The sequence below is a fragment of the Drosophila takahashii genome, unplaced genomic scaffold (assembly GCF_030179915.1).
Source record: "Drosophila takahashii strain IR98-3 E-12201 unplaced genomic scaffold, DtakHiC1v2 scaffold_86, whole genome shotgun sequence".
NCBI lineage: Eukaryota > Metazoa > Arthropoda > Insecta > Diptera > Drosophilidae > Drosophila > Drosophila takahashii.
This window is the reverse complement of record NW_027221766.1, coordinates 1-72,089: the sequence shown is the minus strand read 5'-3', so window position 1 is coordinate 72,089 and position 72,089 is coordinate 1. Positions and strand designations below refer to the sequence as shown.

The 72,089-nt window shown below is 36.2% G+C and overlaps 13 non-coding genes and 2 pseudogenes across 13 annotated transcripts; all 15 read left to right on the top strand.

Moving 5' to 3' along the window:
* The first annotated feature begins 2,156 nt into the window (after positions 1 to 2,156).
* LOC138914730 (small subunit ribosomal RNA) lies at positions 2,157 to 4,151 on the top strand. The gene has a single exon (XR_011420542.1). It is a non-coding gene; the product is annotated as a small subunit ribosomal RNA (ribosomal RNA).
* A 623-nt stretch (positions 4,152 to 4,774) lies between these two features.
* On the top strand, positions 4,775 to 4,953 carry LOC138914740 (5.8S ribosomal RNA). The gene has a single exon (XR_011420550.1). It is a non-coding gene; the product is annotated as a 5.8S ribosomal RNA (ribosomal RNA).
* A 398-nt stretch (positions 4,954 to 5,351) lies between these two features.
* LOC138914732 (large subunit ribosomal RNA) lies at positions 5,352 to 9,307 on the top strand. Its single transcript, XR_011420544.1, has one exon. It is a non-coding gene; the product is annotated as a large subunit ribosomal RNA (ribosomal RNA).
* Positions 9,308 to 15,171: 5,864 nt separating this feature from the next.
* On the top strand, positions 15,172 to 17,166 carry LOC138914729 (small subunit ribosomal RNA). The gene has a single exon (XR_011420541.1). It is a non-coding gene; the product is annotated as a small subunit ribosomal RNA (ribosomal RNA).
* Positions 17,167 to 17,789: 623 nt separating this feature from the next.
* On the top strand, positions 17,790 to 17,968 carry LOC138914739 (5.8S ribosomal RNA). Its single transcript, XR_011420549.1, has one exon. It is a non-coding gene; the product is annotated as a 5.8S ribosomal RNA (ribosomal RNA).
* A 398-nt stretch (positions 17,969 to 18,366) lies between these two features.
* Positions 18,367 to 22,323, top strand: LOC138914733 (large subunit ribosomal RNA). Its single transcript, XR_011420545.1, has one exon. It is a non-coding gene; the product is annotated as a large subunit ribosomal RNA (ribosomal RNA).
* Positions 22,324 to 27,854: 5,531 nt separating this feature from the next.
* On the top strand, positions 27,855 to 29,849 carry LOC138914728 (small subunit ribosomal RNA). Its single transcript, XR_011420540.1, has one exon. It is a non-coding gene; the product is annotated as a small subunit ribosomal RNA (ribosomal RNA).
* A 623-nt stretch (positions 29,850 to 30,472) lies between these two features.
* Positions 30,473 to 30,651, top strand: LOC138914738 (5.8S ribosomal RNA). The gene has a single exon (XR_011420548.1). It is a non-coding gene; the product is annotated as a 5.8S ribosomal RNA (ribosomal RNA).
* Positions 30,652 to 31,049: 398 nt separating this feature from the next.
* On the top strand, positions 31,050 to 33,817 carry LOC138914736 (large subunit ribosomal RNA; annotated as a pseudogene).
* Positions 33,818 to 47,911: 14,094 nt separating this feature from the next.
* Positions 47,912 to 49,906, top strand: LOC138914727 (small subunit ribosomal RNA). The gene has a single exon (XR_011420539.1). It is a non-coding gene; the product is annotated as a small subunit ribosomal RNA (ribosomal RNA).
* A 623-nt stretch (positions 49,907 to 50,529) lies between these two features.
* Positions 50,530 to 50,708, top strand: LOC138914737 (5.8S ribosomal RNA). The gene has a single exon (XR_011420547.1). It is a non-coding gene; the product is annotated as a 5.8S ribosomal RNA (ribosomal RNA).
* A 398-nt stretch (positions 50,709 to 51,106) lies between these two features.
* Positions 51,107 to 60,297, top strand: LOC138914735 (large subunit ribosomal RNA; annotated as a pseudogene).
* A 4,513-nt stretch (positions 60,298 to 64,810) lies between these two features.
* Positions 64,811 to 66,806, top strand: LOC138914731 (small subunit ribosomal RNA). Its single transcript, XR_011420543.1, has one exon. It is a non-coding gene; the product is annotated as a small subunit ribosomal RNA (ribosomal RNA).
* A 623-nt stretch (positions 66,807 to 67,429) lies between these two features.
* Positions 67,430 to 67,608, top strand: LOC138914726 (5.8S ribosomal RNA). The gene has a single exon (XR_011420538.1). It is a non-coding gene; the product is annotated as a 5.8S ribosomal RNA (ribosomal RNA).
* A 398-nt stretch (positions 67,609 to 68,006) lies between these two features.
* Positions 68,007 to 71,962, top strand: LOC138914734 (large subunit ribosomal RNA). The gene has a single exon (XR_011420546.1). It is a non-coding gene; the product is annotated as a large subunit ribosomal RNA (ribosomal RNA).
* Positions 71,963 to 72,089: the final 127 nt, after the last annotated feature.

Genomic DNA, 72,089 nt, shown 5'->3' with positions numbered 1-72,089 from the left:
ATTACTTGAATATGGAAATAAAAGAAGTTATATTGATATGGAAGAAAATAATGAGTCATATAGATATGTTGGCATCAGTACGAAATATGCCCAATTTACATACACCGGGGCCGCAGTACGAAAAATACCCAATATTTAGACGTCGTGGCCAAAAACATATATAGGGAGGCAGTGCTCGCCGACCGGCCGTATTGTTCAAAATTTATGTTTATCATATTATTTTGGCAATGCTATATATAAATGATATCTTATACATATAATTCAATTATAGCGATATGGAAATACCATATTATATGTATAAAGAAAAAAAATGTATAATAAAATATACATTGACATACAAATATGGCTAGTTGTATGGATATGCCGTATTCATTATATGGATACGGCATATAGATTATATAAATATGACCAAAAAAATATTTTATATTGATATGGCAAATAAAGAAATTACTTGAATATGGAAATAAAAGAAGTTATATTGATATGGAAGAAAATAATGAGTCATATAGATATGTTGGCATCAGTACGAAATATGCCCAATTTACATACACCGGGGCCGCAGTACGAAAATACCCAATATTTAGACGTCGTGGCCAAAAACATATATAGGGAGGCAGTGCTCGCCGACCGGCCGTATTGTTCAAAATTTATGTTTATCATATTATTTTGGCAATGCTATATATAAATGATATCTTATACATATAATTCAATTATAGCGATATGGAAATACCATATTATATGTATAAAGAAAAACATGTATAATAAAATATACATTGACATACAAATATGGCTAGTTGTATGGATATGCCGTATTCATTATATGGATACGGCATATAGATTATATGGATATGACCAAAAAATAATTCATAAAGAAATTATATGAATATGGCAGAAATAATTGGTTATATTAATATGATCAAATAATACTTTATATAAAAAAGTGAATATCTTTGGTTGGGTGGCAAAGAGAATTAAATATGCCCGATATATAGACGTCGTGGCCAAAAACTACTATAGGGTGAAGTGCTTGTCTGTTGGTCTATATATATACATATAATATTTTATGCGTACACATTATTATTATAGATAGTTAATATCTATCGTATGGGTGGCAAACGGAATTAAATAATTTCGATATTTAGACGTCGTGGCCAAAAACTACTATAGGATGGTCAGTGGTTGTCCACCAATTAATTATTGAACAAACCATATGAATATCATATGCTGTTGTCAATATAATGTATATCAATAATAATAAAAATAAGGATGGTACAGTAAGTAGTCCATCTACTATTGAACAAAATATATTATAATATATACTTTTGTTATCAATAGAACAACATATATTAAAATCAAAATATTATCCGTATAAATTTGTTTCTTAAATGAAATTAAGACTTGGCTACGCGGTTAATATTATAAACCCATGATAATAAGGTGAAACAGAGGTCAAGTTTCTATTATATATAGAATAACAAATTGTTTCCGACTTTTATCGTTAATCTTTGGTGGCAGGTATATATGATAATTTATATTAAATTATTATATCCCCTGTCGTTTGGGCACAGAGTATCGCTTGCCGGTACAATGTGTTTACAAAAAGCATTATAATAAAATATAATTGCAATATTAGTGATCAAAATAATTTCATATGCGCTCGGTTTTATATCATATATTACCAGAGAGTTATATGGAAAAGATAAATTTTAAATTTATCATCAAAATGCAAATGATTTAACTCAATATTTATATTGGTTAAACAAAAATTGTACATGTGTGGATACAATAATTATGTATGTTGAACAAAAATGATATTTTAGAATGAAATATGTATATATAATATAATAAAAACTTATAGAAAGAACAATATATATTGAAAATTGTGTTATAAAAAAGTTGTACTTTTTCTTTAACATCAATTATAAACTTGTTATATTAGTGGCGAAACAAGTAAAAATTAAAGAACGTATACGAATGCCATATAAAAATGGCCGTATTCGAATTAAAATAGAATTATTTCACAAAGCAAAAAAAAAATATTGAATTAAAATCAATATTTAAGAAAAACCGAACATATAAAATGGAAATAAAATCTATTATATTTATATTACTAATTTCTATTCAAAAAATATGAATGAAATATGAACGAAAACATTATTCTGGTTGATCCTGCCAGTAGTTATATGCTTGTCTCAAAGATTAAGCCATGCATGTCTAAGTACACACGAATTAAAAGTGAAACCGCAAAAGGCTCATTATATCAGTTATGGTTCCTTAGATCGTTAACAGTTACTTGGATAACTGTGGTAATTCTAGAGCTAATACATGCAATTAAAACATGAACCTTATGGGACATGTGCTTTTATTAGGCTAAAACCAAGCGATCGCAAGATCGTTATATTGGTTGAACTCTAGATAACATGCAGATCGTATGGTCTTGTACCGACGACAGATCTTTCAAATGTCTGCCCTATCAACTTTTGATGGTAGTATCTAGGACTACCATGGTTGCAACGGGTAACGGGGAATCAGGGTTCGATTCCGGAGAGGGAGCCTGAGAAACGGCTACCACATCTAAGGAAGGCAGCAGGCGCGTAAATTACCCACTCCCAGCTCGGGGAGGTAGTGACGAAAAATAACAATACAGGACTCATATCCGAGGCCCTGTAATTGGAATGAGTACACTTTAAATCCTTTAACAAGGACCAATTGGAGGGCAAGTCTGGTGCCAGCAGCCGCGGTAATTCCAGCTCCAATAGCGTATATTAAAGTTGTTGCGGTTAAAACGTTCGTAGTTGAACTTGTGCTTCATACGGGTAGTACAACTTACAATTGTGGTTAGTACTATACCTTTATGTATGTAAGCGTATTACCGGTGGAGTTCTTATATGTGTTTAAATACTTGTATTTTTTCATATGTTCCTCCTATTTAAAAACCTGCATTAGTGCTCTTAAACGAGTGTTATTGTGGGCCGGTACAATTACTTTGAACAAATTAGAGTGCTTAAAGCAGGCTTCAAATGCCTGAATATTCTGTGCATGGGATAATGAAATAAGACCTCTGTTCTGCTTTCATTGGTTTTCAGATCAAGAGGTAATGATTAATAGAAGCAGTTTGGGGGCATTAGTATTACGACGCGAGAGGTGAAATTCTTGGACCGTCGTAAGACTAACTTAAGCGAAAGCATTTGCCAAAGATGTTTTCATTAATCAAGAACGAAAGTTAGAGGTTCGAAGGCGATCAGATACCGCCCTAGTTCTAACCATAAACGATGCCAGCTAGCAATTGGGTGTAGCTACTTTTATGGCTCTCTCAGTCGCTTCCCGGGAAACCAAAGCTTTTGGGCTCCGGGGGAAGTATGGTTGCAAAGCTGAAACTTAAAGGAATTGACGGAAGGGCACCACCAGGAGTGGAGCCTGCGGCTTAATTTGACTCAACACGGGAAAACTTACCAGGTCCGAACATAAGTGTGTAAGACAGATTGATAGCTCTTTCTCGAATCTATGGGTGGTGGTGCATGGCCGTTCTTAGTTCGTGGAGTGATTTGTCTGGTTAATTCCGATAACGAACGAGACTCAAATATATTAAATAGATATCTTCAGGATTATGGTGTTGAAGCTTATATAGCCTTCATTCATGGTGGCAGTAAAATGTTTATTGTGTTTGAATGTGTTTATATAAGTGGAGCCGTACCTGTTGGTTTGTCCCATTATAAGGACACTAGCTTCTTAAATGGACAAATTGCGTCTAGCAATAATGAGATTGAGCAATAACAGGTCTGTGATGCCCTTAGATGTCCTGGGCTGCACGCGCGCTACAATGAAAGTATCAACGTGTATTTCCTAGACCGAGAGGTCCGGGTAAACCGCTGAACCACTTTCATGCTTGGGATTGTGAACTGAAACTGTTCACATGAACTTGGAATTCCCAGTAAGTGTGAGTCATTAACTCGCATTGATTACGTCCCTGCCCTTTGTACACACCGCCCGTCGCTACTACCGATTGAATTATTTAGTGAGGTCTCCGGACGTGATCACTGTGACGCCTTGTGTGTTACGGTTGTTTCGCAAAAGTTGACCGAACTTGATTATTTAGAGGAAGTAAAAGTCGTAACAAGGTTTCCGTAGGTGAACCTGCGGAAGGATCATTATTGTATAATATCCTTACCGTTAATAAAAAAATTTGTTAATACAAATTTAATACAAATTACCAATATATATATATATATACATAATAATTATAATAATAATTATACCAAAAATATGATCTTAAAAGTAAAAGATCAAATAAATTTCGAACAAGCAAATCGAAATATTGTAATAATATAATATTATTACAAATAAATTAAATAGAAACAAACATAAAATTCGAACAAGCAAATCGAATTATTAATATAATAAAATATATTTTATATATTTATTATAAACTTTTGTGTGTATATGGACCATAATATACACGCGTTGCGAGATGTATTGGCCAACTAATTTGATGATGATCATACATTGGATAATGCAACAACCTAAAATATACAATGTTGTACCTGGTTTCAGGTTAATGTTTTATATAAAATTATCAATATATATTAACAAACAAATGCCATTACAAATAATACTTTGATATATATTGTTTATATAAAACTAAGACATTTCGCAGCATTTATTTTAGGTATATAAATACATTTATTGAAGGAAGTGATATATGCCAGTAAAATGGTGTATTTTTAATTTCTTTCAATAAAAACATATTTGACCAAATTTAACACCAATATTATAAAACTCTAAGCGGTGGATCACTCGGCTCATGGGTCGATGAAGAACGCAGCAAACTGTGCGTCATCGTGTGAACTGCAGGACACATGAACATCGACATTTTGAACGCATATCGCAGTCCATGCTGTTATGTACTTTAATTAATTTTATAGTGCTGCTTGGACTACATATGGTTGAGGGTTGTAAGACTATGCTAATTAAGTTGTTTATACAAATTTTATAATAAAATTTTATAAGCATATGGTATATTATTGGATAAAAATAATTTAATTATTTTATTCATAATATTAACAAATATATGAAAAACATTATCTCACAATAGTAATTAAACTTTGAGAAAAACGAAGAGGAATATTTTCTTTTTCAATCAAATAATACTGAGAAATGTCTAGCATAAAATATTATCTAGAATTGTCTCTTATTAATGATTTGAAATATGAAAAACGTTGACAATATTATTATTCTTCGTTAATTCGTTACAAATAAATGCCATTAATATATATATACGTCAGCTTTAAACGAATTTAATAAAATGTTTTATCATTATATATAAAGAATTAATTGCAAATAAAAGTTATATACAACCTCAACTCATATGGGACTACCCCCTGAATTTAAGCATATTAATTAGGGGAGGAAAAGAAACTAACAAGGATTTTCTTAGTAGCGGCGAGCGAAAAGAAATCAGTTCAGCACTAAGTCACTTTGTCTATATGGCAAATGTGAGATGCAGTGTATGGAGCGTCAATATTCTAGTATGAGAAATTAACGATTTAAGTCCTTCTTAAATGAGGCCATTTACCCATAGAGGGTGCCAGGCCCGTATAACGTTAATGATTACTAGATGATGTTTCCAAAGAGTCGTGTTGCTTGATAGTGCAGCACTAAGTGGGTGGTAAACTCCATCTAAAACTAAATATAACCATGAGACCGATAGTAAACAAGTACCGTGAGGGAAAGTTGAAAAGAACTCTGAATAGAGAGTTAAACAGTACGTGAAACTGCTTAGAGGTTAAGCCCGATGAACCTGAATATCCGTTATGGAAAATTCATCATTAAAATTGTAATATTTAAACAATATTATGATAATAGTGTGCATTTTTTCCATATAAGGACATTGTAATCTATTAGCATACCAAATTTATCATAAAATATAACTTATAGTTTATTCAAATTAAATTGCTTGCATTTTAACACAGAATAAATGTTATTAATTTGATAAAGTGCTGATAGATTTATATGAATACAGTGCGTTAATTTTCGGAATTATATAATGGCATGATTATCATTGATTTTTGTGTTTATTATATGCACTTGTAGGATTAACAATGCGAAAGATTCAGGATACCTTCGGGACCCGTCTTGAAACACGGACCAAGGAGTCTAACATATGTGCAAGTTATTGGGATATAAACCTAATAGCGTAATTAACTTGACTAATAATGGGATTAGTTTTTTAACTATTTATAGCTAATTAACACAATCCCGGGGCGTTCTATATAGTTATGTATAATGATATTTATATTATTTATGCCTCTAACTGGAACGTACCTTGAGCATATATGCTGTGACCCGAAAGATGGTGAACTATACTTGATCAGGTTGAAGTCAGGGGAAACCCTGATGGAAGACCGAAACAGTTCTGACGTGCAAATCGATTGTCAGAATTGAGTATAGGGGCGAAAGACCAATCGAACCATCTAGTAGCTGGTTCCTTCCGAAGTTTCCCTCAGGATAGCTGGTGCATTTTAATATTATATAAAATAATCTTATCTGGTAAAGCGAATGATTAGAGGCCTTAGGGTCGAAACGATCTTAACCTATTCTCAAACTTTAAATGGGTAAGAACCTTAACTTTCTTGATATGAAGTTTAAGGTTATGATATAATGTGCCCAGTGGGCCACTTTTGGTAAGCAGAACTGGCGCTGTGGGATGAACCAAACGTAATGTTACGGTGCCCAAATTAACAACTCATGCAGATACCATGAAAGGCGTTGGTTGCTTAAAACAGCAGGACGGTGATCATGGAAGTCGAAATCCGCTAAGGAGTGTGTAACAACTCACCTGCCGAAGCAACTAGCCCTTAAAATGGATGGCGCTTAAGTTGTATACCTATACATTACCGCTAAAGTAGATGATTTATATTACTTGTGATATAAATTTTGAAACTTTAGTGAGTAGGAAGGTACAATGGTATGCGTAGAAGTGTTTGGCGTAAGCCTGCATGGAGCTGCCATTGGTACAGATCTTGGTGGTAGTAGCAAATAATCGAATGAGACCTTGGAGGACTGAAGTGGAGAAGGGTTTCGTGTGAACAGTGGTTGATCACGAGTTAGTCGGTCCTAAGTTCAAGGCGAAAGCCGAAAATTTTCAAGTAAAACCAAAAACGCAATATATACAAATCAAGCTAATATAATATACTTGAATAATTTTGAACGAAAGGGAATACGGTTCCAATTCCGTAACCTGTTGAGTATCCGTTTGTTATTAAATATGGGCCTCGTGCTCATCCTGGCAACAGGAACGACCATAAAGAAGCCGTCGAGAGATATCGGAAGAGTTTTCTTTTCTGTTTTATAGCCGTACTACCATGGAAGTCTTTCGCAGAGAGATATGGTAGATGGGCTAGAAGAGCATGACATATACTGTTGTGTCGATATTTTCTCCTCGGACCTTGAAAATTTATGGTGGGGACACGCAAACTTCTCAACAGGCCGTACCAATATCCGCAGCTGGTCTCCAAGGTGAAGAGTCTCTAGTCGATAGAATAATGTAGGTAAGGGAAGTCGGCAAATTAGATCCGTAACTTCGGGATAAGGATTGGCTCTGAAGATTGAGATAGTCGGGCTTGATTGGGAAACAATAACATGGTTTATGTGCTCGTTCTGGGTAAATAGAGTTTCTAGCATTTATGTTAGTTACTTGTTCCCCGGATAGTTAGTTACGTAGCCAATTGTGGAACTTTCTTGCTAAAATTTTTAAGAATACTAATTGGGTCAAACCAATTAGTTCTTATTAATTATAACGATTATCAATTAACAATCAATTCAGAACTGGCACGGACTTGGGGAATCCGACTGTCTAATTAAAACAAAGCATTGTGATGGCCCTAGCGGGTGTTGACACAATGTGATTTCTGCCCAGTGCTCTGAATGTCAAAGTGAAGAAATTCAAGTAAGCGCGGGTCAACGGCGGGAGTAACTATGACTCTCTTAAGGTAGCCAAATGCCTCGTCATCTAATTAGTGACGCGCATGAATGGATTAACGAGATTCCTACTGTCCCTATCTACTATCTAGCGAAACCACAGCCAAGGGAACGGGCTTGGAATAATTAGCGGGGAAAGAAGACCCTTTTGAGCTTGACTCTAATCTGGCAGTGTAAGGAGACATAAGAGGTGTAGAATAAGTGGGAGATATTAGACTTCGGTTTGGTATCGTCAATGAAATACCACTACTCTTATTGTTTCCTTACTTACTTGATTAAATGGAACGTGTATCATTTCCTAGCCATTATACGGATATATTTATTATATCTTATGGTATTGGGTTTTGATGCAAGCTTCTTGATCAAAGTATCACGAGTTTGTTATATAATCGCAAACAAATTCTTTAATAAAACGGTGCATTTATGTATTTTTGATTTGAAAATTTGGTATAACTCCAATTACTCAGGTATGATCCAATTCAAGGACATTGCCAGGTAGGGAGTTTGACTGGGGCGGTACATCTCTCAAATAATAACGGAGGTGTCCCAAGGCCAGCTCAGTGCGGACAGAAACCACACATAGAGCAAAAGGGCAAATGCTGACTTGATCTCGGTGTTCAGTACACACAGGGACAGCAAAAGCTCGGCCTATCGATCCTTTTGGTTTAAAGAGTTTTTAACAAGAGGTGTCAGAAAAGTTACCATAGGGATAACTGGCTTGTGGCGGCCAAGCGTTCATAGCGACGTCGCTTTTTGATCCTTCGATGTCGGCTCTTCCTATCATTGTGAAGCAAAATTCACCAAGCGTTGGATTGTTCACCCATGCAAGGGAACGTGAGCTGGGTTTAGACCGTCGTGAGACAGGTTAGTTTTACCCTACTAATGACAAAACGTTGTTGCGACAGCATTCCTGCGTAGTACGAGAGGAACCGCAGGTACGGACCAATGGCACAATACTTGTTCGAGCGAACAGTGGTATGACGCTACGTCCGTTGGATTATGCCTGAACGCCTCTAAGGTCGTATCCGTGCTGGACTGCAATGATAAATAAGGGGCAATTTGCATTGTATGGCTTCTAAACCATTTAAAGTTTATAATTTACTTTATAAACGACAATGGATGTGATGCCAATGTAATTTGTAACATAGTAAATTGGGAGGATCTTCGATCACCTGATGCCGCGCTAGTTACATATAAAAGCATTATTTAATACAATGACAAAGCCTAGAATCAATTGTAAACGACTTTTGTAACAGGCAAGGTGTTGTAAGTGGTTGAGCAGCTGCCATACTGCGATCCACTGAAGCTTATCCTTTGCTTGATGATTCGATAATAAACATAAATTTAATTGTGTTTATTTTGTTTGGCTTTTTTAAGTCAGAATATATATATATATATAAAATATATATATATAAAATAATAATTATATTTAAATAAATTTTATTTAAATATATTTAACAATGGTAGCCATATGTATCGTCATCCTATTAGTGACGCGTATAAAAATATTCTAAGTCCGAACATGCAAATAAGAGACATATGCAAGTATATGTACTTCTTAAGGTAGCCAACTGAATCGTCATCCTATTAGTGACGTGTATACAAATATTCTAAGTCCGAACATACAAGTAAGAGACATATGCAAGTATATGTACCTCTTAAGGTAGCCAACTGAATCGTCATCCTATTAGTGACGTGTATACAAATATTCTAAGTCCGAACATACAAATAAGAGACATATGCAAGTATATGTACCTCTTAAGGTAGCCAACTGAATCGTCATCCTATTAGTGACGCGTATAAAAATATTCTAAGTCCGAACATGCAAATAAGAGACATATGCAAGTATATGTACCTCTTAAGGTAGCCAACTGAATCGTCATCCTATTAGTGACGTGTATAAAAATATTCTAAGTCCGAACATACAAGTAAGAGACATATGCAAGTATATGTACCTCTTAAGGTAGCCAACTGAATCGTCATCCTATTAGTGACGTGTATAAAAATATTCTAAGTCCGAACATACAAGTAAGAGACATATGCAAGTAATGTACCTCTTAAATAGATGATTGAATCGTCATCTTATTAGTGACGTGTATAAAAATATTCCAAGTCCAAACATGAGTTATATGGATATGAAAATAATATTAAGTTCTAGTATGGATATGAAAAAAATGAGTTATATGGATATGGGAAAAATAACAAGTTCTAGTATGGATATGAAAAAAATGAGTTATGTGGATATGGGAAAAATAATAATTTCTAGTATGGATATGAAAAAAAAATGAGTTATATGGATATGGAAAAGAATACAGAGTTCTAGTATGGATATGGAAAAATGAGTTATATGAATATGGGAAAAATGATAAGTTCTAGTATGGATATGAAAAAATATTGAGTTATATGGATATTAAAGAAATAATAAGTTCTAGTATGGATATGGAATAAAATGAGTTATCTAGATATGGCAAAAATATAATGTTCTAGTATGGATATGAAAAAAATTAGTTATATGAATATGGGAAAATTTATAAGTTCTAGTATGGATATGGGAAAAATAATAAGTTCTAGTATGGATATAAAAAAATATTGAGTTATATGGATATTAAAGAAATAATAAGTTCTAGTATGGATATGGAAAAAAATTAGTTATATTGATATGCTAAATAATGAGTTATATGCATATGGGAAAAATACTAAGTTGTAGTATGGATATGGGAAGAATACTGAGTTCTAGTATGGATATGGGAAAAATAATCAGTTCTAGTATGGATATGAAAAATATTGAGTTTTATGGATATTGAAGAGATAATAAGCTCTAGTATGGATATGGAAAAAATTAATTATATTGTATAGTAAATAATAAGTTATATGGATATAGGAAGAAAATTAGGTTCTAGTATGGATATGAAAAAAATTAGTTCTATGGATATGGGAAAAATAAAAGTTCTGGTATGGATATGGAAAAATATTAAGTTATATGGATATTTAAGAAATAATAAGTTCTAGTATGGATATGGAATAAAATGAGTTATAAGATATGGCAAAAATATAATGTTCTAGTATGGATATGAAAAAAATTAGTTATATGAATATGGGAAAATTTATAAGTTCTAGTATGGATATGGGAAAAAGAATAAGTTCTAGTATGGATATGAAAAAATATTGAGTTATATGAATATTAAAGAAATAATAAGTTCTAGTATGAATATGGAAAATATTATTTATATTGATATGGTAAATAATGATTTATATGGATATGGGATAAATACTAAATTCTAGTGTGGATATGGATAATTATATAGATATAGAAAAAAAGTTATAGGATATGGATATGGTGGCATCAGTATATAAATATTTATATATACAGGAGCCGCAGTACGATAAAAACCCAATATTTATACGTCGTGGAAAAAATATATAGGGAGCAGTGCTGCCGACCGCCGTATTGTTCAAAATTTATGTTTATTCATATTATTTTGGCAATGCTATATATAAATGATATCTTATACATATAATCATATTAGCGATATGGAATACCATATTATATGTATAAAGAAAAAAATGTATAATAAAATATACATTGACATACAAATATGGCTAGTTGTATGGATATGATATTATATGGATACGGCATATAGATTATATAAATATGACCAAAAAATATTTATATTGATATGGCAAATAAAGAAATTACTTGAATATGGAAATAAAAGAGTTATATTGATATGGAAGAAAATAATGAGTCATATAGATATGTTGGCATCAGTACGAAATATGCCCAATTTACATACACCGGGGCCGCAGTACGAAAAATACCCAATATTTAGACGTCGTGGCCAAAAACATATATAGGGAGGCAGTGCTCGCCGACCGGCCGTATTGTTCAAAATTTATGTTTATCATATTATTTTGGCAATGCTATATATAAATGATATCTTATACATATAATTCAATTATAGCGATATGGAAATACCATATTATATGTATAAAGAAAAAAATGTATAATAAAATATACATTGACATACAAATATGGCTAGTTGTATGGATATGCCGTATTCATTATATGGATACGGCATATAGATTATATAAATATGACCAAAAAATATTTTATATTGATATGGCAAATAAAGAAATTACTTGAATATGGAAATAAAAGAAGTTATATTGATATGGAAGAAAATAATGAGTCATATAGATATGTTGGCATCAGTACGAAATATGCCCAATTTACATACACCGGGGCCGCAGTACGAAAAATACCCAATATTTAGACGTCGTGGCCAAAAACATATATAGGGAGGCAGTGCTCGCCGACCGGCCGTATTGTTCAAAATTTATGTTTATCATATTATTTTGGCAATGCTATATATAAATGATATCTTATACATATAATTCAATTATAGCGATATGGAAATACCATATTATATGTATAAAGAAAAAAAATGTATAATAAAATATACATTGACATACAAATATGGCTAGTTGTATGGATATGCCGTATTCATTATATGGATACGGCATATAGATTATATAAATATGACCAAAAAATATTTTATATTGATATGGCAAATAAAGAAATTACTTGAATATGGAAATAAAAGAAGTTATATTGATATGGAAGAAAATAATGAGTCATATAGATATGTTGGCATCAGTACGAAATATGCCCAATTTACATACACCGGGGCCGCAGTACGAAAAATACCCAATATTTAGACGTCGTGGCCAAAAACATATATAGGGAGGCAGTGCTCGCCGACCGGCCGTATTGTTCAAAATTTATGTTTATCATATTATTTTGGCAATGCTATATATAAATGATATCTTATACATATAATTCAATTATAGCGATATGGAAATACCATATTATATGTATAAAGAAAAAAATGTATAATAAAATATACATTGACATACAAATATGGCTAGTTGTATGGATATGCCGTATTCATTATATGGATACGGCATATAGATTATATAAATATGACCAAAAAATATTTTATATTGATATGGCAAATAAAGAAATTACTTGAATATGGAAATAAAAGAAAGAATATAAGAAGTTATATTGATATGGAAGAAAATAATGAGTCATATAGATATGTTGGCATCAGTACGAAATATGCCCAATTTACATACACCGGGGCCGCAGTACGAAAAATACCCAATATTTAGACGTCGTGGCCAAAAACATATATAGGGAGGCAGTGCTCGCCGACCGGCCGTATTGTTCAAAATTTATGTTTATCATATTATTTTGGCAATGCTATATATAAATGATATCTTATACATATAATTCAATTATAGCGATATGGAAATACCATATTATATGTATAAAGAAAAAAAATGTATAATAAAATATACATTGACATACAAATATGGCTAGTTGTATGGATATGCCGTATTCATTATATGGATACGGCATATAGATTATATAAATATGACCAAAAAATATTTTATATTGATATGGCAAATAAAGAAATTACTTGAATATGGAAATAAAAGAAGTTATATTGATATGGAAGAAAATAATGAGTCATATAGATATGTTGGCATCAGTACGAAATATGCCCAATTTACATACACCGGGGCCGCAGTACGAAAAATACCCAATATTTAGACGTCGTGGCCAAAAACATATATAGGGAGGCAGTGCTCGCCGACCGGCCGTATTGTTCAAAATTTATGTTTATCATATTATTTTGGCAATGCTATATATAAATGATATCTTATACATATAATTCAATTATAGCGATATGGAAATACCATATTATATGTATAAAGAAAAAAAATGTATAATAAAATATACATTGACATACAAATATGGCTAGTTGTATGGATATGCCGTATTCATTATATGGATACGGCATATAGATTATATGGATATGACCAAAAAATAATTCATAAAGAAATTATATGAATATGGCAGAAATAATTGGTTATATTAATATGATCAAATAATACTTTATATAAAAAAGTGAATATCTTTGGTTGGGTGGCAAAGAGAATTAAATATGCCCGATATATAGACGTCGTGGCCAAAAACTACTATAGGGTGAAGTGCTTGTCTGTTGGTCTATATATATACATATAATATTTTATGCGTACACATTATTATTATAGATAGTTAATATCTATCGTATGGGTGGCAAACGGAATTAAATAATTTCGATATTTAGACGTCGTGGCCAAAAACTACTATAGGATGGTCAGTGGTTGTCCACCAATTAATTATTGAACAAACCATATGAATATCATATGCTGTTGTCAATATAATGTATATCAATAATAATAAAAAATAAGGATGGTACAGTAAGTAGTCCATCTACTATTGAACAAAATATATTATAATATATACTTTTGTTATCAATAGAACAACATATATTAAAATCAAAATATTATCCGTATAAATTTGTTTCTTAAATGAAATTAAGACTTGGCTACGCGGTTAATATTATAAACCCATGATAATAAGGTGAAACAGAGGTCAAGTTTCTATTATATATAGAATAACAAATTGTTTCCGACTTTTATCGTTAATCTTTGGTGGCAGGTATATATGATAATTTATATTAAATTATTATATCCCCTGTCGTTTGGGCACAGAGTATCGCTTGCCGGTACAATGTGTTTACAAAAAGCATTATAATAAAATATAATTGCAATATTAGTGATCAAAATAATTTCATATGCGCTCGGTTTTATATCATATATTACCAGAGAGTTATATGGAAAAGATAAATTTTAAATTTATCATCAAAATGCAAATGATTTAACTCAATATTTATATTGGTTAAACAAAAATTGTACATGTGTGGATACAATAATTATGTATGTTGAACAAAAATGATATTTTAGAATGAAATATGTATATATAATATAATAAAAACTTATAGAAAGAACAATATATATTGAAAATTGTGTTATAAAAAAGTTGTACTTTTTCTTTAACATCAATTATAAACTTGTTATATTAGTGGCGAAACAAGTAAAAATTAAAGAACGTATACGAATGCCATATAAAAATGGCCGTATTCGAATTAAAATAGAATTATTTCACAAAGCAAAAAAAAAATATTGAATTAAAATCAATATTTAAGAAAAACCGAACATATAAAATGGAAATAAAATCTATTATATTTATATTACTAATTTCTATTCAAAAAATATGAATGAAATATGAACGAAAACATTATTCTGGTTGATCCTGCCAGTAGTTATATGCTTGTCTCAAAGATTAAGCCATGCATGTCTAAGTACACACGAATTAAAAGTGAAACCGCAAAAGGCTCATTATATCAGTTATGGTTCCTTAGATCGTTAACAGTTACTTGGATAACTGTGGTAATTCTAGAGCTAATACATGCAATTAAAACATGAACCTTATGGGACATGTGCTTTTATTAGGCTAAAACCAAGCGATCGCAAGATCGTTATATTGGTTGAACTCTAGATAACATGCAGATCGTATGGTCTTGTACCGACGACAGATCTTTCAAATGTCTGCCCTATCAACTTTTGATGGTAGTATCTAGGACTACCATGGTTGCAACGGGTAACGGGGAATCAGGGTTCGATTCCGGAGAGGGAGCCTGAGAAACGGCTACCACATCTAAGGAAGGCAGCAGGCGCGTAAATTACCCACTCCCAGCTCGGGGAGGTAGTGACGAAAAATAACAATACAGGACTCATATCCGAGGCCCTGTAATTGGAATGAGTACACTTTAAATCCTTTAACAAGGACCAATTGGAGGGCAAGTCTGGTGCCAGCAGCCGCGGTAATTCCAGCTCCAATAGCGTATATTAAAGTTGTTGCGGTTAAAACGTTCGTAGTTGAACTTGTGCTTCATACGGGTAGTACAACTTACAATTGTGGTTAGTACTATACCTTTATGTATGTAAGCGTATTACCGGTGGAGTTCTTATATGTGTTTAAATACTTGTATTTTTTCATATGTTCCTCCTATTTAAAAACCTGCATTAGTGCTCTTAAACGAGTGTTATTGTGGGCCGGTACAATTACTTTGAACAAATTAGAGTGCTTAAAGCAGGCTTCAAATGCCTGAATATTCTGTGCATGGGATAATGAAATAAGACCTCTGTTCTGCTTTCATTGGTTTTCAGATCAAGAGGTAATGATTAATAGAAGCAGTTTGGGGGCATTAGTATTACGACGCGAGAGGTGAAATTCTTGGACCGTCGTAAGACTAACTTAAGCGAAAGCATTTGCCAAAGATGTTTTCATTAATCAAGAACGAAAGTTAGAGGTTCGAAGGCGATCAGATACCGCCCTAGTTCTAACCATAAACGATGCCAGCTAGCAATTGGGTGTAGCTACTTTTATGGCTCTCTCAGTCGCTTCCCGGGAAACCAAAGCTTTTGGGCTCCGGGGGAAGTATGGTTGCAAAGCTGAAACTTAAAGGAATTGACGGAAGGGCACCACCAGGAGTGGAGCCTGCGGCTTAATTTGACTCAACACGGGAAAACTTACCAGGTCCGAACATAAGTGTGTAAGACAGATTGATAGCTCTTTCTCGAATCTATGGGTGGTGGTGCATGGCCGTTCTTAGTTCGTGGAGTGATTTGTCTGGTTAATTCCGATAACGAACGAGACTCAAATATATTAAATAGATATCTTCAGGATTATGGTGTTGAAGCTTATATAGCCTTCATTCATGGTGGCAGTAAAATGTTTATTGTGTTTGAATGTGTTTATATAAGTGGAGCCGTACCTGTTGGTTTGTCCCATTATAAGGACACTAGCTTCTTAAATGGACAAATTGCGTCTAGCAATAATGAGATTGAGCAATAACAGGTCTGTGATGCCCTTAGATGTCCTGGGCTGCACGCGCGCTACAATGAAAGTATCAACGTGTATTTCCTAGACCGAGAGGTCCGGGTAAACCGCTGAACCACTTTCATGCTTGGGATTGTGAACTGAAACTGTTCACATGAACTTGGAATTCCCAGTAAGTGTGAGTCATTAACTCGCATTGATTACGTCCCTGCCCTTTGTACACACCGCCCGTCGCTACTACCGATTGAATTATTTAGTGAGGTCTCCGGACGTGATCACTGTGACGCCTTGTGTGTTACGGTTGTTTCGCAAAAGTTGACCGAACTTGATTATTTAGAGGAAGTAAAAGTCGTAACAAGGTTTCCGTAGGTGAACCTGCGGAAGGATCATTATTGTATAATATCCTTACCGTTAATAAAAAAATTTGTTAATACAAATTTAATACAAATTACCAATATATATATATATATACATAATAATTATAATAATAATTATACCAAAAATATGATCTTAAAAGTAAAAGATCAAATAAATTTCGAACAAGCAAATCGAAATATTGTAATAATATAATATTATTACAAATAAATAAAATAGACACAAACATAAAATTCGAACAAGCAAATCGAATTATTAATATAATAAAATATATTTTATATATTTATTATAAACTTTTGTGTGTATATGGACCATAATATACACGCGTTGCGAGATGTATTGGCCAACTAATTTGATGATGATCATACATTGGATAATGCAACAACCTAAAATATACAATGTTGTACCTGGTTTCAGGTTAATGTTTTATATAAAATTATCAATATATATTAACAAACAAATGCCATTACAAATAATACTTTGATATATATTGTTTATATAAAACTAAGACATTTCGCAGCATTTATTTTAGGTATATAAATACATTTATTGAAGGAATTGATATATGCCAGTAAAATGGTGTATTTTTAATTTCTTTCAATAAAAACATATTTGACCAAATTTAAAACCAATATTATAAAACTCTAAGCGGTGGATCACTCGGCTCATGGGTCGATGAAGAACGCAGCAAACTGTGCGTCATCGTGTGAACTGCAGGACACATGAACATCGACATTTTGAACGCATATCGCAGTCCATGCTGTTATGTACTTTAATTAATTTTATAGTGCTGCTTGGACTACATATGGTTGAGGGTTGTAAGACTATGCTAATTAAGTTGTTTATACAAATTTTATAATAAAATTTTATAAGCATATGGTATATTATTGGATAAAAATAATTTAATTATTTTATTCATAATATTAACAAATATATGAAAAACATTATCTCACAATAGTAATTAAACTTTGAGAAAAACGAAGAGGAATATTTTCTTTTTCAATCAAATAATACTGAGAAATGTCTAGCATAAAATATTATCTAGAATTGTCTCTTATTAATGATTTGAAATATGAAAAACGTTGACAATATTATGATTCTTCGTTAATTCGTTACAAATAAATGCCATTAATATATATATACGTCAGCTTTAAACGAATTTAATAAAATGTTTTATCATTATATATAAAGAATTAATTGCAAATAAAAGTTATATACAACCTCAACTCATATGGGACTACCCCCTGAATTTAAGCATATTAATTAGGGGAGGAAAAGAAACTAACAAGGATTTTCTTAGTAGCGGCGAGCGAAAAGAAATCAGTTCAGCACTAAGTCACTTTGTCTATATGGCAAATGTGAGATGCAGTGTATGGAGCGTCAATATTCTAGTATGAGAAATTAACGATTTAAGTCCTTCTTAAATGAGGCCATTTACCCATAGAGGGTGCCAGGCCCGTATAACGTTAATGATTACTAGATGATGTTTCCAAAGAGTCGTGTTGCTTGATAGTGCAGCACTAAGTGGGTGGTAAACTCCATCTAAAACTAAATATAACCATGAGACCGATAGTAAACAAGTACCGTGAGGGAAAGTTGAAAAGAACTCTGAATAGAGAGTTAAACAGTACGTGAAACTGCTTAGAGGTTAAGCCCGATGAACCTGAATATCCGTTATGGAAAATTCATCATTAAAATTGTAATATTTAAACAATATTATGATAATAGTGTGCATTTTTTCCATATAAGGACATTGTAATCTATTAGCATACCAAATTTATCATAAAATATAACTTATAGTTTATTCAAATTAAATTGCTTGCATTTTAACACAGAATAAATGTTATTAATTTGATAAAGTGCTGATAGATTTATATGAATACAGTGCGTTAATTTTTCGGAATTATATAATGGCATGATTATCATTGATTTTTGTGTTTATTATATGCACTTGTAGGATTAACAATGCGAAAGATTCAGGATACCTTCGGGACCCGTCTTGAAACACGGACCAAGGAGTCTAACATATGTGCAAGTTATTGGGATATAAACCTAATAGCGTAATTAACTTGACTAATAATGGGATTAGTTTTTTAACTATTTATAGCTAATTAACACAATCCCGGGGCGTTCTATATAGTTATGTATAATGATATTTATATTATTTATGCCTCTAACTGGAACGTACCTTGAGCATATATGCTGTGACCCGAAAGATGGTGAACTATACTTGATCAGGTTGAAGTCAGGGGAAACCCTGATGGAAGACCGAAACAGTTCTGACGTGCAAATCGATTGTCAGAATTGAGTATAGGGGCGAAAGACCAATCGAACCATCTAGTAGCTGGTTCCTTCCGAAGTTTCCCTCAGGATAGCTGGTGCATTTTAATATTATATAAAATAATCTTATCTGGTAAAGCGAATGATTAGAGGCCTTAGGGTCGAAACGATCTTAACCTATTCTCAAACTTTAAATGGGTAAGAACCTTAACTTTCTTGATATGAAGTTTAAGGTTATGATATAATGTGCCCAGTGGGCCACTTTTGGTAAGCAGAACTGGCGCTGTGGGATGAACCAAACGTAATGTTACGGTGCCCAAATTAACAACTCATGCAGATACCATGAAAGGCGTTGGTTGCTTAAAACAGCAGGACGGTGATCATGGAAGTCGAAATCCGCTAAGGAGTGTGTAACAACTCACCTGCCGAAGCAACTAGCCCTTAAAATGGATGGCGCTTAAGTTGTATACCTATACATTACCGCTAAAGTAGATGATTTATATTACTTGTGATATAAATTTTGAAACTTTAGTGAGTAGGAAGGTACAATGGTATGCGTAGAAGTGTTTGGCGTAAGCCTGCATGGAGCTGCCATTGGTACAGATCTTGGTGGTAGTAGCAAATAATCGAATGAGACCTTGGAGGACTGAAGTGGAGAAGGGTTTCGTGTGAACAGTGGTTGATCACGAGTTAGTCGGTCCTAAGTTCAAGGCGAAAGCCGAAAATTTTCAAGTAAAACCAAAAACGCAATATATACAAATCAAGCTAATATAATATACTTGAATAATTTTGAACGAAAGGGAATACGGTTCCAATTCCGTAACCTGTTGAGTATCCGTTTGTTATTAAATATGGGCCTCGTGCTCATCCTGGCAACAGGAACGACCATAAAGAAGCCGTCGAGAGATATCGGAAGAGTTTTCTTTTCTGTTTTATAGCCGTACTACCATGGAAGTCTTTCGCAGAGAGATATGGTAGATGGGCTAGAAGAGCATGACATATACTGTTGTGTCGATATTTTCTCCTCGGACCTTGAAAATTTATGGTGGGGACACGCAAACTTCTCAACAGGCCGTACCAATATCCGCAGCTGGTCTCCAAGGTGAAGAGTCTCTAGTCGATAGAATAATGTAGGTAAGGGAAGTCGGCAAATTAGATCCGTAACTTCGGGATAAGGATTGGCTCTGAAGATTGAGATAGTCGGGCTTGATTGGGAAACAATAACATGGTTTATGTGCTCGTTCTGGGTAAATAGAGTTTCTAGCATTTATGTTAGTTACTTGTTCCCCGGATAGTTAGTTACGTAGCCAATTGTGGAACTTTCTTGCTAAAATTTTTAAGAATACTAATTGGGTCAAACCAATTAGTTCTTATTAATTATAACGATTATCAATTAACAATCAATTCAGAACTGGCACGGACTTGGGGAATCCGACTGTCTAATTAAAACAAAGCATTGTGATGGCCCTAGCGGGTGTTGACACAATGTGATTTCTGCCCAGTGCTCTGAATGTCAAAGTGAAGAAATTCAAGTAAGCGCGGGTCAACGGCGGGAGTAACTATGACTCTCTTAAGGTAGCCAAATGCCTCGTCATCTAATTAGTGACGCGCATGAATGGATTAACGAGATTCCTACTGTCCCTATCTACTATCTAGCGAAACCACAGCCAAGGGAACGGGCTTGGAATAATTAGCGGGGAAAGAAGACCCTTTTGAGCTTGACTCTAATCTGGCAGTGTAAGGAGACATAAGAGGTGTAGAATAAGTGGGAGATATTAGACTTCGGTTTGGTATCGTCAATGAAATACCACTACTCTTATTGTTTCCTTACTTACTTGATTAAATGGAACGTGTATCATTTCCTAGCCATTATACGGATATATTTATTATATCTTATGGTATTGGGTTTTGATGCAAGCTTCTTGATCAAAGTATCACGAGTTTGTTATATAATCGCAAACAAATTCTTTAATAAAACGGTGCATTTATGTATTTTTGATTTGAAAATTTGGTATAACTCCAATTACTCAGGTATGATCCAATTCAAGGACATTGCCAGGTAGGGAGTTTGACTGGGGCGGTACATCTCTCAAATAATAACGGAGGTGTCCCAAGGCCAGCTCAGTGCGGACAGAAACCACACATAGAGCAAAAGGGCAAATGCTGACTTGATCTCGGTGTTCAGTACACACAGGGACAGCAAAAGCTCGGCCTATCGATCCTTTTGGTTTAAAGAGTTTTTAACAAGAGGTGTCAGAAAAGTTACCATAGGGATAACTGGCTTGTGGCGGCCAAGCGTTCATAGCGACGTCGCTTTTTGATCCTTCGATGTCGGCTCTTCCTATCATTGTGAAGCAAAATTCACCAAGCGTTGGATTGTTCACCCATGCAAGGGAACGTGAGCTGGGTTTAGACCGTCGTGAGACAGGTTAGTTTTACCCTACTAATGACAAAACGTTGTTGCGACAGCATTCCTGCGTAGTACGAGAGGAACCGCAGGTACGGACCAATGGCACAATACTTGTTCGAGCGAACAGTGGTATGACGCTACGTCCGTTGGATTATGCCTGAACGCCTCTAAGGTCGTATCCGTGCTGGACTGCAATGATAAATAAGGGGCAATTTGCATTGTATGGCTTCTAAACCATTTAAAGTTTATAATTTACTTTATAAACGACAATGGATGTGATGCCAATGTAATTTGTAACATAGTAAATTGGGAGGATCTTCGATCACCTGATGCCGCGCTAGTTACATATAAAAGCATTATTTAATACAATGACAAAGCCTAGAATCAATTGTAAACGACTTTTGTAACAGGCAAGGTGTTGTAAGTGGTTGAGCAGCTGCCATACTGCGATCCACTGAAGCTTATCCTTTGCTTGATGATTCGATAATAAACATAAATTTAATTGTGTTTATTTTGTTTGGCTTTTTTAAGTCAGAATATATATATATATAAAATATATATATATAAAATAATAATTATATTTAAATAAATTTTATTTAAATATATTTAACAATGGTAGCCATATGTATCGTCATCCTATTAGTGACGCGTATAAAAATATTCTAAGTCCGAACATGCAAATAAGAGACATATGCAAGTATATGTACTTCTTAAGGTAGCCAACTGAATCGTCATCCTATTAGTGACGTGTATACAAATATTCTAAGTCCGAACATACAAGTAAGAGACATATGCAAGTATATGTACCTCTTAAGGTAGCCAACTGAATCGTCATCCTATTAGTGACGTGTATAAAAATATTCTAAGTCCGAACATACAAGTAAGAGACATATGCAAGTATATGTACCTCTTAAGGTAGCCAACTGAATCGTCATCCTATTAGTGACGCGTATAAAAATATTCTAAGTCCGAACATGCAAATAAGAGACATATGCAAGTATATGTACCTCTTAAGGTAGCCAACTGAATCGTCATCCTATTAGTGACGTGTATAAAAATATTCTAAGTCCGAACATACAAGTAAGAGACATATGCAAGTATATGTACCTCTTAAGGTAGCCAACTGAATCGTCATCCTATTAGTGACGTGTATAAAAATATTCTAAGTCCGAACATACAAGTAAGAGACATATGCAAGTATATGTACCTCTTAAGGTAGCCAACTGAATCGTCATCCTATTAGTGACGTGTATAAAAATATTCCAAGTCCAAACATGAGTTATATGGATATGAAAATAATATTAAGTTCTAGTATGGATATGAAAAAAAATGAGTTATATGGATATGGGAAAAATAACAAGTTCTAGTATGGATATGAAAAAAATGAGTTATGTGGATATGGGAAAAATAATAAGTTCTAGTATGGATATGAAAAAAAAATGAGTTATATGGATATGGAAAAGAATACAGAGTTCTAGTATGGATATGGAAAAATGAGTTATATGAATATGGGAAAAATGATAAGTTCTAGTATGGATATGAAAAAATATTGAGTTATATGGATATTAAAGAAATAATAAGTTCTAGTATGGATATGGAATAAAATGAGTTATATAGATATGGCAAAAAATTTAATGTTCTAGTATGGATATGAAAAAAATTAGTTATATGAATATGGGAAAATTTATAAGTTCTAGTATGGATATGGGAAAAATAATAAGTTCTAGTATGGATATAAAAAAATATTGAGTTATATGGATATTAAAGAAATAATAAGTTCTAGTATGGATATGGAAAAAAATTAGTTATATTGATATGCTAAATAATGAGTTATATGCATATGGGAAAAATACTAAGTTGTAGTATGGATATGGGAAGAATACTGAGTTCTAGTATGGATATGGGAAAAATAATCAGTTCTAGTATGGATATGAAAAAATATTGAGTTTTATGGATATTGAAGAGATAATAAGCTCTAGTATGGATATGGAAAAAATTAATTATATTGTAATAGTAAATAATAAGTTATATGGATATAGGAAGAAAATTAGGTTCTAGTATGGATATGAAAAAAATTAGTTCTATGGATATGGGAAAAATAAAAAGTTCTGGTATGGATATGGAAAAATATTAAGTTATATGGATATTAAAGAAATAATAAGTTCTAGTATGGATATGGAATAAAATGAGTTATATAGATATGGCAAAAATATAATGTTCTAGTATGGATATGAAAAAAATTAGTTATATGAATATGGGAAAATTTATAAGTTCTAGTATGGATATGGGAAAAAGAATAAGTTCTAGTATGGATATGAAAAAATATTGAGTTATATGAATATTAAAGAAATAATAAGTTCTAGTATGAATATGGAAAAATATTATTTATATTGATATGGTAAATAATGATTTATATGGATATGGGATAAATACTAAATTCTAGTGTGGATATGGAAAAAACGAGTTATATGGATATGGGAAAAATAATAAGTTCAAGTATGGATATGGAAAAAAATTAGTTTAATAGTTATAGGTATGGAAAAAAATTAATTATATAGATATAGAACAAAAAATAAGTTATATGGATATGGTGGCATCAGTACGAAATATGCCCAATTTACATACACCGGAGCCGCAGTACGATAAATACCCAATATTTAGACGTCGTGGCCAAAAACATATATAGGGAGGCAGTGCTCGCCGACCGGTTGTATTGTTCAAAATTTATGTTTTTCATATTATTTTGGCAATGCTATATATAAATGATATCTTATACATATAATTCAATTATAGCGATATGGAAATACCATATTATATGTATAAAGAAAAAAAATGTATAATAAAATATACATTGACATACAAATATGGCTAGTTGTATGGATATGCCGTATTCATTATATGGATACGGCATATAGATTATATAAATATGACCAAAAAATATTTTATATTGATATGGCAAATAAAGAAATTACTTGAATATGGAAATAAAAGAAGTTATATTGATATGGAAGAAAATAATGAGTCATATAGATATGTTGGCATCAGTACGAAATATGCCCAATTTACATACACCGGGGCCGCAGTACGAAAAATACCCAATATTTAGACGTCGTGGCCAAAAACATATATAGGGAGGCAGTGCTCGCCGACCGGCCGTATTGTTCAAAATTTATGTTTATCATATTATTTTGGCAATGCTATATATAAATGATATCTTATACATATAATTCAATTATAGCGATATGGAAATACCATATTATATGTATAAAGAAAAAAAATGTATAATAAAATATACATTGACATACAAATATGGCTAGTTGTATGGATATGCCGTATTCATTATATGGATACGGCATATAGATTATATAAATATGACCAAAAAATATTTTATATTGATATGGCAAATAAAGAAATTACTTGAATATGGAAATAAAAGAAGTTATATTGATATGGAAGAAAATAATGAGTCATATAGATATGTTGGCATCAGTACGAAATATGCCCAATTTACATACACCGGGGCCGCAGTACGAAAAATACCCAATATTTAGACGTCGTGGCCAAAAACATATATAGGGAGGCAGTGCTCGCCGACCGGCCGTATTGTTCAAAATTTATGTTTATCATATTATTTTGGCAATGCTATATATAAATGATATCTTATACATATAATTCAATTATAGCGATATGGAAATACCATATTATATGTATAAAGAAAAAAAATGTATAATAAAATATACATTGACATACAAATATGGCTAGTTGTATGGATATGCCGTATTCATTATATGGATACGGCATATAGATTATATAAATATGACCAAAAAATATTTTATATTGATATGGCAAATAAAGAAATTACTTGAATATGGAAATAAAAGAAGTTATATTGATATGGAAGAAAATAATGAGTCATATAGATATGTTGGCATCAGTACGAAATATGCCCAATTTACATACACCGGGGCCGCAGTACGAAAAATACCCAATATTTAGACGTCGTGGCCAAAAACATATATAGGGAGGCAGTGCTCGCCGACCGGCCGTATTGTTCAAAATTTATGTTTATCATATTATTTTGGCAATGCTATATATAAATGATATCTTATACATATAATTCAATTATAGCGATATGGAAATACCATATTATATGTATAAAGAAAAAAAATGTATAATAAAATATACATTGACATACAAATATGGCTAGTTGTATGGATATGCCGTATTCATTATATGGATACGGCATATAGATTATATAAATATGACCAAAAAATATTTTATATTGATATGGCAAATAAAGAAATTACTTGAATATGGAAATAAAAGAAGTTATATTGATATGGAAGAAAATAATGAGTCATATAGATATGTTGGCATCAGTACGAAATATGCCCAATTTACATACACCGGGGCCGCAGTACGAAAAATACCCAATATTTAGACGTCGTGGCCAAAAACATATATAGGGAGGCAGTGCTCGCCGACCGGCCGTATTGTTCAAAATTTATGTTTATCATATTATTTTGGCAATGCTATATATAAATGATATCTTATACATATAATTCAATTATAGCGATATGGAAATACCATATTATATGTATAAAGAAAAAAAATGTATAATAAAATATACATTGACATACAAATATGGCTAGTTGTATGGATATGCCGTATTCATTATATGGATACGGCATATAGATTATATGGATATGACCAAAAAATAATTCATAAAGAAATTATATGAATATGGCAGAAATAATTGGTTATATTAATATGATCAAATAATACTTTATATAAAAAAGTGAATATCTTTGGTTGGGTGGCAAAGAGAATTAAATATGCCCGATATATAGACGTCGTGGCCAAAAACTACTATAGGGTGAAGTGCTTGTCTGTTGGTCTATATATATACATATAATATTTTATGCGTACACATTATTATTATAGATAGTTAATATCTATCGTATGGGTGGCAAACGGAATTAAATAATTTCGATATTTAGACGTCGTGGCCAAAAACTACTATAGGATGGTCAGTGGTTGTCCACCAATTAATTATTGAACAAACCATATGAATATCATATGCTGTTGTCAATATAATGTATATCAATAATAATAAAAAATAAGGATGGTACAGTAAGTAGTCCATCTACTATTGAACAAAATATATTATAATATATACTTTTGTTATCAATAGAACAACATATATTAAAATCAAAATATTATCCGTATAAATTTGTTTCTTAAATGAAATTAAGACTTGGCTACGCGGTTAATATTATAAACCCATGATAATAAGGTGAAACAGAGGTCAAGTTTCTATTATATATAGAATAACAAATTGTTTCCGACTTTTATCGTTAATCTTTGGTGGCAGGTATATATGATAATTTATATTAAATTATTATATCCCCTGTCGTTTGGGCACAGAGTATCGCTTGCCGGTACAATGTGTTTACAAAAAGCATTATAATAAAATATAATTGCAATATTAGTGATCAAAATAATTTCATATGCGCTCGGTTTTATATCATATATTACCAGAGAGTTATATGGAAAAGATAAATTTTAAATTTATCATCAAAATGCAAATGATTTAACTCAATATTTATATTGGTTAAACAAAAATTGTACATGTGTGGATACAATAATTATGTATGTTGAACAAAAATGATATTTTAGAATGAAATATGTATATATAATATAATAAAAACTTATAGAAAGAACAATATATATTGAAAATTGTGTTATAAAAAAGTTGTACTTTTTCTTTAACATCAATTATAAACTTGTTATATTAGTGGCGAAACAAGTAAAAATTAAAGAACGTATACGAATGCCATATAAAAATGGCCGTATTCGAATTAAAATAGAATTATTTCACAAAGCAAAAAAAAAATATTGAATTAAAATCAATATTTAAGAAAAACCGAACATATAAAATGGAAATAAAATCTATTATATTTATATTACTAATTTCTATTCAAAAAATATGAATGAAATATGAACGAAAACATTATTCTGGTTGATCCTGCCAGTAGTTATATGCTTGTCTCAAAGATTAAGCCATGCATGTCTAAGTACACACGAATTAAAAGTGAAACCGCAAAAGGCTCATTATATCAGTTATGGTTCCTTAGATCGTTAACAGTTACTTGGATAACTGTGGTAATTCTAGAGCTAATACATGCAATTAAAACATGAACCTTATGGGACATGTGCTTTTATTAGGCTAAAACCAAGCGATCGCAAGATCGTTATATTGGTTGAACTCTAGATAACATGCAGATCGTATGGTCTTGTACCGACGACAGATCTTTCAAATGTCTGCCCTATCAACTTTTGATGGTAGTATCTAGGACTACCATGGTTGCAACGGGTAACGGGGAATCAGGGTTCGATTCCGGAGAGGGAGCCTGAGAAACGGCTACCACATCTAAGGAAGGCAGCAGGCGCGTAAATTACCCACTCCCAGCTCGGGGAGGTAGTGACGAAAAATAACAATACAGGACTCATATCCGAGGCCCTGTAATTGGAATGAGTACACTTTAAATCCTTTAACAAGGACCAATTGGAGGGCAAGTCTGGTGCCAGCAGCCGCGGTAATTCCAGCTCCAATAGCGTATATTAAAGTTGTTGCGGTTAAAACGTTCGTAGTTGAACTTGTGCTTCATACGGGTAGTACAACTTACAATTGTGGTTAGTACTATACCTTTATGTATGTAAGCGTATTACCGGTGGAGTTCTTATATGTGTTTAAATACTTGTATTTTTTCATATGTTCCTCCTATTTAAAAACCTGCATTAGTGCTCTTAAACGAGTGTTATTGTGGGCCGGTACAATTACTTTGAACAAATTAGAGTGCTTAAAGCAGGCTTCAAATGCCTGAATATTCTGTGCATGGGATAATGAAATAAGACCTCTGTTCTGCTTTCATTGGTTTTCAGATCAAGAGGTAATGATTAATAGAAGCAGTTTGGGGGCATTAGTATTACGACGCGAGAGGTGAAATTCTTGGACCGTCGTAAGACTAACTTAAGCGAAAGCATTTGCCAAAGATGTTTTCATTAATCAAGAACGAAAGTTAGAGGTTCGAAGGCGATCAGATACCGCCCTAGTTCTAACCATAAACGATGCCAGCTAGCAATTGGGTGTAGCTACTTTTATGGCTCTCTCAGTCGCTTCCCGGGAAACCAAAGCTTTTGGGCTCCGGGGGAAGTATGGTTGCAAAGCTGAAACTTAAAGGAATTGACGGAAGGGCACCACCAGGAGTGGAGCCTGCGGCTTAATTTGACTCAACACGGGAAAACTTACCAGGTCCGAACATAAGTGTGTAAGACAGATTGATAGCTCTTTCTCGAATCTATGGGTGGTGGTGCATGGCCGTTCTTAGTTCGTGGAGTGATTTGTCTGGTTAATTCCGATAACGAACGAGACTCAAATATATTAAATAGATATCTTCAGGATTATGGTGTTGAAGCTTATATAGCCTTCATTCATGGTGGCAGTAAAATGTTTATTGTGTTTGAATGTGTTTATATAAGTGGAGCCGTACCTGTTGGTTTGTCCCATTATAAGGACACTAGCTTCTTAAATGGACAAATTGCGTCTAGCAATAATGAGATTGAGCAATAACAGGTCTGTGATGCCCTTAGATGTCCTGGGCTGCACGCGCGCTACAATGAAAGTATCAACGTGTATTTCCTAGACCGAGAGGTCCGGGTAAACCGCTGAACCACTTTCATGCTTGGGATTGTGAACTGAAACTGTTCACATGAACTTGGAATTCCCAGTAAGTGTGAGTCATTAACTCGCATTGATTACGTCCCTGCCCTTTGTACACACCGCCCGTCGCTACTACCGATTGAATTATTTAGTGAGGTCTCCGGACGTGATCACTGTGACGCCTTGTGTGTTACGGTTGTTTCGCAAAAGTTGACCGAACTTGATTATTTAGAGGAAGTAAAAGTCGTAACAAGGTTTCCGTAGGTGAACCTGCGGAAGGATCATTATTGTATAATATCCTTACCGTTAATAAAAAAATTTGTTAATACAAATTTAATACAAATTACCAATATATATATATATATACATAATAATTATAATCATAATTATACCAAAAATATGATCTTAAAAGTAAAAGATCAAATAACTTTCGAACAAGCAAATCGAAATATTGTAATAATATAATATTATTACAAATAAATTAAATAGAAACAAACATAAAATTCGAACAAGCAAATCGAATTATTAATATAATAAAATATATTTTATATATTTATTATAAACTTTTGTGTGTATATGGACCATAATATACACGCGTTGCGAGATGTATTGGCCAACTAATTTGATGATGATCATACATTGGATAATGCAACAACCTAAAATATACAATGTTGTACCTGGTTTCAGGTTAATGTTTTATATAAAATTATCAATATATATTAACAAACAAATGCCATTACAAATAATACTTTGATATATATTGTTTATATAAAACTAAGACATTTCGCAGCATTTATTTTAGGTATATAAATACATTTATTGAAGGAATTGATATATGCCAGTAAAATGGTGTATTTTTAATTTCTTTCAATAAAAACATATTTGACCAAATTTAAAACCAATATTATAAAACTCTAAGCGGTGGATCACTCGGCTCATGGGTCGATGAAGAACGCAGCAAACTGTGCGTCATCGTGTGAACTGCAGGACACATGAACATCGACATTTTGAACGCATATCGCAGTCCATGCTGTTATGTACTTTAATTAATTTTATAGTGCTGCTTGGACTACATATGGTTGAGGGTTGTAAGACTATGCTAATTAAGTTGTTTATACAAATTTTATAATAAAATTTTATAAGCATATGGTATATTATTGGATAAAAATAATTTAATTATTTTATTCATAATATTAACAAATATATGAAAAACATTATCTCACAATAGTAATTAAACTTTGAGAAAAACGAAGAGGAATATTTTCTTTTTCAATCAAATAATACTGAGAAATGTCTAGCATAAAATATTATCTAGAATTGTCTCTTATTAATGATTTGAAATATGAAAAACGTTGACAATATTATTATTCTTCGTTAATTCGTTACAAATAAATGCCATTAATATATATATACGTCAGCTTTAAACGAATTTAATAAAATGTTTTATCATTATATATAAAGAATTAATTGCAAATAAAAGTTATATACAACCTCAACTCATATGGGACTACCCCCTGAATTTAAGCATATTAATTAGGGGAGGAAAAGAAACTAACAAGGATTTTCTTAGTAGCGGCGAGCGAAAAGAAATCAGTTCAGCACTAAGTCACTTTGTCTATATGGCAAATGTGAGATGCAGTGTATGGAGCGTCAATATTCTAGTATGAGAAATTAACGATTTAAGTCCTTCTTAAATGAGGCCATTTACCCATAGAGGGTGCCAGGCCCGTATAACGTTAATGATTACTAGATGATGTTTCCAAAGAGTCGTGTTGCTTGATAGTGCAGCACTAAGTGGGTGGTAAACTCCATCTAAAACTAAATATAACCATGAGACCGATAGTAAACAAGTACCGTGAGGGAAAGTTGAAAAGAACTCTGAATAGAGAGTTAAACAGTACGTGAAACTGCTTAGAGGTTAAGCCCGATGAACCTGAATATCCGTTATGGAAAATTCATCATTAAAATTGTAATATTTAAACAATATTATGATAATAGTGTGCATTTTTTCCATATAAGGACATTGTAATCTATTAGCATACCAAATTTATCATAAAATATAACTTATAGTTTATTCAAATTAAATTGCTTGCATTTTAACACAGAATAAATGTTATTAATTTGATAAAGTGCTGATAGATTTATATGAATACAGTGCGTTAATTTTTCGGAATTATATAATGGCATGATTATCATTGATTTTTGTGTTTATTATATGCACTTGTAGGATTAACAATGCGAAAGATTCAGGATACCTTCGGGACCCGTCTTGAAACACGGACCAAGGAGTCTAACATATGTGCAAGTTATTGGGATATAAACCTAATAGCGTAATTAACTTGACTAATAATGGGATTAGTTTTTTAACTATTTATAGCTAATTAACACAATCCCGGGGCGTTCTATATAGTTATGTATAATGATATTTATATTATTTATGCCTCTAACTGGAACGTACCTTGAGCATATATGCTGTGACCCGAAAGATGGTGAACTATACTTGATCAGGTTGAAGTCAGGGGAAACCCTGATGGAAGACCGAAACAGTTCTGACGTGCAAATCGATTGTCAGAATTGAGTATAGGGGCGAAAGACCAATCGAACCATCTAGTAGCTGGTTCCTTCCGAAGTTTCCCTCAGGATAGCTGGTGCATTTTAATATTATATAAAATAATCTTATCTGGTAAAGCGAATGATTAGAGGCCTTAGGGTCGAAACGATCTTAACCTATTCTCAAACTTTAAATGGGTAAGAACCTTAACTTTCTTGATATGAAGTTTAAGGTTATGATATAATGTGCCCAGTGGGCCACTTTTGGTAAGCAGAACTGGCGCTGTGGGATGAACCAAACGTAATGTTACGGTGCCCAAATTAACAACTCATGCAGATACCATGAAAGGCGTTGGTTGCTTAAAACAGCAGGACGGTGATCATGGAAGTCGAAATCCGCTAAGGAGTGTGTAACAACTCACCTGCCGAAGCAACTAGCCCTTAAAATGGATGGCGCTTAAGTTGTATACCTATACATTACCGCTAAAGTAGATGATTTATATTACTTGTGATATAAATTTTGAAACTTTAGTGAGTAGGAAGGTACAATGGTATGCGTAGAAGTGTTTGGCGTAAGCCTGCATGGAGCTGCCATTGGTACAGATCTTGGTGGTAGTAGCAAATAATCGAATGAGACCTTGGAGGACTGAAGTGGAGAAGGGTTTCGTGTGAACAGTGGTTGATCACGAGTTAGTCGGTCCTAAGTTCAAGGCGAAAGCCGAAAATTTTCAAGTAAAACCAAAAACGCAATATATACAAATCAAGCTAATATAATATACTTGAATAATTTTGAACGAAAGGGAATACGGTTCCAATTCCGTAACCTGTTGAGTATCCGTTTGTTATTAAATATGGGCCTCGTGCTCATCCTGGCAACAGGAACGACCATAAAGAAGCCGTCGAGAGATATCGGAAGAGTTTTCTTTTCTGTTTTATAGCCGTACTACCATGGAAGTCTTTCGCAGAGAGATATGGTAGATGGGCTAGAAGAGCATGACATATACTGTTGTGTCGATATTTTCTCCTCGGACCTTGAAAATTTATGGTGGGGACACGCAAACTTCTCAACAGGCCGTACCAATATCCGCAGCTGGTCTCCAAGGTGAAGAGTCTCTAGTCGATAGAATAATGTAGGTAAGGGAAGTCGGCAAATTAGATCCGTAACTTCGGGATAAGGATTGGCTCTGAAGATTGAGATAGTCGGGCTTGATTGGGAAACAATAACATGGTTTATGTGCTCGTTCTGGGTAAATAGAGTTTCTAGCATTTATGTTAGTTACTTGTTCCCCGGATAGTTAGTTACGTAGCCAATTGTGGAACTTTCTTGCTAAAATTTTTAAGAATACTAATTGGGTCAAACCAATTAGTTCTTATTAATTATAACGATTATCAATTAACAATCAATTCAGAACTGGCACGGACTTGGGGAATCCGACTGTCTAATTAAAACAAAGCATTGTGATGGCCCTAGCGGGTGTTGACACAATGTGATTTCTGCCCAGTGCTCTGAATGTCAAAGTGAAGAAATTCAAGTAAGCGCGGGTCAACGGCGGGAGTAACTATGACTCTCTTAAGGTAGCCAAATGCCTCGTCATCTAATTAGTGACGCGCATGAATGGATTAACGAGATTCCTACTGTCCCTATCTACTCACAGTCGATTTTGGATTGCTCGAGTGAGCAGACGTGTGTTTTCGTGCGCTCCGTTAGTTAATTCAAAAACAACAGTCCCCGGTTAGCTACATAGCTGAAACTAGCACCAAAATTCGTGTTTATTGCCTGTGAAAACGTTTTCGGTTTTTTCTGCATGAAAAACTGTGCGGTTGAGTGATATTTCGCGTTTTTCATTTTGTGAATTTTGTTTTCATATTTGCCTCATTTAGGCATATTTTATTTGACAGTTGTCTGAAAGGTAATTGTGACTTTGCTATTTGTCATATATTTGGTACGGAAATTGGACAAAGGTGTGTGACTTTGATAAGTGGTTCGAGCATTGGAATTTCAGCAAATCAGCTGATTGGGATACCAGATCAGCAAAATAGAGTCGGGGTTCCATCCAATATGGATGTTAGCGAGTCTGGGAGTGAACATGGGAGCAGCCGCAGTTCAGCCCGTGGAAGGACCGTGCGCGCTAGGGGAAAACGCAGTATGGGGCCGCCGAGAGATGCATCACGGGCAAAGGTTCCAGCTATTGGTGGGACAAAGGACACGCCAGTGTCTTTAGATGAAGAAAATGAGCCATTATGGATGGAGATGCCGAGTGCTGCTGCGATTGCCGCAAGTTCAGCTGACCCTGTGAATGCTGCTCTGAACGCCGCTGAAAACGCCGCTGCGACTATTGACGCCCCAGATACTGCACCCATTGTTACCCCAGATATTCCGGTAGTCTCCATCATGGAGAAGGTAAAGATGGGAAGCGGTGCCATAGCACGAGAATTGGCGGACATCCGGACCTCGTTCGCGAAAGTATTGGTTGCCTCGACGACCAGCTCAAAACTGGCTGGAAAAATCCAGAATAATTTCAACAGGTATGAGGAGATTATCAGTGCTATGATGATTCACATTGGAGTCCTCGAGGATCGTGCAAGCAGACAACCAACGCCAACACCGGTCGTCTCGGCTGCCTCCTATGCAACTACTGCTGCAAGAGGCGCGCATCTTGTTGGCCAACCTGCTCCCCCCGTAGCCGCACCACGGAGCGTGAACATTCGCGAAACGTGGTCAGCGGTCGTTGCCGGCGACGATCCCACCCTCTCGGGAAGGCAGATTGCGGACAAAATCCGCAAGGAGGTTGCGCCCGCCCTGGGCGTTAGGGTTCATGAGGTGCGTGAGCTGAAGAGAGGCGGTGCTATTATTCGCACGCCATCTCGAGCAGAAATGACCAAAGTTGTCGCATCTGCAAAGTTCGCTGAGGTGGGCCTTAAGGTGTCGAGGAATCCGATTATAAAACCTCGGGTGATTGTGCAAGACGTTGACACCACCATAGGACACGAGGAATTTATGCTGGAACTCAAAGAGAAAAACTTTGAGGATTGGTCGATGAAGCAGTTTCAGAAAGCGGTGGTTTTGACCACAAAGCCCTGGTCTACTGCCAACGGTGCCACAATTAACGTGACACTGGAAGTGGACGACCAGGCGCTGAGCCTTCTAGATGGTGGCAGAGTTTACATCAAGTGGTTCTCTTATCGCTGTCGGCGGCAAGTGCGCACCTACGCGTGCCATAATTGCCTGGGATTCGACCACAAGATTGACAACTGCAGGTATACGAAGCAGGTCTGCCGTCAGTGCGGACAGGATGGCCACAAAGCGGTACAATGTTGTAACCCGGTGGATTGCCGTAACTGCCGGCATAAAGGGCTTCCCTCAGGACATTATATGCTCTCGGGAGGTTGCCCGATATACGGCGCGGTGATAGCAAGGGTGCAAGCTAGACATTAATATGTTCAGCTTCATCCAAGCAAATTGTGGCAAAGGCCGTTGCGCTTTCATCGAGCTTGCCAAGCAGGTGAGAGATGCTGGCCACCTGTTCGCACTAGTCCAGGAGCCCTACGTGGACACAGCTGGAAGAATGACTGGACTCCCTGGAGGGATGAGGGTCTTCGCAGACAAGAGGAGGAAAGCCGCAATCATAGTGGATGATGCAAATGCCATCTGCATGCCCATCGAGAGCCTGACGACGGAGTACGGAGTGTGCGTGAGTGTCACGGGAAGATACGGCACTATCTTTCTGGCCTCCGCATACTGCCGGCATAGAGCTGCTCTGGAGCCCTACACCGACTACCTCGATTCGGTCCTGCTGCTGGCCAGCACGACACCGACAATCCTTGGAATAGATGCTAACGCCGTGTCCCCCATGTGGTTTAGTAAATCTCCACCCAACTCTGGAGATAGTCATCGTCGCGAACGGGGACAGCACTTGACCGAGTGGATCATTGCAAGCGGTGCCTGTGTGCTCAACACAGCCAGCCAGGTGTTCACGTTCGATAATATTCGCTCCAGTAGTGATATCGACGTGACCTTCGCCAACGACGCAGCGCGAGCATGGGCTATGTTCGAATGGAGAGTCGACTTCTGGGATCTCAGTGACCACAACATTATCACTGTTGAGGTTACTCCAGATCCCAATAGGGCCGTTGAGAGCCTAGCTCCGGTACCGCAATGGAGACTCTCCAATGTAAGTTGGCGAAGATTCGGTGAGGAGCTAAGGAGTGCAGCAAGAAGTCTCGAGGAACTGGAGGAATCGCCGTTGGACGAACGAGTGTCTGCCCTCCGCTCTACCGTACAGGACGTGTGCGACAGAGTGATGGGGCGCAGGATGCCTGCAGAAAGGAGAAAAGTAATATGGTGGAATCCTGAACTGAGTACCAAACGCCAAGAGGTTCGGAGACTGAGGCGGAGGCTGCAGGAAGCTCGTCGGAGTGGTACCGATGATGCTGTGCAACTTGTTGCTGGTCTGAGGCTTGCTTCAGCCCAGTACAAGAAGCTTATCCTGACGACAAAGGAGCAAAACTGGCGGGACTTCGTGGGACGGCACAAAGATGATCCATGGGGGCACGTCTACCGAATATGCCGAGGCCGGAAGAAGACAACCGATCTCGGATGTCTTCGGTCGAACGGCGCGCTTATCGTAAATTGGCTCGACTGCGCAAACGTGCTTCTTCGCCACTTCTTTCCAGTTGCGGAGTCGACTGCACGCGTGGACGTACACCCTGGTGCCCCGCCAATTCTCGAATCCTTCGAGGTGGCGACCTGCGTCTCCAGGCTGAAAAGTCGGAGATCTCCGGGTATGGATGGCATCACGGGTGGCATCGTCAAGGAGGTATGGCGTGCCATTCCGGAACACCTGACGTCGCTGTACTCTCGATGCCTCTCGGAAGGATACTTCCCTGACGAGTGGAAGCACCCGAGAGTGATACCGCTGGTAAAGGGGCCTGATAAGGACAGGAGCGATCCTTCGTCCTATCGTGGCATATGCCTTTTGCCAGTGTTCGGAAAGGTGCTCGAAGGACTCATGGTGAATCGACTCAAGGATGTGCTACCGGATGGCTGCAGATGGCAATTTGGATTTCGGCCTGGACGCTGCGTGGAGGATGCCTGGAGGCATGCCACAACCACAGTTGACAACACCACGTCGCAATACGTCCTTGGAATTTTTGTCGATTTCAAGGGAGCATTCGACAATGTGGAGTGGAGCGCAGTGCTCGATCGGCTTGTCGACGTCGGCTGTCGTGAGATAAGCTTGTGGAAAAGCTACTTCTCCGGCCGAAGGGCAAGTATCATCAGCAGGTATGAAGCAGCCACAGTCACGGTTACACGGGGCTGCCCGCAAGGGTCCATTAGTGGTCCATTCATTTGGAACCTTCTGATGGATGTGCTGCTTCAGCGCCTAGAGCCACATTGTGCTGTGAGCGCGTATGCAGATGACTTGCTACTTTTCGTTGACGGGAATTCCCGTGCTGATCTGGAGCGAAAAGGCGAGCAGTTGATGAGCATCGTGGGAGCCTGGGGATCTGAAGTTGGAGTGAGCGTGTCCACCAGCAAGACGGCAATCATGTTGCTGAAAGGGAAGCTTTCGCAACGAAGGAGACCAACGGTGCGTTTTGCTGGAGCAAGCCTACCGTATGTCGAAAAATACCGGTACCTGGGCATCTTAGTCGGCGAGCGGTTGAGTTTCCTCCCGCATATCTCGGCAATTCGAGATCGGCTGACTGGAGTCGCCGCGGGGCTAGCACGGGTGCTTCGAGTCGATTGGGGACTCAGTTCCCGCGCAAAGAGGACCATATATAGGGGACTCATGATGCCATGTGCACTCTTTGGTGCCTCGGTCTGGTACAAGGCGGTGAGTAGGGGTAAATCCCTAAAACTCCTCACCTCGTGCCAGAGGACCATCCTTTTGGGATGCCTACCGGTATGCCGCACAGTGTCCACCGTGGCACTGCAGGTGCTTGCTGGTGCTCCTCCAATGGATCTTGACGCTCATCGGTCTGCTTTGAAGTTCAAACTACGGAAGGAAATCCCCCTGGATACCAACGACTGGCTGCATGGACTGGATATGACCGGGATGAACTGGAAGGACAAGATGGCTCTGCTAGACGAGCGTCTGCTAAATGAGTGGCAGCTCAGATGGGATAGCGCGGATCACGGGCATGTGACTCGCGAATTCTTCCCAGAGGCAGCGTTTGTCTACAAGAGGAAAGACTTTGTCTTTACTCTAAAAGCCGGATTCTTACTGACAGGACACGGGTCGCTAAACGCATTCTTGCACGACAGGACTCTCAGCACCACGACCGCATGCTCATGTGGGGAGGTTGACGAGAGCTGGCTTCACGTGTTATGTGAATGCCGGCTGTACAATGAATTGCGTGACCTCGATGCTCTCGGAATTGTCCAGGACCAAGGAAGATGGATCGTCGCGGGAGTAGTTGAGACCCCAGAACGGATGCGTCTCCTAGAAGTTTTCGCGGATGCTGCCTTTTTAAGGCGAAGGATGGCTACGACGGATGGAAGGCGAACCACAGGCGCTGGGCTCTAGCCCAACTCACCCCTGCTGTGTGGCTAGCGGCGAAGAATTCTACCACAGCTTGTCATAGCTTGTCGTAGGAGGCGACTAATATGGCATGGGTGCCCCATCCGAGCTTGTCGGAGCTTAAGGGGTGAGGCCTACCGAGCCTGTAATTTCGGTACCACGGGTTGAGCAGCTGTCCAAGGCTGCTCATTGAGGTTGGCCCCCATGTGGGAGTATCGTGGTGGCTGTGGTTGACACCCATATGCGGGTAGAGCCTTCGGGTTCGACGTGGAGTTGCGTCATACAACTCGGGTGCTGTGACCCAAAGATCAGTAGGGATTTAGATAGATCCCGCTCCTCAGCAAGGGGGAATGCTTGCCCGACAAGTAAGCATTCGAATTGCTACCGGGGTGGTTGCTATGTACATAGCTATAGCTTCTAGTCCGGGGCGTTGGTCTGGCGCTTAACCTAGACACATTGCACTATACACTCACTTGTGGGTGTATAAGAGTGCCGTGGTTGTAATCCCTTCAGTGTGGAACACGCCACGTTAAATAAGCTTCGGAGGGATCCGATGGACACCTGTCCCTATCTACTATCTAGCGAAACCACAGCCAAGGGAACGGGCTTGGAATAATTAGCGGGGAAAGAAGACCCTTTTGAGCTTGACTCTAATCTGGCAGTGTAAGGAGACATAAGAGGTGTAGAATAAGTGGGAGATATTAGACTTCGGTTTGGTATCGTCAATGAAATACCACTACTCTTATTGTTTCCTTACTTACTTGATTAAATGGAACGTGTATCATTTCCTAGCCATTATACGGATATATTTATTATATCTTATGGTATTGGGTTTTGATGCAAGCTTCTTGATCAAAGTATCACGAGTTTGTTATATAATCGCAAACAAATTCTTTAATAAAACGGTGCATTTATGTATTTTTGATTTGAAAATTTGGTATAACTCCAATTACTCAGGTATGATCCAATTCAAGGACATTGCCAGGTAGGGAGTTTGACTGGGGCGGTACATCTCTCAAATAATAACGGAGGTGTCCCAAGGCCAGCTCAGTGCGGACAGAAACCACACATAGAGCAAAAGGGCAAATGCTGACTTGATCTCGGTGTTCAGTACACACAGGGACAGCAAAAGCTCGGCCTATCGATCCTTTTGGTTTAAAGAGTTTTTAACAAGAGGTGTCAGAAAAGTTACCATAGGGATAACTGGCTTGTGGCGGCCAAGCGTTCATAGCGACGTCGCTTTTTGATCCTTCGATGTCGGCTCTTCCTATCATTGTGAAGCAAAATTCACCAAGCGTTGGATTGTTCACCCATGCAAGGGAACGTGAGCTGGGTTTAGACCGTCGTGAGACAGGTTAGTTTTACCCTACTAATGACAAAACGTTGTTGCGACAGCATTCCTGCGTAGTACGAGAGGAACCGCAGGTACGGACCAATGGCACAATACTTGTTCGAGCGAACAGTGGTATGACGCTACGTCCGTTGGATTATGCCTGAACGCCTCTAAGGTCGTATCCGTGCTGGACTGCAATGATAAATAAGGGGCAATTTGCATTGTATGGCTTCTAAACCATTTAAAGTTTATAATTTACTTTATAAACGACAATGGATGTGATGCCAATGTAATTTGTAACATAGTAAATTGGGAGGATCTTCGATCACCTGATGCCGCGCTAGTTACATATAAAAGCATTATTTAATACAATGACAAAGCCTAGAATCAATTGTAAACGACTTTTGTAACAGGCAAGGTGTTGTAAGTGGTTGAGCAGCTGCCATACTGCGATCCACTGAAGCTTATCCTTTGCTTGATGATTCGATAATAAACATAAATTTAATTGTGTTTATTTTGTTTGGCTTTTTTAAGTCAGAATATATATATATATAAAATATATATATATAAAATAATAATTATATTTAAATAAATTTTATTTAAATATATTTAACAATGGTAGCCATATGTATCGTCATCCTATTAGTGACGCGTATAAAAATATTCTAAGTCCGAACATGCAAATAAGAGACATATGCAAGTATATGTACTTCTTAAGGTAGCCAACTGAATCGTCATCCTATTAGTGACGTGTATACAAATATTCTAAGTCCGAACATACAAGTAAGAGACATATGCAAGTATATGTACCTCTTAAGGTAGCCAACTGAATCGTCATCCTATTAGTGACGTGTATAAAAATATTCTAAGTCCGAACATACAAGTAAGAGACATATGCAAGTATATGTACCTCTTAAGGTAGCCAACTGAATCGTCATCCTATTAGTGACGTGTATAAAAATATTCCAAGTCCAAACATGAGTTATATGGATATGAAAATAATATTAAGTTCTAGTATGGATATGAAAAAAAATGAGTTATATGGATATGGGAAAAATAACAAGTTCTAGTATGGATATGAAAAAAATGAGTTATGTGGATATGGGAAAAATAATAAGTTCTAGTATGGATATGAAAAAAAAAATGAGTTATATGGATATGGAAAAGAATACAGAGTTCTAGTATGGATATGGAAAAATGAGTTATATGAATATGGGAAAAATGATAAGTTCTAGTATGGATATGAAAAAATATTGAGTTATATGGATATTAAAGAAATAATAAGTTCTAGTATGGATATGGAATAAAATGAGTTATATAGATATGGCAAAAAATTTAATGTTCTAGTATGGATATGAAAAAAATTAGTTATATGAATATGGGAAAATTTATAAGTTCTAGTATGGATATGGGAAAAATAATAAGTTCTAGTATGGATATAAAAAAATATTGAGTTATATGGATATTAAAGAAATAATAAGTTCTAGTATGGATATGGAAAAAAATTAGTTATATTGATATGCTAAATAATGAGTTATATGCATATGGGAAAAATACTAAGTTGTAGTATGGATATGGGAAGAATACTGAGTTCTAGTATGGATATGGGAAAAATAATCAGTTCTAGTATGGATATGAAAAAATATTGAGTTTTATGGATATTGAAGAGATAATAAGCTCTAGTATGGATATGGAAAAAATTAATTATATTGTAATAGTAAATAATAAGTTATATGGATATAGGAAGAAAATTAGGTTCTAGTATGGATATGAAAAAAATTAGTTCTATGGATATGGGAAAAATAAAAAGTTCTGGTATGGATATGGAAAAATATTAAGTTATATGGATATTAAAGAAATAATAAGTTCTAGTATGGATATGGAATAAAATGAGTTATATAGATATGGCAAAAATATAATGTTCTAGTATGGATATGAAAAAAATTAGTTATATGAATATGGGAAAATTTATAAGTTCTAGTATGGATATGGGAAAAAGAATAAGTTCTAGTATGGATATGAAAAAACATTGAGTTATATGAATATTAAAGAAATAATAAGTTCTAGTATGAATATGGAAAAATATTATTTATATTGATATGGTAAATAATGATTTATATGGATATGGGATAAATACTAAATTCTAGTGTGGATATGGAAAAAACGAGTTATATGGATATGGGAAAAATAATAAGTTCAAGTATGGATATGGAAAAAAATTAGTTTAATAGTTATAGGTATGGAAAAAAATTAATTATATAGATATAGAACAAAAATAAGTTATATGGATATGGTGGCATCAGTACGAAATATGCCCAATTTACATACACCGGAGCCGCAGTACGATAAATACCCAATATTTAGACGTCGTGGCCAAAAACATATATAGGGAGGCAGTGCTCGCCGACCGGTTGTATTGTTCAAAATTTATGTTTTTCATATTATTTTGGCAATGCTATATATAAATGATATCTTATACATATAATTCAATTATAGCGATATGGAAATACCATATTATATGTATAAAGAAAAAAAATGTATAATAAAATATACATTGACATACAAATATGGCTAGTTGTATGGATATGCCGTATTCATTATATGGATACGGCATATAGATTATATAAATATGACCAAAAAATATTTTATATTGATATGGCAAATAAAGAAATTACTTGAATATGGAAATAAAAGAAGTTATATTGATATGGAAGAAAATAATGAGTCATATAGATATGTTGGCATCAGTACGAAATATGCCCAATTTACATACACCGGGGCCGCAGTACGAAAAATACCCAATATTTAGACGTCGTGGCCAAAAACATATATAGGGAGGCAGTGCTCGCCGACCGGCCGTATTGTTCAAAATTTATGTTTATCATATTATTTTGGCAATGCTATATATAAATGATATCTTATACATATAATTCAATTATAGCGATATGGAAATACCATATTATATGTATAAAGAAAAAAAATGTATAATAAAATATACATTGACATACAAATATGGCTAGTTGTATGGATATGCCGTATTCATTATATGGATACGGCATATAGATTATATAAATATGACCAAAAAATATTTTATATTGATATGGCAAATAAAGAAATTACTTGAATATGGAAATAAAAGAAGTTATATTGATATGGAAGAAAATAATGAGTCATATAGATATGTTGGCATCAGTACGAAATATGCCCAATTTACATACACCGGGGCCGCAGTACGAAAAATACCCAATATTTAGACGTCGTGGCCAAAAACATATATAGGGAGGCAGTGCTCGCCGACCGGCCGTATTGTTCAAAATTTATGTTTATCATATTATTTTGGCAATGCTATATATAAATGATATCTTATACATATAATTCAATTATAGCGATATGGAAATACCATATTATATGTATAAAGAAAAAAAATGTATAATAAAATATACATTGACATACAAATATGGCTAGTTGTATGGATATGCCGTATTCATTATATGGATACGGCATATAGATTATATAAATATGACCAAAAAATATTTTATATTGATATGGCAAATAAAGAAATTACTTGAATATGGAAATAAAAGAAGTTATATTGATATGGAAGAAAATAATGAGTCATATAGATATGTTGGCATCAGTACGAAATATGCCCAATTTACATACACCGGGGCCGCAGTACGAAAAATACCCAATATTTAGACGTCGTGGCCAAAAACATATATAGGGAGGCAGTGCTCGCCGACCGGCCGTATTGTTCAAAATTTATGTTTATCATATTATTTTGGCAATGCTATATATAAATGATATCTTATACATATAATTCAATTATAGCGATATGGAAATACCATATTATATGTATAAAGAAAAAAAATGTATAATAAAATATACATTGACATACAAATATGGCTAGTTGTATGGATATGCCGTATTCATTATATGGATACGGCATATAGATTATATAAATATGACCAAAAAATATTTTATATTGATATGGCAAATAAAGAAATTACTTGAATATGGAAATAAAAGAAGTTATATTGATATGGAAGAAAATAATGAGTCATATAGATATGTTGGCATCAGTACGAAATATGCCCAATTTACATACACCGGGGCCGCAGTACGAAAAATACCCAATATTTAGACGTCGTGGCCAAAAACATATATAGGGAGGCAGTGCTCGCCGACCGGCCGTATTGTTCAAAATTTATGTTTATCATATTATTTTGGCAATGCTATATATAAATGATATCTTATACATATAATTCAATTATAGCGATATGGAAATACCATATTATATGTATAAAGAAAAAAAATGTATAATAAAATATACATTGACATACAAATATGGCTAGTTGTATGGATATGCCGTATTCATTATATGGATACGGCATATAGATTATATAAATATGACCAAAAAATATTTTATATTGATATGGCAAATAAAGAAATTACTTGAATATGGAAATAAAAGAAGTTATATTGATATGGAAGAAAATAATGAGTCATATAGATATGTTGGCATCAGTACGAAATATGCCCAATTTACATACACCGGGGCCGCAGTACGAAAAATACCCAATATTTAGACGTCGTGGCCAAAAACATATATAGGGAGGCAGTGCTCGCCGACCGGCCGTATTGTTCAAAATTTATGTTTATCATATTATTTTGGCAATGCTATATATAAATGATATCTTATACATATAATTCAATTATAGCGATATGGAAATACCATATTATATGTATAAAGAAAAAAAATGTATAATAAAATATACATTGACATACAAATATGGCTAGTTGTATGGATATGCCGTATTCATTATATGGATACGGCATATAGATTATATAAATATGACCAAAAAATATTTTATATTGATATGGCAAATAAAGAAATTACTTGAATATGGAAATAAAAGAAGTTATATTGATATGGAAGAAAATAATGAGTCATATAGATATGTTGGCATCAGTACGAAATATGCCCAATTTACATACACCGGGGCCGCAGTACGAAAAATACCCAATATTTAGACGTCGTGGCCAAAAACATATATAGGGAGGCAGTGCTCGCCGACCGGCCGTATTGTTCAAAATTTATGTTTATCATATTATTTTGGCAATGCTATATATAAATGATATCTTATACATATAATTCAATTATAGCGATATGGAAATACCATATTATATGTATAAAGAAAAAAAATGTATAATAAAATATACATTGACATACAAATATGGCTAGTTGTATGGATATGCCGTATTCATTATATGGATACGGCATATAGATTATATAAATATGACCAAAAAATATTTTATATTGATATGGCAAATAAAGAAATTACTTGAATATGGAAATAAAAGAAGTTATATTGATATGGAAGAAAATAATGAGTCATATAGATATGTTGGCATCAGTACGAAATATGCCCAATTTACATACACCGGGGCCGCAGTACGAAAAATACCCAATATTTAGACGTCGTGGCCAAAAACATATATAGGGAGGCAGTGCTCGCCGACCGGCCGTATTGTTCAAAATTTATGTTTATCATATTATTTTGGCAATGCTATATATAAATGATATCTTATACATATAATTCAATTATAGCGATATGGAAATACCATATTATATGTATAAAGAAAAAAAATGTATAATAAAATATACATTGACATACAAATATGGCTAGTTGTATGGATATGCCGTATTCATTATATGGATACGGCATATAGATTATATAAATATGACCAAAAAATATTTTATATTGATATGGCAAATAAAGAAATTACTTGAATATGGAAATAAAAGAAGTTATATTGATATGGAAGAAAATAATGAGTCATATAGATATGTTGGCATCAGTACGAAATATGCCCAATTTACATACACCGGGGCCGCAGTACGAAAAATACCCAATATTTAGACGTCGTGGCCAAAAACATATATAGGGAGGCAGTGCTCGCCGACCGGCCGTATTGTTCAAAATTTATGTTTATCATATTATTTTGGCAATGCTATATATAAATGATATCTTATACATATAATTCAATTATAGCGATATGGAAATACCATATTATATGTATAAAGAAAAAAAATGTATAATAAAATATACATTGACATACAAATATGGCTAGTTGTATGGATATGCCGTATTCATTATATGGATACGGCATATAGATTATATAAATATGACCAAAAAATATTTTATATTGATATGGCAAATAAAGAAATTACTTGAATATGGAAATAAAAGAAGTTATATTGATATGGAAGAAAATAATGAGTCATATAGATATGTTGGCATCAGTACGAAATATGCCCAATTTACATACACCGGGGCCGCAGTACGAAAAATACCCAATATTTAGACGTCGTGGCCAAAAACATATATAGGGAGGCAGTGCTCGCCGACCGGCCGTATTGTTCAAAATTTATGTTTATCATATTATTTTGGCAATGCTATATATAAATGATATCTTATACATATAATTCAATTATAGCGATATGGAAATACCATATTATATTTATAAAGAAAAAAAATGTATAATAAAATATACATTGACATACAAATATGGCTAGTTGTATGGATATGCCGTATTCATTATATGGATACGGCATATAGATTATATGGATATGACCAAAAAATAATTCATAAAGAAATTATATGAATATGGCAGAAATAATTGGTTATATTAATATGATCAAATAATACTTTATATAAAAAAGTGAATATCTTTGGTTGGGTGGCAAAGAGAATTAAATATGCCCGATATATAGACGTCGTGGCCAAAAACTACTATAGGGTGAAGTGCTTGTCTGTTGGTCTATATATATACATATAATATTTTATGCGTACACATTATTATTATAGATAGTTAATATCTATCGTATGGGTGGCAAACGGAATTAAATAATTTCGATATTTAGACGTCGTGGCCAAAAACTACTATAGGATGGTCAGTGGTTGTCCACCAATTAATTATTGAACAAACCATATGAATATCATATGCTGTTGTCAATATAATGTATATCAATAATAATAAAAAATAAGGATGGTACAGTAAGTAGTCCATCTACTATTGAACAAAATATATTATAATATATACTTTTGTTATCAATAGAACAACATATATTAAAATCAAAATATTATCCGTATAAATTTGTTTCTTAAATGAAATTAAGACTTGGCTACGCGGTTAATATTATAAACCCATGATAATAAAGTGAAACAGAGGTCAAGTTTCTATTATATATAGAATAACAAATTGTTTCCGACTTTTATCGTTAATCTTTGGTGGCAGGTATATATGATAATTTATATTAAATTATTATATCCCCTGTCGTTTGGGCACAGAGTATCGCTTGCCGGTACAATGTGTTTACAAAAAGCATTATAATAAAATATAATTGCAATATTAGTGATCAAAATAATTTCATATGCGCTCGGTTTTATATCATATATTACCAGAGAGTTATATGGAAAAGATAAATTTTAAATTTATCATCAAAATGCAAATGATTTAACTCAATATTTATATTGGTTAAACAAAATTGTACATGTGTGGATACAATAATTATGTATGTTGAACAAAAATGATATTTTAGAATGAAATATGTATATATAATATAATAAAAACTTATAGAAAGAACAATATATATTGAAAATTGTGTTATAAAAAAGTTGTACTTTTTCTTTAACATCAATTATAAACTTGTTATATTAGTGGCGAAACAAGTAAAAATTAAAGAACGTATACGAATGCCATATAAAAATGGCCGTATTCGAATTAAAATAGAATTATTTCACAAAGCAAAAAAAAAATATTGAATTAAAATCAATATTTAAGAAAAACCGAACATATAAAATGGAAATAAAATCTATTATATTTATATTACTAATTTCTATTCAAAAAATATGAATGAAATATGAACGAAAACATTATTCTGGTTGATCCTGCCAGTAGTTATATGCTTGTCTCAAAGATTAAGCCATGCATGTCTAAGTACACACGAATTAAAAGTGAAACCGCAAAAGGCTCATTATATCAGTTATGGTTCCTTAGATCGTTAACAGTTACTTGGATAACTGTGGTAATTCTAGAGCTAATACATGCAATTAAAACATGAACCTTATGGGACATGTGCTTTTATTAGGCTAAAACCAAGCGATCGCAAGATCGTTATATTGGTTGAACTCTAGATAACATGCAGATCGTATGGTCTTGTACCGACGACAGATCTTTCAAATGTCTGCCCTATCAACTTTTGATGGTAGTATCTAGGACTACCATGGTTGCAACGGGTAACGGGGAATCAGGGTTCGATTCCGGAGAGGGAGCCTGAGAAACGGCTACCACATCTAAGGAAGGCAGCAGGCGCGTAAATTACCCACTCCCAGCTCGGGGAGGTAGTGACGAAAAATAACAATACAGGACTCATATCCGAGGCCCTGTAATTGGAATGAGTACACTTTAAATCCTTTAACAAGGACCAATTGGAGGGCAAGTCTGGTGCCAGCAGCCGCGGTAATTCCAGCTCCAATAGCGTATATTAAAGTTGTTGCGGTTAAAACGTTCGTAGTTGAACTTGTGCTTCATACGGGTAGTACAACTTACAATTGTGGTTAGTACTATACCTTTATGTATGTAAGCGTATTACCGGTGGAGTTCTTATATGTGTTTAAATACTTGTATTTTTTCATATGTTCCTCCTATTTAAAAACCTGCATTAGTGCTCTTAAACGAGTGTTATTGTGGGCCGGTACAATTACTTTGAACAAATTAGAGTGCTTAAAGCAGGCTTCAAATGCCTGAATATTCTGTGCATGGGATAATGAAATAAGACCTCTGTTCTGCTTTCATTGGTTTTCAGATCAAGAGGTAATGATTAATAGAAGCAGTTTGGGGGCATTAGTATTACGACGCGAGAGGTGAAATTCTTGGACCGTCGTAAGACTAACTTAAGCGAAAGCATTTGCCAAAGATGTTTTCATTAATCAAGAACGAAAGTTAGAGGTTCGAAGGCGATCAGATACCGCCCTAGTTCTAACCATAAACGATGCCAGCTAGCAATTGGGTGTAGCTACTTTTATGGCTCTCTCAGTCGCTTCCCGGGAAACCAAAGCTTTTGGGCTCCGGGGGAAGTATGGTTGCAAAGCTGAAACTTAAAGGAATTGACGGAAGGGCACCACCAGGAGTGGAGCCTGCGGCTTAATTTGACTCAACACGGGAAAACTTACCAGGTCCGAACATAAGTGTGTAAGACAGATTGATAGCTCTTTCTCGAATCTATGGGTGGTGGTGCATGGCCGTTCTTAGTTCGTGGAGTGATTTGTCTGGTTAATTCCGATAACGAACGAGACTCAAATATATTAAATAGATATCTTCAGGATTATGGTGTTGAAGCTTATATAGCCTTCATTCATGGTGGCAGTAAAATGTTTATTGTGTTTGAATGTGTTTATATAAGTGGAGCCGTACCTGTTGGTTTGTCCCATTATAAGGACACTAGCTTCTTAAATGGACAAATTGCGTCTAGCAATAATGAGATTGAGCAATAACAGGTCTGTGATGCCCTTAGATGTCCTGGGCTGCACGCGCGCTACAATGAAAGTATCAACGTGTATTTCCTAGACCGAGAGGTCCGGGTAAACCGCTGAACCACTTTCATGCTTGGGATTGTGAACTGAAACTGTTCACATGAACTTGGAATTCCCAGTAAGTGTGAGTCATTAACTCGCATTGATTACGTCCCTGCCCTTTGTACACACCGCCCGTCGCTACTACCGATTGAATTATTTAGTGAGGTCTCCGGACGTGATCACTGTGACGCCTTGTGTGTTACGGTTGTTTCGCAAAAGTTGACCGAACTTGATTATTTAGAGGAAGTAAAAGTCGTAACAAGGTTTCCGTAGGTGAACCTGCGGAAGGATCATTATTGTATAATATCCTTACCGTTAATAAAAAAATTTGTTAATACAAATTTAATACAAATTACCAATATATATATATATATACATAATAATTATAATAATAATTATACCAAAAATATGATCTTAAAAGTAAAAGATCAAATAAATTTCGAACAAGCAAATCGAAATATTGTAATAATATAATATTATTACAAATAAATTAAATAGAAACAAACATAAAATTCGAACAAGCAAATCGAATTATTAATATAATAAAATATATTTTATATATTTATTATAAACTTTTGTGTGTATATGGACCATAATATACACGCGTTGCGAGATGTATTGGCCAACTAATTTGATGATGATCATACATTGGATAATGCAACAACCTAAAATATACAATGTTGTACCTGGTTTCAGGTTAATGTTTTATATAAAATTATCAATATATATTAACAAACAAATGCCATTACAAATAATACTTTGATATATATTGTTTATATAAAACTAAGACATTTCGCAGCATTTATTTTAGGTATATAAATACATTTATTGAAGGAATTGATATATGCCAGTAAAATGGTGTATTTTTAATTTCTTTCAATAAAAACATATTTGACCAAATTTAAAACCAATATTATAAAACTCTAAGCGGTGGATCACTCGGCTCATGGGTCGATGAAGAACGCAGCAAACTGTGCGTCATCGTGTGAACTGCAGGACACATGAACATCGACATTTTGAACGCATATCGCAGTCCATGCTGTTATGTACTTTAATTAATTTTATAGTGCTGCTTGGACTACATATGGTTGAGGGTTGTAAGACTATGCTAATTAAGTTGTTTATACAAATTTTATAATAAAATTTTATAAGCATATGGTATATTATTGGATAAAAATAATTTAATTATTTTATTCATAATATTAACAAATATATGCAAAACATTATCTCACAATAGTAATTAAACTTTGAGAAAAACGAAGAGGAATATTTTCTTTTTCAATCAAATAATACTGAGAAATGTCTAGCATAAAATATTATCTAGAATTGTCTCTTATTAATGATTTGAAATATGAAAAACGTTGACAATATTATTATTCTTCGTTAATTCGTTACAAATAAATGCCATTAATATATATATACGTCAGCTTTAAACGAATTTAATAAAATGTTTTATCATTATATATAAAGAATTAATTGCAAATAAAAGTTATATACAACCTCAACTCATATGGGACTACCCCCTGAATTTAAGCATATTAATTAGGGGAGGAAAAGAAACTAACAAGGATTTTCTTAGTAGCGGCGAGCGAAAAGAAATCAGTTCAGCACTAAGTCACTTTGTCTATATGGCAAATGTGAGATGCAGTGTATGGAGCGTCAATATTCTAGTATGAGAAATTAACGATTTAAGTCCTTCTTAAATGAGGCCATTTACCCATAGAGGGTGCCAGGCCCGTATAACGTTAATGATTACTAGATGATGTTTCCAAAGAGTCGTGTTGCTTGATAGTGCAGCACTAAGTGGGTGGTAAACTCCATCTAAAACTAAATATAACCATGAGACCGATAGTAAACAAGTACCGTGAGGGAAAGTTGAAAAGAACTCTGAATAGAGAGTTAAACAGTACGTGAAACTGCTTAGAGGTTAAGCCCGATGAACCTGAATATCCGTTATGGAAAATTCATCATTAAAATTGTAATATTTAAACAATATTATGATAATAGTGTGCATTTTTTCCATATAAGGACATTGTAATCTATTAGCATACCTTCGGGACCCGTCTTGAAACACGGACCAAGGAGTCTAACATATGTGCAAGTTATTGGGATATAAACCTAATAGCGTAATTAACTTGACTAATAATGGGATTAGTTTTTTAACTATTTATAGCTAATTAACACAATCCCGGGGCGTTCTATATAGTTATGTATAATGATATTTATATTATTTATGCCTCTAACTGGAACGTACCTTGAGCATATATGCTGTGACCCGAAAGATGGTGAACTATACTTGATCAGGTTGAAGTCAGGGGAAACCCTGATGGAAGACCGAAACAGTTCTGACGTGCAAATCGATTGTCAGAATTGAGTATAGGGGCGAAAGACCAATCGAACCATCTAGTAGCTGGTTCCTTCCGAAGTTTCCCTCAGGATAGCTGGTGCATTTTAATATTATATAAAATAATCTTATCTGGTAAAGCGAATGATTAGAGGCCTTAGGGTCGAAACGATCTTAACCTATTCTCAAACTTTAAATGGGTAAGAACCTTAACTTTCTTGATATGAAGTTTAAGGTTATGATATAATGTGCCCAGTGGGCCACTTTTGGTAAGCAGAACTGGCGCTGTGGGATGAACCAAACGTAATGTTACGGTGCCCAAATTAACAACTCATGCAGATACCATGAAAGGCGTTGGTTGCTTAAAACAGCAGGACGGTGATCATGGAAGTCGAAATCCGCTAAGGAGTGTGTAACAACTCACCTGCCGAAGCAACTAGCCCTTAAAATGGATGGCGCTTAAGTTGTATACCTATACATTACCGCTAAAGTAGATGATTTATATTACTTGTGATATAAATTTTGAAACTTTAGTGAGTAGGAAGGTACAATGGTATGCGTAGAAGTGTTTGGCGTAAGCCTGCATGGAGCTGCCATTGGTACAGATCTTGGTGGTAGTAGCAAATAATCGAATGAGACCTTGGAGGACTGAAGTGGAGAAGGGTTTCGTGTGAACAGTGGTTGATCACGAGTTAGTCGGTCCTAAGTTCAAGGCGAAAGCCGAAAATTTTCAAGTAAAACCAAAAACGCAATATATACAAATCAAGCTAATATAATATACTTGAATAATTTTGAACGAAAGGGAATACGGTTCCAATTCCGTAACCTGTTGAGTATCCGTTTGTTATTAAATATGGGCCTCGTGCTCATCCTGGCAACAGGAACGACCATAAAGAAGCCGTCGAGAGATATCGGAAGAGTTTTCTTTTCTGTTTTATAGCCGTACTACCATGGAAGTCTTTTGCAGAGAGATATGGTAGATGGGCTAGAAGAGCATGACATATACTGTTGTGTCGATATTTTCTCCTCGGACCTTGAAAATTTATGGTGGGGACACGCAAACTTCTCAACAGGCCGTACCAATATCCGCAGCTGGTCTCCAAGGTGAAGAGTCTCTAGTCGATAGAATAATGTAGGTAAGGGAAGTCGGCAAATTAGATCCGTAACTTCGGGATAAGGATTGGCTCTGAAGATTGAGATAGTCGGGCTTGATTGGGAAACAATAACATGGTTTATGTGCTCGTTCTGGGTAAATAGAGTTTCTAGCATTTATGTTAGTTACTTGTTCCCCGGATAGTTAGTTACGTAGCCAATTGTGGAACTTTCTTGCTAAAATTTTTAAGAATACTAATTGGGTCAAACCAATTAGTTCTTATTAATTATAACGATTATCAATTAACAATCAATTCAGAACTGGCACGGACTTGGGGAATCCGACTGTCTAATTAAAACAAAGCATTGTGATGGCCCTAGCGGGTGTTGACACAATGTGATTTCTGCCCAGTGCTCTGAATGTCAAAGTGAAGAAATTCAAGTAAGCGCGGGTCAACGGCGGGAGTAACTATGACTCTCTTAAGGTAGCCAAATGCCTCGTCATCTAATTAGTGACGCGCATGAATGGATTAACGAGATTCCTACTGTCCCTATCTACTCAGTCGATTTTGGATTGCTCGAGTGAGCAGACGTGTGTTTTCGTGCGCTCCGTTAGTTAATTCAAAAACAACAGTCCCCGGTTAGCTACATAGCTGAAACTAGCACCAAAATTCGTGTTTATTGCCTGTGAAAACGTTTTCGGTTTTTTCTGCATGAAAAACTGTGCGGTTGAGTGATATTTCGCGTTTTTCATTTTGTGAATTTTGTTTTCATATTTGCCTCATTTAGGCATATTTTATTTGACAGTTGTCTGAAAGGTAATTGTGACTTTGCTATTTGTCATATATTTGGTACGGAAATTGGACAAAGGTGTGTGACTTTGATAAGTGGTTCGAGCATTGGAATTTCAGCAAATCAGCTGATTGGGATACCAGATCAGCAAAATAGAGTCGGGGTTCCATCCAATATGGATGTTAGCGAGTCTGGGAGTGAACATGGGAGCAGCCGCAGTTCAGCCCGTGGAAGGACCGTGCGCGCTAGGGGAAAACGCAGTATGGGGCCGCCGAGAGATGCATCACGGGCAAAGGTTCCAGCTATTGGTGGGACAAAGGACACGCCAGTGTCTTTAGATGAAGAAAATGAGCCATTATGGATGGAGATGCCGAGTGCTGCTGCGATTGCCGCAAGTTCAGCTGACCCTGTGAATGCTGCTCTGAACGCCGCTGAAAACGCCGCTGCGACTATTGACGCCCCGGATACTGCATCCATTGTTACCCCAGATATTCCGGTAGTCTCCATCATGGAGAAGGTAAAGATGGGAAGCGGTGCCATAGCACGAGAATTGGCGGACATCCGGACCTCGTTCGCGAAAGTATTGGTTGCCTCGACGACCAGCTCAAAACTGGCTGGAAAAATCCAGAATAATTTCAACAGGTATGAGGAGATTATCAGTGCTATGATGATTCACATTGGAGTCCTCGAGGATCGTGCAAGCAGACAACCAACGCCAACACCGGTCGTCTCGGCTGCCTCCTATGCAACTACTGCTGCAAGAGGCGCGCATCTTGTTGGCCAACCTGCTCCCCCCGTAGCCGCACCACGGAGCGTGAACATTCGCGAAACGTGGTCAGCGGTCGTTGCCGGCGACGATCCCACCCTCTCGGGAAGGCAGATTGCGGACAAAATCCGCAAGGAGGTTGCGCCCGCCCTGGGCGTTAGGGTTCATGAGGTGCGTGAGCTGAAGAGAGGCGGTGCTATTATTCGCACGCCATCTCGAGCAGAAATGACCAAAGTTGTCGCATCTGCAAAGTTCGCTGAGGTGGGCCTTAAGGTGTCGAGGAATCCGATTATAAAACCTCGGGTGATTGTGCAAGACGTTGACACCACCATAGGACACGAGGAATTTATGCTGGAACTCAAAGAGAAAAACTTTGAGGATTGGTCGATGAAGCAGTTTCAGAAAGCGGTGGTTTTGACCACAAAGCCCTGGTCTACTGCCAACGGTGCCACAATTAACGTGACACTGGAAGTAGACGACCAGGCGCTGAGCCTTCTAGATGGTGGCAGAGTTTACATCAAGTGGTTCTCTTATCGCTGTCGGCGGCAAGTGCGCACCTACGCTTGCCATAATTGCCTGGGATTCGACCACAAGATTGACAACTGCAGGTATACGAAGCAGGTCTGCCGTCAGTGCGGACAGGATGGCCACAAAGCGGTACAATGTTGTAACCCGGTGGATTGCCGTAACTGCCGGCATAAAGGGCTTCCCTCAGGACATTATATGCTCTCGGGAGGTTGCCCGATATACGGCGCGGTGATAGCAAGGGTGCAAGCTAGACATTAATATGTTCAGCTTCATCCAAGCAAATTGTGGCAAAGGCCGTTGCGCTTTCATCGAGCTTGCCAAGCAGGTGAGAGATGCTGGCCACCTGTTCGCACTAGTCCAGGAGCCCTACGTGGACACAGCTGGAAGAATGACTGGACTCCCTGGAGGGATGAGGGTCTTCGCAGACAAGAGGAGGAAAGCCGCAATCATAGTGGATGATGCAAATGCCATCTGCATGCCCATCGAGAGCCTGACGACGGAGTACGGAGTGTGCGTGAGTGTCACGGGAAGATACGGCACTATCTTTCTGGCCTCCGCATACTGCCGGCATAGAGCTGCTCTGGAGCCCTACACCGACTACCTGGATTCGGTCCTGCTGCTGGCCAGCACGACACCGACAATCCTTGGAATAGATGCTAACGCCGTGTCCCCCATGTGGTTTAGTAAATCTCCACCCAACTCTGGAGATAGTCATCGTCGCGAACGGGGACAGCACTTGACCGAGTGGATCATTGCAAGCGGTGCCTGTGTGCTCAACACAGCCAGCCAGGTGTTCACGTTCGATAATATTCGCTCCAGTAGTGATATCGACGTGACCTTCGCCAACGACGCAGCGCGAGCATGGGCTATGTTCGAATGGAGAGTCGACTTCTGGGATCTCAGTGACCACAACATTATCACTGTTGAGGTTACTCCAGATCCCAATAGGGCCGTTGAGAGCCTAGCTCCGGTACCGCAATGGAGACTCTCCAATGTAAGTTGGCGAAGATTCGGTGAGGAGCTAAGGAGTGCAGCAAGAGGTCTCGAGGAACTGGAGGAATCGCCGTTGGACGAACGAGTGTCTGCCCTCCGCTCTACCGTACAGGACGTGTGCGACAGAGTGATGGGGCGCAGGATGCCTGCAGAAAGGAGAAAAGTAATATGGTGGAATCCTGAACTGAGTACCAAACGCCAAGAGGTTCGGAGACTGAGGCGGAGGCTGCAGGAAGCTCGTCGGAGTGGTACCGATGATGCTGTGCAACTTGTTGCTGGTCTGAGGCTTGCTTCAGCCCAGTACAAGAAGCTTATCCTGACGACAAAGGAGCAAAACTGGCGGGACTTCGTGGGACGGCACAAAGATGATCCATGGGGGCACGTCTACCGAATATGCCGAGGCCGGAAGAAGACAACCGATCTCGGATGTCTTCGGTCGAACGGCGCGCTTATCGTAAATTGGCTCGACTGCGCAAACGTGCTTCTTCGCCACTTCTTTCCAGTTGCGGAGTCGACTGCACGCGTGGACGTACACCCTGGTGCCCCGCCAATTCTCGAATCCTTCGAGGTGGCGACCTGCGTCTCCAGACTGAAAAGTCGGAGATCTCCGGGTATGGATGGCATCACGGGTGGCATCGTCAAGGAGGTATGGCGTGCCATTCCGGAGCACCTGACGTCGCTGTACTCTCGATGCCTCTCGGAAGGATACTTCCCTGACGAGTGGAAACACCCGAGAGTGATACCGCTGTTAAAGGGGCCCGACAAGGACAGGAGCGATCCTTCGTCCTATCGTGGCATATGCCTTTTGCCAGTGTTCGGAAAGGTGCTCGAAGGACTCATGGTGAATCGACTCAAGGATGTGCTACCGGATGGCTGCAGATGGCAATTTGGATTTCGGCCTGGACGCTGCGTGGAGGATGCCTGGAGGCATGCCACAACCACAGTTGCCAACACCACGTCGCAATACGTCCTTGGAATTTTTGTCGATTTCAAGGGAGCATTCGACAATGTGGAGTGGAGCGCAGTGCTCGATCGGCTTGTCGACGTCGGCTGTCGTGAGATAAGCTTGTGGAAAAGCTACTTCTCCGGCCGAAGGGCAAGTATCATCAGCAGGTATGAAGCAGCCACAGTCTCGGTTACACGGGGCTGCCCGCAAGGGTCCATTAGTGGTCCATTCATTTGGAACCTTCTGATGGATGTGCTGCTTCAGCGCCTAGAGCCACATTGTGCTGTGAGCGCGTATGCAGATGACTTGCTACTTTTCGTTGACGGGAATTCCCGTGCTGATCTGGAGCGAAAAGGCGAGCAGTTGATGAGCATCGTGGGAGCCTGGGGATCTGAAGTTGGAGTGAGCGTGTCCACCAGCAAGACGGCAATCATGTTGCTGAAAGGGAAGCTTTCGCAACGAAGGAGACCAACGGTGCGTTTTGCTGGAGCAAGCCTACCGTATGTCGAAAAATACCGGTACCTGGGCATCTTAGTCGGCGAGCGGTTGAGTTTCCTCCCGCATATCTCGGCAATTCGAGATCGGCTGACTGGAGTCGCCGCGGGGCTAGCACGGGTGCTTCGAGTTGATTGGGGACTCAGTTCCCGCGCAAAGAGGACCATATATAGGGGACTCATGATGCCATGTGCACTCTTTGGTGCCTCGGTATGGTACAAGGCGGTGAGTAGGGGTAAATCCCTAAAACTCCTCACCTCGTGCCAGAGGACCATCCTTTTGGGATGCCTACCGGTATGCCGCACAGTGTCCACCGTGGCACTGCAGGTGCTTGCTGGTGCTCCTCCAATGGATCTTGACGCTCATCGGTCTGCTTTGAAGTTCAAACTACGGAAGGAAATCCCCCTGGATACCAACGACTGGCTGCATGGACTGGATATGACCGGGATGAACTGGAAGGAAAAGATGGCTCTGCTAGACGAGCGTCTGCTAAATGAGTGGCAGCTCAGATGGGATAGCGCGGATCACGGGCATGTGACTCGCGAATTCTTCCCAGAGGCAGCGTTTGTCTACAAGAGGAAAGACTTTGTCTTTACTCTAAAAGCCGGATTCTTACTGACAGGACACGGGTCGCTAAACGCATTCTTGCACGACAGGACTCTCAGCACCACGACCGCATGCTCATGTGGGGAGGTTGACGAGAGCTGGCTTCACGTGTTATGTGAATGCCGGCTGTACAATGAATTGCGTGACCTCGATGCTCTCGGAATTGTCCAGGACCAAGGAAGATGGATCGTCGCGGGAGTAGTAGAGACCCCAGAACGGATGCGTCTCCTAGAAGTTTTCGCGGATGCTGCCTTTTTGAGGCGAAGGATGGCTACGACGGATGGAAGGCGAACCACAGGCGCTGGGCTCTAGCCCAACTCACCCCTGCTGTGTGGCTAGCGGCGAAGAATTCTACCACAGCTTGTCATAGCTTGTCGTAGGAGGCGACTAATATGGCATGGGTGCCCCATCCGAGCTTGTCGGAGCTTAAGGGGTGAGGCCTACCGAGCCTGTAATTTCGGTACCACGGGTTGAGCAGTTCCAAGGCTGCTCATTGAGGTCGGCCCCCTAGTGGGAGTATCGTGGTGGCTGTGGTTGACACCCATATCGCGGGTAGAGCCTTCGGGCTCGACGTGGAGTTGCGTCATACAACTCGGGTGCTGTGACCCATAGATCAGTAGGGATTTAGATAGATCCCGCTCCTCAGCAAGGGGGAGTGCTTGCCCGACAAGTAAGCATTCGAATTGCTACCGGGGTGGTTGCTATGTACATAGCTATAGCTTCTAGTCCGGGGCGTTGGTCTGGCGCTTAACCTAGACACATTGCACTATACACTCACTTGTGGGTGTATAAGAGTGCCGTGGTTGTAATCCCTTCAGTGTGGAACACGCCACGTTAAATAAGCTTCGGAGGGATCCGATGGACACCTGTCCCTATCTACTATCTAGCGAAACCACAGCCAAGGGAACGGGCTTGGAATAATTAGCGGGGAAAGAAGACCCTTTTGAGCTTGACTCTAATCTGGCAGTGTAAGGAGACATAAGAGGTGTAGAATAAGTGGGAGATATTAGACTTCGGTTTGGTATCGTCAATGAAATACCACTACTCTTATTGTTTCCTTACTTACTTGATTAAATGGAACGTGTATCATTTCCTAGCCATTATACGGATATATTTATTATATCTTATGGTATTGGGTTTTGATGCAAGCTTCTTGATCAAAGTATCACGAGTTTGTTATATAATCGCAAACAAATTCTTTAATAAAACGGTGCATTTATGTATTTTTGATTTGAAAATTTGGTATAACTCCAATTACTCAGGTATGATCCAATTCAAGGACATTGCCAGGTAGGGAGTTTGACTGGGGCGGTACATCTCTCAAATAATAACGGAGGTGTCCCAAGGCCAGCTCAGTGCGGACAGAAACCACACATAGAGCAAAAGGGCAAATGCTGACTTGATCTCGGTGTTCAGTACACACAGGGACAGCAAAAGCTCGGCCTATCGATCCTTTTGGTTTAAAGAGTTTTTAACAAGAGGTGTCAGAAAAGTTACCATAGGGATAACTGGCTTGTGGCGGCCAAGCGTTCATAGCGACGTCGCTTTTTGATCCTTCGATGTCGGCTCTTCCTATCATTGTGAAGCAAAATTCACCAAGCGTTGGATTGTTCACCCATGCAAGGGAACGTGAGCTGGGTTTAGACCGTCGTGAGACAGGTTAGTTTTACCCTACTAATGACAAAACGTTGTTGCGACAGCATTCCTGCGTAGTACGAGAGGAACCGCAGGTACGGACCAATGGCACAATACTTGTTCGAGCGAACAGTGGTATGACGCTACGTCCGTTGGATTATGCCTGAACGCCTCTAAGGTCGTATCCGTGCTGGACTGCAATGATAAATAAGGGGCAATTTGCATTGTATGGCTTCTAAACCATTTAAAGTTTATAATTTACTTTATAAACGACAATGGATGTGATGCCAATGTAATTTGTAACATAGTAAATTGGGAGGATCTTCGATCACCTGATGCCGCGCTAGTTACATATAAAAGCATTATTTAATACAATGACAAAGCCTAGAATCAATTGTAAACGACTTTTGTAACAGGCAAGGTGTTGTAAGTGGTTGAGCAGCTGCCATACTGCGATCCACTGAAGCTTATCCTTTGCTTGATGATTCGATAATAAACATAAATTTAATTGTGTTTATTTTGTTTGGCTTTTTTAAGTCAGAATATATATATATATAAAATATATATATATAAAATAATAATTATATTTAAATAAATTTTATTTAAATATATTTAACAATGGTAGCCATATGTATCGTCATCCTATTAGTGACGCGTATAAAAATATTCTAAGTCCGAACATGCAAATAAGAGACATATGCAAGTATATGTACTTCTTAAGGTAGCCAACTGAATCGTCATCCTATTAGTGACGTGTATACAAATATTCTAAGTCCGAACATACAAGTAAGAGACATATGCAAGTATATGTACCTCTTAAGGTAGCCAACTGAATCGTCATCCTATTAGTGACGTGTATAAAAATATTCTAAGTCCGAACATACAAGTAAGAGACATATGCAAGTATATGTACCTCTTAAGGTAGCCAACTGAATCGTCATCCTATTAGTGACGTGTATAAAAATATTCTAAGTCCGAACATACAAGTAAGAGACATATGCAAGTATATGTACCTCTTAAGGTAGCCAACTGAATCGTCATCCTATTAGTGACGCGTATAAAAATATTCTAAGTCCGAACATGCAAATAAGAGACATATGCAAGTATATGTACCTCTTAAGGTAGCCAACTGAATCGTCATCCTATTAGTGACGTGTATAAAAATATTCTAAGTCCGAACATACAAGTAAGAGACATATGCAAGTATATGTACCTCTTAAGGTAGCCAACTGAATCGTCATCCTATTAGTGACGTGTATAAAAATATTCTAAGTCCGAACATACAAGTAAGAGACATATGCAAGTATATGTACCTCTTAAGGTAGCCAACTGAATCGTCATCCTATTAGTGACGTGTATAAAAATATTCCAAGTCCAAACATGAGTTATATGGATATGAAAATAATATTAAGTTCTAGTATGGATATGAAAAAAAATGAGTTATATGGATATGGGAAAAATAACAAGTTCTAGTATGGATATGAAAAAAATGAGTTATGTGGATATGGGAAAAATAATAAGTTCTAGTATGGATATGAAAAAAAAAATGAGTTATATGGATATGGAAAAGAATACAGAGTTCTAGTATGGATATGGAAAAATGAGTTATATGAATATGGGAAAAATGATAAGTTCTAGTATGGATATGAAAAAATATTGAGTTATATGGATATTAAAGAAATAATAAGTTCTAGTATGGATATGGAATAAAATGAGTTATATAGATATGGCAAAAAATTTAATGTTCTAGTATGGATATGAAAAAAATTAGTTATATGAATATGGGAAAATTTATAAGTTCTAGTATGGATATGGGAAAAATAATAAGTTCTAGTATGGATATAAAAAAATATTGAGTTATATGGATATTAAAGAAATAATAAGTTCTAGTATGGATATGGAAAAAAATTAGTTATATTGATATGCTAAATAATGAGTTATATGCATATGGGAAAAATACTAAGTTGTAGTGTGGATATGGATAATTATATAGATATAGAACAAAAAATAAGTTATATGGATATGGTGGCATCAGTACGAAATATGCCCAATTTACATACACCGGAGCCGCAGTACGATAAATACCCAATATTTAGACGTCGTGGCCAAAAACATATATAGGGAGGCAGTGCTCGCCGACCGGCCGTATTGTTCAAAATTTATGTTTATCATATTATTTTGGCAATGCTATATATAAATGATATCTTATACATATAATTCAATTATAGCGATATGGAAATACCATATTATATGTATAAAGAAAAAAAATGTATAATAAAATATACATTGACATACAAATATGGCTAGTTGTATGGATATGCCGTATTCATTATATGGATACGGCATATAGATTATATAAATATGACCAAAAAATATTTTATATTGATATGGCAAATAAAGAAATTACTTGAATATGGAAATAAAAGAAGTTATATTGATATGGAAGAAAATAATGAGTCATATAGATATGTTGGCATCAGTACGAAATATGCCCAATTTACATACACCGGGGCCGCAGTACGAAAAATACCCAATATTTAGACGTCGTGGCCAAAAACATATATAGGGAGGCAGTGCTCGCCGACCGGCCGTATTGTTCAAAATTTATGTTTATCATATTATTTTGGCAATGCTATATATAAATGATATCTTATACATATAATTCAATTATAGCGATATGGAAATACCATATTATATGTTTATAGATAATAAATGTTTAATATAATATAGATTTACATACAAATATGGCTAGTTGTATGGATATGCCGTATTCATTATATGGATACGGCATATAGATTATATAAATATGACCAAAAAATATTTTATATTGATATGGCAAATAAAGAAATTACTTGAATATGGAAATAAAAGAAGTTATATTGATATGGAAGAAAATAATGAGTCATATAGATATGTTGGCATCAGTACGAAATATGCCCAATTTACATACACCGGGGCCGCAGTACGAAAAATACCCAATATTTAGACGTCGTGGCCAAAAACATATATAGGGAGGCAGTGCTCGCCGACCGGCCGTATTGTTCAAAATTTATGTTTATCATATTATTTTGGCAATGCTATATATAAATGATATCTTATACATATAATTCAATTATAGCGATATGGAAATACCATATTATATGTATAAAGAAAAAAAATGTATAATAAAATATACATTGACATACATATATGGGTAGTTGTATGGATATGCCGTATTCATTATATGGATACGGCATATAGATTTTATAACTATGACCTAAAAATATTTTATATTGATATGGCAAATAAAGAAATTACTTGAATATGGAAATAAAAGAAGTTATATTGATATGGAAGAAAATAATGAGTCATATAGATATGTTGGCATCAGTACGAAATATGCCCAATTTACATACACCGGGGCCGCAGTACGAAAAATACCCAATATTTAGACGTCGTGGCCAAAAACATATATAGGGAGGCAGTGCTCGCCGACCGGCCGTATTGTTCAAAATTTATGTTTATCATATTATTTTGGCAATGCTATATATAAATGATATCTTATACATATAATTCAATTATAGCGATATGGAAATACCATATTATATGTAGAAAGAAAAAAAATGTATAATAAAATATACATTGACATACAAATATGGCTAGTTGTATGGATATGCCGTATTCATTATATGGATACGGCATATAGATTATATGGATATGACCAAAAAATAATTCATAAAGAAATTATATGAATATGGCAGAAATAATTGGTTATATTAATATGATCAAATAATACTTTATATAAAAAAGTGAATATCTTTGGTTGGGTGGCAAAGAGAATTAAATATGCCCGATATATAGACGTCGTGGCCAAAAACTACTATAGGGTGAAGTGCTTGTCTGTTGGTCTATATATATACATATAATATTTTATGTGTACACATTATTATTATAGATAGTTAATATCTATCGTATGGGTGGCAAACGGAATTAAATAATTTCGATATTTAGACGTCGTGGCCAAAAACTACTATAGGATGGTCAGTGGTTGTCCACCAATTAATTATTGAACAAACCATATGAATATCATATGCTGTTGTCAATATAATGTATATCAATAATAATAAAAATAAGGATGGTACAGTAAGTAGTCCATCTACTATTGAACAAAATATATTATAATATATACTTTTGTTATCAATAGAACAACATATATTAAAATCAAAATATTATCCGTATAAATTTGTTTCTTAAATGAAATTAAGACTTGGCTACGTGGTTAATATTATAAACCCATGATAAAAAGGTGAAACAGAGGTCAAGTTTCTATTATATATAGAATAACAAATTGTTTCCGACTTTTATCGTTAATCTTTGGTGGCAGGTATATATGATAATTTATATTAAATTATTATATCCCCTGTCGTTTGGGCACAGAGTATCGCTTGCCGGTACAATGTGTTTACAAAAAGCATTATAATAAAATATAATTGCAATATTAGTGATCAAAATAATTTCATATGCGCTCGGTTTTATATCATATATTACCAGAGAGTTATATGGAAAAGATAAATTTTAAATTTATCATCAAAATGCAAATGATTTAACTCAATATTTATATTGGTTAAACAAAAATTGTACATGTGTGGATACAATAATTATGTATGTTGAACAAAAATGATATTTTAGAATGAAATATGTATATATAATATAATAAAAACTTATAGAAAGAACAATATATATTGAAAATTGTGTTATAAAAAAGTTGTACTTTTTCTTCAACATCAATTATAAACTTGTTATATTAGTGGCGAAACAAGTAAAAATTAAAGAACGTATACGAATGCCATATAAAAATGGCCGTATTCGAATTAAAATAGAATTATTTCACAAAGCAAAAAAAAATATTGAATTAAAATCAATATTTAAGAAAAACCGAACATATAAAATGGAAATAAAATCTATTATATTTATATTACTAATTTCTATTCAAAAAATATGAATGAAATATGAACGAAAACATTATTCTGGTTGATCCTGCCAGTAGTTATATGCTTGTCTCAAAGATTAAGCCATGCATGTCTAAGTACACACGAATTAAAAGTGAAACCGCAAAAGGCTCATTATATCAGTTATGGTTCCTTAGATCGTTAACAGTTACTTGGATAACTGTGGTAATTCTAGAGCTAATACATGCAATTAAAACATGAACCTTATGGGACATGTGCTTTTATTAGGCTAAAACCAAGCGATCGCAAGATCGTTATATTGGTTGAACTCTAGATAACATGCAGATCGTATGGGTCTTGTACCGACGACAGATCTTTCAAATGTCTGCCCTATCAACTTTTGATGGTAGTATCTAGGACTACCATGGTTGCAACGGGTAACGGGGAATCAGGGTTCGATTCCGGAGAGGGAGCCTGAGAAACGGCTACCACATCTAAGGAAGGCAGCAGGCGCGTAAATTACCCACTCCCAGCTCGGGGAGGTAGTGACGAAAAATAACAATACAGGACTCATATCCGAGGCCCTGTAATTGGAATGAGTACACTTTAAATCCTTTAACAAGGACCAATTGGAGGGCAAGTCTGGTGCCAGCAGCCGCGGTAATTCCAGCTCCAATAGCGTATATTAAAGTTGTTGCGGTTAAAACGTTCGTAGTTGAACTTGTGCTTCATACGGGTAGTACAACTTACAATTGTGGTTAGTACTATACCTTTATGTATGTAAGCGTATTACCGGTGGAGTTCTTATATGTGTTTAAATACTTGTATTTTTTCATATGTTCCTCCTATTTAAAAACCTGCATTAGTGCTCTTAAACGAGTGTTATTGTGGGCCGGTACAATTACTTTGAACAAATTAGAGTGCTTAAAGCAGGCTTCAAATGCCTGAATATTCTGTGCATGGGATAATGAAATAAGACCTCTGTTCTGCTTTCATTGGTTTTCAGATCAAGAGGTAATGATTAATAGAAGCAGTTTGGGGGCATTAGTATTACGACGCGAGAGGTGAAATTCTTGGACCGTCGTAAGACTAACTTAAGCGAAAGCATTTGCCAAAGATGTTTTCATTAATCAAGAACGAAAGTTAGAGGTTCGAAGGCGATCAGATACCGCCCTAGTTCTAACCATAAACGATGCCAGCTAGCAATTGGGTGTAGCTACTTTTATGGCTCTCTCAGTCGCTTCCCGGGAAACCAAAGCTTTTGGGCTCCGGGGGAAGTATGGTTGCAAAGCTGAAACTTAAAGGAATTGACGGAAGGGCACCACCAGGAGTGGAGCCTGCGGCTTAATTTGACTCAACACGGGAAAACTTACCAGGTCCGAACATAAGTGTGTAAGACAGATTGATAGCTCTTTCTCGAATCTATGGGTGGTGGTGCATGGCCGTTCTTAGTTCGTGGAGTGATTTGTCTGGTTAATTCCGATAACGAACGAGACTCAAATATATTAAATAGATATCTTCAGGATTATGGTGTTGAAGCTTATATAGCCTTCATTCATGGTGGCAGTAAAATGTTTATTGTGTTTGAATGTGTTTATATAAGTGGAGCCGTACCTGTTGGTTTGTCCCATTATAAGGACACTAGCTTCTTAAATGGACAAATTGCGTCTAGCAATAATGAGATTGAGCAATAACAGGTCTGTGATGCCCTTAGATGTCCTGGGCTGCACGCGCGCTACAATGAAAGTATCAACGTGTATTTCCTAGACCGAGAGGTCCGGGTAAACCGCTGAACCACTTTCATGCTTGGGATTGTGAACTGAAACTGTTCACATGAACTTGGAATTCCCAGTAAGTGTGAGTCATTAACTCGCATTGATTACGTCCCTGCCCTTTGTACACACCGCCCGTCGCTACTACCGATTGAATTATTTAGTGAGGTCTCCGGACGTGATCACTGTGACGCCTTGTGTGTTACGGTTGTTTCGCAAAAGTTGACCGAACTTGATTATTTAGAGGAAGTAAAAGTCGTAACAAGGTTTCCGTAGGTGAACCTGCGGAAGGATCATTATTGTATAATATCCTTACCGTTAATAAAAAAATTTGTTAATACAAATTTAATACAAATTACCAATATATATATATATATACATAATAATTATAATAATAATTATACCAAAAATATGATCTTAAAAGTAAAAGATCAAATAAATTTCGAACAAGCAAATCGAAATATTGTAATAATATAATATTATTACAAATAAATTAAATAGAAACAAACATAAAATTCGAACAAGCAAATCGAATTATTAATATAATAAAATATATTTTATATATTTATTATAAACTTTTGTGTGTATATGGACCATAATATACACGCGTTGCGAGATGTATTGGCCAACTAATTTGATGATGATCATACATTGGATAATGCAACAACCTAAAATATACAATGTTGTACCTGGTTTCAGGTTAATGTTTTATATAAAATTATCAATATATATTAACAAACAAATGCCATTACAAATAATACTTTGATATATATTGTTTATATAAAACTAAGACATTTCGCAGCATTTATTTTAGGTATATAAATACATTTATTGAAGGAATTGATATATGCCAGTAAAATGGTGTATTTTTAATTTCTTTCAATAAAAACATATTTGACCAAATTTAAAACCAATATTATAAAACTCTAAGCGGTGGATCACTCGGCTCATGGGTCGATGAAGAACGCAGCAAACTGTGCGTCATCGTGTGAACTGCAGGACACATGAACATCGACATTTTGAACGCATATCGCAGTCCATGCTGTTATGTACTTTAATTAATTTTATAGTGCTGCTTGGACTACATATGGTTGAGGGTTGTAAGACTATGCTAATTAAGTTGTTTATACAAATTTTATAATAAAATTTTATAAGCATATGGTATATTATTGGATAAAAATAATTTAATTATTTTATTCATAATATTAACAAATATATGAAAAACATTATCTCACAATAGTAATTAAACTTTGAGAAAAACGAAGAGGAATATTTTCTTTTTCAATCAAATAATACTGAGAAATGTCTAGCATAAAATATTATCTAGAATTGTCTCTTATTAATGATTTGAAATATGAAAAACGTTGACAATATTATTATTCTTCGTTAATTCGTTACAAATAAATGCCATTAATATATATATACGTCAGCTTTAAACGAATTTAATAAAATGTTTTATCATTATATATAAAGAATTAATTGCAAATAAAAGTTATATACAACCTCAACTCATATGGGACTACCCCCTGAATTTAAGCATATTAATTAGGGGAGGAAAAGAAACTAACAAGGATTTTCTTAGTAGCGGCGAGCGAAAAGAAATCAGTTCAGCACTAAGTCACTTTGTCTATATGGCAAATGTGAGATGCAGTGTATGGAGCGTCAATATTCTAGTATGAGAAATTAACGATTTAAGTCCTTCTTAAATGAGGCCATTTACCCATAGAGGGTGCCAGGCCCGTATAACGTTAATGATTACTAGATGATGTTTCCAAAGAGTCGTGTTGCTTGATAGTGCAGCACTAAGTGGGTGGTAAACTCCATCTAAAACTAAATATAACCATGAGACCGATAGTAAACAAGTACCGTGAGGGAAAGTTGAAAAGAACTCTGAATAGAGAGTTAAACAGTACGTGAAACTGCTTAGAGGTTAAGCCCGATGAACCTGAATATCCGTTATGGAAAATTCATCATTAAAATTGTAATATTTAAACAATATTATGATAATAGTGTGCATTTTTTCCATATAAGGACATTGTAATCTATTAGCATACCAAATTTATCATAAAATATAACTTATAGTTTATTCAAATTAAATTGCTTGCATTTTAACACAGAATAAATGTTATTAATTTGATAAAGTGCTGATAGATTTATATGAATACAGTGCGTTAATTTTTCGGAATTATATAATGGCATGATTATCATTGATTTTTGTGTTTATTATATGCACTTGTAGGATTAACAATGCGAAAGATTCAGGATACCTTCGGGACCCGTCTTGAAACACGGACCAAGGAGTCTAACATATGTGCAAGTTATTGGGATATAAACCTAATAGCGTAATTAACTTGACTAATAATGGGATTAGTTTTTTAACTATTTATAGCTAATTAACACAATCCCGGGGCGTTCTATATAGTTATGTATAATGATATTTATATTATTTATGCCTCTAACTGGAACGTACCTTGAGCATATATGCTGTGACCCGAAAGATGGTGAACTATACTTGATCAGGTTGAAGTCAGGGGAAACCCTGATGGAAGACCGAAACAGTTCTGACGTGCAAATCGATTGTCAGAATTGAGTATAGGGGCGAAAGACCAATCGAACCATCTAGTAGCTGGTTCCTTCCGAAGTTTCCCTCAGGATAGCTGGTGCATTTTAATATTATATAAAATAATCTTATCTGGTAAAGCGAATGATTAGAGGCCTTAGGGTCGAAACGATCTTAACCTATTCTCAAACTTTAAATGGGTAAGAACCTTAACTTTCTTGATATGAAGTTTAAGGTTATGATATAATGTGCCCAGTGGGCCACTTTTGGTAAGCAGAACTGGCGCTGTGGGATGAACCAAACGTAATGTTACGGTGCCCAAATTAACAACTCATGCAGATACCATGAAAGGCGTTGGTTGCTTAAAACAGCAGGACGGTGATCATGGAAGTCGAAATCCGCTAAGGAGTGTGTAACAACTCACCTGCCGAAGCAACTAGCCCTTAAAATGGATGGCGCTTAAGTTGTATACCTATACATTACCGCTAAAGTAGATGATTTATATTACTTGTGATATAAATTTTGAAACTTTAGTGAGTAGGAAGGTACAATGGTATGCGTAGAAGTGTTTGGCGTAAGCCTGCATGGAGCTGCCATTGGTACAGATCTTGGTGGTAGTAGCAAATAATCGAATGAGACCTTGGAGGACTGAAGTGGAGAAGGGTTTCGTGTGAACAGTGGTTGATCACGAGTTAGTCGGTCCTAAGTTCAAGGCGAAAGCCGAAAATTTTCAAGTAAAACCAAAAACGCAATATATACAAATCAAGCTAATATAATATACTTGAATAATTTTGAACGAAAGGGAATACGGTTCCAATTCCGTAACCTGTTGAGTATCCGTTTGTTATTAAATATGGGCCTCGTGCTCATCCTGGCAACAGGAACGACCATAAAGAAGCCGTCGAGAGATATCGGAAGAGTTTTCTTTTCTGTTTTATAGCCGTACTACCATGGAAGTCTTTCGCAGAGAGATATGGTAGATGGGCTAGAAGAGCATGACATATACTGTTGTGTCGATATTTTCTCCTCGGACCTTGAAAATTTATGGTGGGGACACGCAAACTTCTCAACAGGCCGTACCAATATCCGCAGCTGGTCTCCAAGGTGAAGAGTCTCTAGTCGATAGAATAATGTAGGTAAGGGAAGTCGGCAAATTAGATCCGTAACTTCGGGATAAGGATTGGCTCTGAAGATTGAGATAGTCGGGCTTGATTGGGAAACAATAACATGGTTTATGTGCTCGTTCTGGGTAAATAGAGTTTCTAGCATTTATGTTAGTTACTTGTTCCCCGGATAGTTAGTTACGTAGCCAATTGTGGAACTTTCTTGCTAAAATTTTTAAGAATACTAATTGGGTCAAACCAATTAGTTCTTATTAATTATAACGATTATCAATTAACAATCAATTCAGAACTGGCACGGACTTGGGGAATCCGACTGTCTAATTAAAACAAAGCATTGTGATGGCCCTAGCGGGTGTTGACACAATGTGATTTCTGCCCAGTGCTCTGAATGTCAAAGTGAAGAAATTCAAGTAAGCGCGGGTCAACGGCGGGAGTAACTATGACTCTCTTAAGGTAGCCAAATGCCTCGTCATCTAATTAGTGACGCGCATGAATGGATTAACGAGATTCCTACTGTCCCTATCTACTATCTAGCGAAACCACAGCCAAGGGAACGGGCTTGGAATAATTAGCGGGAAAGAAGACCCTTTTGAGCTTGACTCTAATCTGGCAGTGTAAGGAGACATAAGAGGTGTAGAATAAGTGGGAGATATTAGACTTCGGTTTGGTATCGTCAATGAAATACCACTACTCTTATTGTTTCCTTACTTACTTGATTAAATGGAACGTGTATCATTTCCTAGCCATTATACGGATATATTTATTATATCTTATGGTATTGGGTTTTGATGCAAGCTTCTTGATCAAAGTATCACGAGTTTGTTATATAATCGCAAACAAATTCTTTAATAAAACGGTGCATTTATGTATTTTTGATTTGAAAATTTGGTATAACTCCAATTACTCAGGTATGATCCAATTCAAGGACATTGCCAGGTAGGGAGTTTGACTGGGGCGGTACATCTCTCAAATAATAACGGAGGTGTCCCAAGGCCAGCTCAGTGCGGACAGAAACCACACATAGAGCAAAAGGGCAAATGCTGACTTGATCTCGGTGTTCAGTACACACAGGGACAGCAAAAGCTCGGCCTATCGATCCTTTTGGTTTAAAGAGTTTTTAACAAGAGGTGTCAGAAAAGTTACCATAGGGATAACTGGCTTGTGGCGGCCAAGCGTTCATAGCGACGTCGCTTTTTGATCCTTCGATGTCGGCTCTTCCTATCATTGTGAAGCAAAATTCACCAAGCGTTGGATTGTTCACCCATGCAAGGGAACGTGAGCTGGGTTTAGACCGTCGTGAGACAGGTTAGTTTACCCTACTAATGACAAAACGTTGTTGCGACAGCATTCCTGCGTAGTACGAGAGGAACCGCAGGTACGGACCAATGGCACAATACTTGTTCGAGCGAACAGTGGTATGACGCTACGTCCGTTGGATTATGCCTGAACGCCTCTAAGGTCGTATCCGTGCTGGACTGCAATGATAAATAAGGGGCAATTTGCATTGTATGGCTTCTAAACCATTTAAAAGTTTATAATTTACTTTATAAACGACAATGGATGTGATGCCAATGTAATTTGTAACATAGTAAATGGGAGGATCTTCGATCACCTGATGCCGAGCTAGTTACATATAAAAGCATTATTTAATACAATGACAAAGCCTAGAATCAATTGTAAACGACTTTTGTAACAGGCAAGGTGTTGTAAGTGGTTGAGCAGCTGCCATACTGCGATCCCACTGAAGCTTATCCTTTGCTTGATGATTCGATAATAAACATAAATTAATTGTGTTTATTTTTTTGGCTTTTTTAAGTCAGAATATATATATATAATCAAATATATATATAATAAAATAATAATTATATTTAAATACATTTTATTTAAATATATTTAAC